Below are 70,199 nucleotides of genomic sequence, written 5' to 3'. Positions count from 1 at the left end.
AGTTCAGTTGCATTCTGTATGGTTTGGTTAATAAAAGGATAAATTGACACCAATCTTAGTTCCTTCCTTTGTGCTCCGTTGTTAATCCTATGTAGAACTTTTTCTCAACCAAGAGGCATTGATCATACATTTGATGAAGGCTTCTTAATTTGTTTTTAGTTAGCATCAAGTAACCCGTCTACATCAACTAATCTTGAGATGACTCACCAGCCCCACAGATCTGCTAATGGATTCATTTCTGATCTGCCAATGGATTCATCAAGATATTAAGATATGCAATCATTCAGATTGCATTGAACATAACTTGTGCAAACTAACTAGCCGTTTAGCCTACTTTTAAATGAATTGATAAAATTTTAGTTTAATCTGTTTAAATTATATCTGTTTAGAAGAGCCAACTTGACAGACTCAACACTACAAAAAAACAATAATTTAGGGACGAAAGTTTGGGACGAAAAATTTTCGTCCCAAAATCGCAACAATTTTGGCGACAAACACAAAATTTGATCCAAATTAGAAACGAAATCTGCAACAAAATATTTTCGTCGCAAATTCCCAACGAACATTATTTTCGTTGCAAAATTCGTCCCAGATTCTGGGACAAATCCAGGATTCGTCCCAAATTCTGGAACGAATCTAGAATTCGTCCCAGATTCTGGGACGAATCCAGGGTTCGTTCCAGAATTGAAATATATTTCAGAAAAAAATGAAAAAAAATGGGTCAAAATCTGGGACGAATCTTGGATTCGTCCCAGATTTTGGGACGAATCCTGGATTCGTCCCAGATTTTGGGACGAATCCTGGATTCGTCCCAGATTTTGGGACGAATCCTGGATTCGTCCCAGATTTTGGGACAAATCCAGGATTCGTCCCAGATTTAAAAAAATTAAAAAATAATAGAAAAATCATTCGGAAGGCATAAATATGGACCTAATGATCTCGGAATTTCATGAAACAAGTTTCTATGGATTCCTAATTTTCTCATGATCATAAAATATCCTAAATTTGAAATTTAATCTAATAAATTAAGTGTGGTGATTTTTTAACATGAATATGACCTCATTTGTAATAAAAAATTCACCGCACTCAATATAATATGTTAAAATTATGGATGAAGATATTTTTAAGATTATAAGAAAATTAGGAACCTATAGAAACTTATTTCATGAAATTCCGAGATCGTTAGGTCCATATTTAGTGAAACATAGATAGTTTAGTATTAATTAAGTATGTTAGCGTTTAACACATGCTTGAATATGTGTTTAAAACTAAAAATATAGATCTACAAATGTCAGAATTTCATGAAACAAGAGTCTATAAGTTTCTTATTTTCCCTTATTCATAAATATATCCTCTTCCTTAATTTTAAAATAATATATTGTGTTTCGTGTTTTTTTACCTGAATTAGGTCAAATTCGAGTTAAAAAATCACCACGCTAAATATATGAGATTAAAAGTACGGATGAGGGTATTTTTAAGATCATGAGAAAATTAGGAACCCAAAGAAACTTGTTTCATGAAATTCCGAGATCGTTATGTCCATATATAGGCCTTCCGAATGATTTTTCTTTTTCTTAAATTTGGGACGAATCCTGGATTCGTCCCAAAATTTGGGACGAATCCAGGAATTCGTCCCAAAATTTGGGACAAATTTCTGGATTCGTCCCAGATTTTGGGACGAATCTAGAATTCGTCCCAAATTTAAAAAAATAAAAAATAAAAGAAAATTTATTTGGAAGGCCTATATATGGACCTAACGATCTCGGAATTTCATGAAACAAATTTCTATGGGTTCCTAATTTTCTCATGATCTTAAAAATATCCTCATCCAAAATTTTAACCTCATATATTTAGTATGGTGATTTTTTAACCCGAATTTGACCAAATTCATAATAAAAAATTCACCGCATTTAATATATTATGTTAAAATTATGGATAAAGATATTTTTAAGATCACGAGAAAATTAGAAATCCATAGAAACTTGTTTCATGAAATTCGGAAATCGTTAGGTCCATATTTAGGCCTTCCAAATAAATTTTCTTTTATATTTTATTTTTCTTAAATTTGGGACGAATCCTGGATTCGTCCCAGAATCTGGGACGAATCCTGGATTCGTCCCAAAATCTGGGACAAATCCAGAAATTCGTCCCAAAATCTGGGACAAATTTCTGGATTCGTCCCAGATTTTTGGGACGAATCCAGGATTCGTCCCAGATTTAAAAAAAATAAAAAATAATAGAAAAATCATTCTGAAGGCCTAAATATGTACCTAATGATCTCAGAATTTCATGAAACAAGTTTCTATGGATTCCTAATTTTCTCATGATCATAAAAATATCCTAAATCTGAATTTTAACCTAATAAATTAAGTGTGGTGATTTTTTAACATGAATATGACCTAATTTGCAATAAAAAATTCACCGCACTCAATATAATATGTTAAAATTATGGATGAATATATTTTTAACATTATAAGAAAATTAGGAACCTATAGAAACTTATTTCATGAAATTCTGAGATCGTTAGGTCCATATTTAGTGAAACATAGATAGTTTAGTATTAATTAAGTATGTTAGCGTATAACGCATGTTTGAATATGTGTTTAAAACTAAAAATATAGATCTACAAATGTCAGAATTTCATGAAACAAGAGTCTATAAGTTTCTTATTTTCCCTTATTCATAAATATATCCTCTTCCTTAATTTTAAAATAATATATTGTGTTTCGTGTTTTTTTACCTGAATTAGGTCAAATTCGAGTTAAAAAATCACCACGCTAAATATATGAGATTAAAAGTACGGATGAGGGTATTTTTAAGATCATGAAAAAATTAGGAACCCAAAGAAACTTGTTTCATGAAATTCCGAGATCGTTAGGTCCATATATAGACCTTCCGAATGATTTTTCTTTTTCTTAAATTTGGGACGAATCCTGGATTCGTCCCAAAATTTGGGACGAATCCAGGAATTCGTCCCAAAATTTGGGACGAATTTCTGGATTCGTCCCAGATTTTGGGACGAATCTAGAATTCGTCCCAAATTTAAAAAAATAAAAAATAAACGAAAATTTATTTGGAAGGCCTATATATGGACCTAACGATCTCGGAATTTCATGAAACAAGTTTCTATGGGTTCCTAATTTTCTCATGATCTTAAAAATATCCTCATCCAAAATTTTAACCTCATATATTTAGTATGGAGATTTTTTCACCCGAATTTGACCAAATTCATAATAAAAAATTCACCGCATTTAATATATTATGTTAAAATTATGGATAAAGATATTTTTAAGATCACGAGAAAATTAGAAATCCATAGAAACTTGTTTCATGAAATTCGGAGATCGTTAGGTCCATATTTAGGCCTTCCAAATAAATTTTCTTTTATATTTTATTTTTCTTAAATTTGGGACGAATCCTGGATTCGTCCCAGAATCTGGGACGAATCCTGGATTCGTCCCAAAATCTGGGACAAATCCTGAAATTCGTCCCAAAATCTGGGACAAATTTCTGGATTCGTCCCAGATTTTTGGGACGAATCCAGGATTCGTCCCAGATTTAAAAAAAATAAAAAATAATAGAAAAATCATTCTGAAGGCCTAAATATGTACCTAATGATCTCAGAATTTCATGAAACAAGTTTCTATGGATTCCTAATTTTCTCATGATCATAAAAATATCCTAAATCTGAATTTTAACCTAATAAATTAAGTGTGGTGATTTTTTAACATGAATATGACCTAATTTGTAATAAAAAATTCACCGCACTCAATATAATATGTTAAAATTATGGATGAATATATTTTTAACATTATAAGAAAATTAGGAACCTATAAAAACTTATTTCATGAAATTCTGAGATCGTTAGGTCCATATTTAGTGAAACATAAATAGTTTAGTATTAATTAAGTATGTTAGCGTATAACGCATGTTTGAATATGTGTTTAAAACTAAAAATATAGATCTACAAATGTCAGAATTTCATGAAACAAGAGTCTATAAGTTTCTTATTTTCCCTTATTCATAAATATATCCTCTTCCTTAATTTTAAAATAATATATTGTGTTTCGTGTTTTTTTACCTGAATTAGGTCAAATTCGAGTTAAAAAATCACCACGCTAAATATATGAAATTAAAATTACGGATGAGGGTATTTTTAAGATCATAAGAAAATTAGAAACCCAAACAAACTTGTTTCATGAAATTCCGAAATCGTTAGTTCCATATTTAGACCTTCCGAATGATTTTTCTTTTAATTTTTATTTTTCTTAAATTTGGGACGAATCCTGGATTCGTCCCAAAATTTGGGACGAATACAGGAATTCGTCCCAAATTTAAAAAAATAAAAAATAAAAGAAAATTTATTTGGAAGGCCTATATATGGACCTAACGATCTCGGAATTTCATGAAACAAGTTTCTATGGGTTCCTAATTTTCTCATGATCTTAAAAATATCCTCATCCAAAATTTTAACCTCATATATTTAGTATGGTGATTTTTTAACCCGAATTTGACCAAATTCATAATAAAAAATTCACCGCATTTAATATATTATGTTAAAATTATGGATAAAGATATTTTTAAGATCACGAGAAAATTAGAAATCCATAAAAACTTGTTTCATGAAATTCCGAGATCGTTAGGTCCATATTTAGGCCTTCCAAATACATTTTCTTTTATATTTTATTTTTCTTAAATCTGGGACGAATCCAGGATTTGTCCCATATTTAAAAAAAATAAAAAATAATAGAAAAATCATTCGGAAGGCCTAAATATGGACCTAATGATCTCGGAATTTCATGAAACAAGTTTCTATGGATTCCTAATTTTCTCATGATCATAAAAATATCCTAAATCTGAATTTTAACCTAATAAATTAAGTGTGGTGATTTTTTAACATGAATATGACCTCATTTGTAATAAAAAATTCACCGCACTCAATATAATATGTTAAAATTATGGATGAAGATATTTTTAAGATTATAAGAAAATTAGGAACCTATAGAAACTTATTTCATGAAATTCCGAGATCGTTAGGTCCATATTTAGTGAAACATTGATAGTTTAGTATTAATTAAGTATGTTAGCGTTTAACGCATGTTTGAATATGTGTTTAAAACTAAAAATATAGATCTACAAATGTCAGAATTTCATGAAACAAGAGTCTATAAGTTTCTTATTTTCCCTTATTCATAAATATATCCTCTTCCTTAATTTTAAAATAATATATTGTGTTTCATGTTTTTTTACCTGAATTAGGTCAAATTCGGGTTAAAAAATCACCACACTAAATATATGAGATTAAAATTATGGATGAGGGTATTTTTAAGATCATAAGAAAATTAGGAACCCAAAGAAACTTGTTTCATGAAATTCCGAGATCGTTAGGTCCATATTTAGGCCTTCCGAATGATTTTTCTTTTAATTTTTATTTTTCTTAAATTTGGGACGAATCCTGGATTCGTCCCAAAATTTGGGACAAATCCAGGAATTCGTCCCAAATTTAAAAAAATAAAAAATAAAAGAAAATTTATTTGGAAGGCCTAAATATGGACCTAACGATATCGGAATTTCATGAAACAAGTTTTTATGGGTTCCTAATTTTCTCATTATCTTAAAAATATCCTCATCCATAATTTTAACCTCATATATTTAGTATGGTGATTTTTTAACCCGAATTTGACCTAATTCATAATAAAAAAAATTTGCCGCATTTAATATAGTATGTTAAAATTATGGATGAAGATATTTTTAAGATCACGAGAAAATTAGAAATCCATAGAAACTTATTTCACGGAAATCTGATATCTCTAAGTTCATATTTAGTGTTTCCAAATCATTTTTTTATTTTTTTTAAAATTTTTTATATTTTGGGACGAATTTTGGAATTCGTCCCAGATTTAGGGTCGAATTCTGGAATTCGTCCCCGATTTGGGGACGAATTCCTATATTCGTCCCAAAATCTATTTTTTAATTTATAAGTTAACCCTAAATCTCCTCCCACCCATCTGCCCCTTCACTCATCCCTTCACTGCAACTCTTGCGGCGGCTGATTCCTTCCCGATCGGCTGCGGCACAGGTAACCCTCTCCCTTCTCCCTTCTCCCCTCTTCCCTCTCCTTTCTCCCACATCTGCCCACTTCTTCTCGCGAGGCCGCGGCTGGCCTCGCCTGGCCGCGCGTGGCCTCGCCTGGCCGCGCGCCGCGCGTGGGGTCGCCTTGCCGCGCGTGGCTGCGGCTGGCCGCGCGTGGCCGCGGCTGGCCGCGCGTGGCCGCGCGTGGCCGCTGCTAGCACTGATGTCGCAAGATTTGGAATGGTGGAGTACTGATCTGTGAAATTTAGGGCTTCATTCTTGTTTGTTAACAAAGAAAAGCACTGCAACTCTTGATCACTTAGATGTCAATGACCAATGATCTGTGAAATAGGGTTTAGGGCTGTTTTTGGATAAATATTTGTAGTTCTTCTTGTATATAGATGTGTAGTTTAGGGGTGTGGAAGTAATAAAATCTCAACTACACTAGGGCAAAATTTTGATACTAGGGTTTCGAATCCTAAATGTATGGGGAGCTCCAATATACCAGAGGTATAAATTTACCTTTGATTTTCTGTGTACTGATCCTCTTTATCATTACAAATACTTGTAGGATAGTTTTTAGATTGGAATTAATTAATGGAGGGACAAATTACAATAGAGTTGACATGTTTTTTTTTCTTTGATACAAAATTCAAAGGGTGCTCATTATTATTATTATTGTTAAAAAGATTTTCTTTTAAAGAAAAAAACAGAAGCGACCCTATTCTATTTTTTATCTCAAAAATATCCTTATCAAAATATTTTATTTTTCATCTAAAAAATGTCAATTCTGATCCACAATTGCTCTAATATAGAGAGTAATTTTGTTTTTTTCCAAATTTTGTTCCATTAAAATATTATTATTTCAATTTAATTACAATTGCTTCAACTCTATTAAAATTGTTAGAATAATACTATAATAATTGATAATGTTGCTTGTGCAGGTTTCAATTTGGCATGATCTCAGTGTAGTTGAAGACAACTGTATTTGTTCACGTCTTTTCGGTATTTCTAAGTTCATTAATATGCATTTAATGATCTGTATATAAAGTTAGCTTTAAATAATTATTTTATAGTTGATTAATTGTATTTCTTCTTTTTGATAAGCTTTTCTTTGTTGTTTTGTCTTCAATGATAAGATTTATTTCTGTTAATAATGTTTAACTAAATAGCTGAATTCAGGTAAAATGCAGAATGAGCGAAGTTGGATGTATAACAAGAATTCAAGTATAATGCAGAATGAGGAAGAGGAGGAGGAGGAGGAGGAGGAGGGTGATAATCATAATGATGACTTTAATTTTTGACGATGGGTAAGTTTTGTTAGCTTATTTAAAGAAATTTCCCATAATTATGTATGATGATTATTTGTCTCATGTTTACTGTTTTACACATTAATCAATGGCTTGTTAACTTTTCTAATTTTTATTTTAATTAATATTGTCAATTTGTTTTTAACAGGGTTGGTGAGGCGAACTAAAGGTCCGAAAAAAAAGTAAGTATTAAGTAACATGTTAAACTTTTAATTTTATTTATTTATTTATTTATTTTCTAATTGCTTTTAATTTATTGAAATTTATTACTACTGCTTTATTAGTTCAAATTGCAAATTATGATTAGAGTTTACCTAACAACCAAGTAACCATGATTACTAAAACACTTGTATCACAAAAAAATTAAGTTTAATTAGTTTGTGTTTTCTTCATTTGAGCTATTTTCATATGTTAGGAAATTTTAAGAATATCTTTCATGCTCTCCATGTGATCACATGGACATAGAATATTTGTAGCTATTGATTGATATGGTGAAATAGGTATTATTATAACAATTTGATGTGCCATTTATATTAGGTTGTATCATATTTACGATGTTTTTACTTAGCTTCAAGATACTTCTTATAATTTTATGACATGGATGGTTCATATCGTTGGTAAATAGGACATTTATTTGAATGTTTAAGGAATTTCACAGTTATGTCTTGTTTCCAATCTTTCTTGTTACATGGGCATTTCGTATTATATTTATAATCTTTCTTGTTACACATGATCTGGTTTATTTGTTTGTTGTTATGTAGGCAAAGGAGATTTGAAGGGGTGCAAAGCTTTTGGGCAGACGAAGATGACTTGATGTATTTTTAGTTTATTTACCTCCTTGGATGGATGATGGACTTATATAACATTTGATTGTTGAACTTTATAATATTTTCTAGAAGCTTGAACAAGATAGATCTTGTAAAATTTGTTGAGATCTTTATATTTGTTGAATTATGAGTTGATCGAGTTCAATTATTACTCTTGTATGTGAAATTAAGATGTGTTGAATGTATATAAATGTTATTTGAATTTGGTGTTTATGTATCTATGGATTGAATTGCAAAAAGAAATTTAATCTGGAAAAAAAATTTAGTATTAGGGACGAATTTGGCGACGAAAACGATTTGTTCCCACTCTATCGTAATTGTATCGAATCCAGAATTTGGGACGAATATGTGGATTCGTCCCAGAATTTGGGACGAATTCTGGGACGAATCCACAAATTCGTCCCAAAATTCGTCCCAGATTCTGGGACGAATTTTGGGACGAAAATTTATTTATTAATTAAATTAGTATTTTTGTCCCCAAATTTGTCGCAAATGCTTAAAATTTTGCAACAAATTTATTATTCGTTGCAAAATTAGGGACAAATTTGGCAACAAAAAAAATTTGTCACCGAATTCGTCCCCAAATTCGTTGCAATATTAGGGACAAACTTAGCAACAAAAAATAATTTGTCACTGAATTCGTCCCCAATTTTGTTGCAAAAATAGGGACAAATTTGGCAACAAAAAATTATTTCCTCCGAACTGAATTCATCCCCAAATTCGTTGCTAAGTTTGCAACAACAAAATTATTCGTTCCTTTTTTGCGACAAATTTGGGGACGAAAATTTTATTCGTTGCCAATTTTGTCCCCAAATTCGTTGCTGAATTTGCAACAAATCATAATTCGTTCCAAAAGTTGGCATCAAACATTTTGGGACGAAAAAATTTTCGTCCCTGATTTCGTCCCAAAAAATTTTGCAACGAATTTTTTTGTAAAATTCATTCCAAAATTCGTCCCAAAATGCCTTATTTTTTGTAGTGCAATCTAGATTGACCGTTCTAATTCTGTGCCGGTGTGATTCTGCTTGATCGGAGTTGTACTTATGTTAATTATTTGAGCCAGGTGATTTTAAATCACGGTCCAATGAATGGCTCTTGTTGGTCTTTTGGGCTGTACTTGTCCCATAGCACATCATTAATCAATAAAAACAATTATCATAAACACACATGCACCAATTAAATGGTTAATGAGGGAAAAAAATGCAAATTGCTGGAATCAAACACCAAATGGCAATTGTAAGTTATATTTGGTCTAATAATAAAGATAGAACAGTTTAATTAACTCTATTTGGTCTAATAATAAATGAGTTATATTTGCAGAGCTACAAGATTATTAGATAAGATTTAACTTGTGACTTGTCATTATTAAAGCAAGAGTATAAACCATTGCTGCTAGCAGTATTAATTATTGATTACAAATTTACACGCATTGTTCTTAGTTTAATTAGAGTACAATACTTCAATCACCAACAACATATAAAAAAATTAATCAAATTAACCCTATTTCATATGCTTGAATTATCATGGAGTGATTTTCTGTAGTTAAATTGTTTGCTTCCTGAAAGCTATAAATATCGCTGTAGCAGCTCAAGTCAGGGAGCTGACACCCAACCAAGTCCTGCAGCTCGCCTGAGCTCGCACCGGAAGGCGAATGAAACTCTAACGCCGGCGAGTGAACCCCTGAAAGTACATCTAGAGTTGTGGCAGCCGCATGGCTTACTGGAACATGGTGTTTGGGCCACAGCACAGGGTTGTTGTAGAAGGTCAAATGGCTGCTCTGTGAGCCTTGGAGCTGCAAGAGCTGCATCCTCTCGATGGCCGACACACTAAGGCTTTCACTAGGCTCTCGATCGCTGCGACGAAGAGTTCCCTTGCCAAGTAGCCTCTTCTTGAGCCTCGTGTTCCAGTAGTTCTTGATGTCGTTGTCCGTTCGTCCGGGCAGCTGCGCTGCCATTATCGACCACCTGATGAATCAAGGAAAAAACTTCTCCTAATGAACTGAGGAATTGAGAAGATGGAAGATTAATAAATTAGTTTATATGTGATTTAATACCTGCTTCCTATACTTATGTAAAGGCTACAAATGATTTGATCTTCTTCTTCTGTAAAGCCACCATGTTTGATGTTTGGTCTTAAATAATTTAGCCATCTAAGCCTGCAACTTTTCCCACACCTCTTTAACCCTACACATATGCAAAAAAAAAAAAAATTATCATTAATGAATTAATTCAAGTAGAAGGAAAACAATTACTCGTTAATAAATCGATATTAATTCACCGATCTTATGAGGAAGTGCAATCCAATTTCCACCAGTTCCATGTTGTTCGATGTAGGCTTTCAGCTCGGCATCCTCCTCGGGTGACCAAGGCCCCTTCTTAACATTATCTTTGTCGCAACAAGGAGCTCTTCCCATGCTCTTTCACTTTCCTTTCAATTGAAATGGTGGAGAGCGAGCAAGGATGATGAGGTTTATAGGGAGTAATTAAGCCATGAAAAGATAATTAAAAGGTGTGTGATAGATGTTTAGGGTTTGCTTTACTAATTAGTTAATTAATTAGTCATTGAAAGTCAATCATGCAAAATCTAGCACTTTTGGTTTTATAATGGATGTGCTAATGGTTAAGTATTAACTCAAGGAATTAAGTGATAAAAGTCTACTTAGGAGACATAATTAATTATATGCATACCTTAACTTCTCTAATTTCTTGGACAAGTGGAAGAGTAGCTAGGGTTGTCAATGGATTAAAGTGGAAGAGAGAAAAGATAATGCTAATTCTCCCTACCTTTAAACTCTTGCATTTGACCTTGGTGGCAACTTTGCAAAGATAAAAATAATCAATTAATATATAATTGTTTCAATGATCAGATAAAATAAACAAAGCATGGGTAGCCTTCTCCTTGTCTTTGTCTATAAACTTAGAATCTCCAAGTTTGATGAATGTAATTGGATGTTAGCATCAAAAATGTATTTAGGTTTTGGTGAATTTTGCCACCTCCATACTTAATTTCCACATAGAATAATTATGCATTTTAGTTTGCTTAATTTTCACCAAAATTTAAAGACTAGCATGTAAACTTGTCGATGAGGCAAGTGCATAAGCATTGATAGAATACAAGATGATCTTGATTACCCCATACATTTTCTTAATCATCTATATATAGATCAATAAACAAGCAAAAAAACCTATATAGAGAGAGCCAAAAACAAAGAGGGATTTGGTGTGTCAACCTTTTGACTTTTGGAATTTCTATAAGCAAGTTTCCTTTCTCCCTTGATTATAAGCATTGATTGAACAGGGCAGGTGGTAAAGAGAAGTCAATTCTAGCTAGCTTTCGCAAGGTATACATTAATGTATTAGTTTCTAATTAATTGTGATGATGACAAGATAATTAAGCTTTTCTAGTTTTTTAGCTGATCTTATAAGATTGATTGTGAATTATTTCATCAACTTTATTCTCAGTTTATTCTTTGATCAGCAAAGTGAAAGGTTGAGTTAATGACACAGAAAAGTTTAGAAGGCTATCAAGTTTTTGTGTCAACTTCAAAGATTAATCTGTTGTTATCGGGAACAAGTTACAAGGCAAGTCATATATCATTGAAAAACCACATATATTTAGTTTTCAAAAAAAAATGGGTGCTCAAAAATAATATTTTCATAGGAAATTATCATAATTGTGACAAAAGTCTGTTATATTGAAAATGCTAGCTACTCAGGAAACCTTTATAACAGTGCTCAGGAAATATTTATAATAATGTTGGGGAAGGATGAACTCACTTGGGAAAAACTGGATATCTACTCGGGAATTCAAGAAATAACATACTACTCGGGAATTAGAAACAATCAACCAATTTTTGGTTATCTTGAATATTTTTTTGGTACTTGCAAGATAAGTTTTTAATGTTTTTGCATGTTTTGTTTCTTGATGCCTTAGGGCATCTCCAATAGTTAAAGCTTTGAATGAGCTTTTTTGAAGATTTCAATATGCCACATCAACATTATAAAAACTCATTGAAATATTCCTAATAATTAAAGCTCTAAGTGAACTTTTTTGTAATTCTCTCCACATGTAATTGCATGGCTCATGCACATTAATTCTCTCCATAAGTGGACTTATTATTAATTATTTATAAAATGAAACATTATAAAACATTATGGCAATCATTGACATTAATTATTAGCTCTATGTTTAAGAGAAAAAAGCAAGTTTGAAAACTCAAACATGCTCTTAAATTAAAAACTCCAAACCTTATATACACAACCATAAAAGCTCTTTTTGGTTAGGTTTTTCAATTAGGTAGTATTAAATGGCCAGAATCTGACCAGCTAGAATGCATACATGCATACATATACAGAGACATTTTAGTAATATCATATGTGTATATTAATTACATGCATGCACATGCATGTATTATAATTGAGGGATACAGATCTCTAGCTGGTCAGATTCTAGCTAACAAAATTTACTATTTTCAATTTTACAAACCTCTAATAAAATTTGCATTGGAGATGCTCTTAGCAAATATAAATCTCATTTAATGAGGCCTTAGAAAATCTAAATTGCATTTAAAACAGCTTAACTCATCTTGGAGAAATATATATATATATATATATATATATATATATATATAGTTTGATCTCTAGTTTTAGACACATTTACATGGAGTTGCTTTGAGATTCACCAAGCACGACATCTGGTGTACGGAAATTACACCCTTGAGGGCGTGACAATGCACATCAAGAGTGATGGATAGACACATTTACATAGAGTTGCTTACAGCCTGTTTGGAATGATATGGAATTCAATTCCTTTTAGAATTGGAATTGAATTCCATGCTTTGGAATGATTATTTAGCTAAGAATTGATATGGAATTCAATTCCAATTCCATCAAACAAGGCAAAAATAAATCACACCTCTTTATGTGTGATTTAGATAGGAAATTTAATTCTCCATACTATGTCCATTGTGCCCTCATTCTCTCTTCTTTATTAAAAAAAAAAAAGAAAAAAAAGAGAAGGATAAAATGGTAAAACATAAAAATTCCATAACTTAAGTTGCAATTCATTCCAAACATGATAATTGAATTCAATTCCTTATAGAATTCAATTCATAATAGAATTCAATTCAATTCCATGACTTAAGTTATTTCCAAATAGGATGTTAAGAATTCACCAAGCAGGACATCTTTTGGCATACGAGAATTACATCTCGAGGTGTGACCATGGACGGATCTAGGATTTATAGATGGACTGAGCTATGAATATGAAATAATTATGAATTAAGTATCAAAATAAAATTAAATAATTATTTTTCTTTGATGTCAAATTACAAGTATAAAATACCTATCTATTTTTCTAAAACAATAAGATAGTAATAAGTAAAAAAATCTTTTTCTCAATATGCAATATATATAAATACGTCGTCTCAAACTTATTGCAACCTATTTATTTTAATAACTTATTGCAACCTATTTATTTTAATACATATGATTACTTCGATCCATTAAATCTTTCTTATTATTTTTTATATTCTCTTATGAGATAAACTGATATTATTTTATCTATATTTTATGTTTATTAAAAATTATTTTTGACAAATTTAATTCAGATTGATTGTCTAAATGTAATTAAAAATAAATGGGTTTATAATATATGATTGTTTCAAAATATTAATTTATTTATGTATTAATAAAACATTAATTTAAAAAACATCTTTTTTTTAGCAATGATAGTATTTTAAATTAAAAAATAAATAAATAATATTTACATAGGATACCTATATTCAAACGAAAATAAAAATAGAATTATTAAAAAATGTGATAAGATATCTCGTGAATTAAATAATTAATATAAGATATTTTATGTGGTTCACAAAATCTCATGCACTATTTGAAGCAGAGGTAATGAATGAAGATTTTTCATGTGGCAATTTGAAGCAAGTGATTTAGGGATTAGGATTATACATGGAACTACCGAATTGGAAGGGAATCAATGATCACGGTCGTTGCTTGATTTGGGAAGATTGTTGTCTCCGTCACCTTGAGGGGAAGGAGATTTAGGAGAGATCGGCTCTTATAGTTAAGTCTTCCTCCATCGGTTCCTAATGAGCAGCAAGTTTCTTCTTCCATCTGCATCCTTCCTTTGCGAGCCATGAGTTCTCGGAATCCATATTTGGTAGTGAGATCGTTGTTTCTCTTTGGGTTATTTCTAATATTGGTCAACCTCCTCAGTCCTCTCCATGCTTGAGACTGTGAAAGAAGATAATCTTCTTGTTCTATGAACTTCAATGCTAAACAGATGTTGTTCAGAAAATTGATGTTCTTTTCTTCCTCGTTGTGGTAGTTTGATAGTTTTTTTTTTTTTTGAGGGGTGGGCTACAGTCCAGGAGAGTCCCAACATAGATTCGTCTCTGGGTGTGACAATGCACATCAAGAGTGATGGATAGACATAGAGTTACTTAGGAATTCACCAAGCAGGACATCTTCTGATGTACGGGACTTACACCCCGAGGGCGTGACAATGCACATCAAGAGATGGTTACGATCATTATTACTGGAGTAGAAGTGACCTGACACCACCTCCATCATTTCATAATCTAACCCCTTGAAAATAGAACTAATGTTTATTACTTGAGAGTGGGTCTTGTTGGGCTTGCAACTTTAGGGCTCTTTGCAATGATTGATTATTGTACTTGTGCATCTACTGATTAATAAGGCATCTATTAAGGAGTTGACAAGTGCATGCAATATTAGGTAGTTAATTAATGAGAGTAGGGGAGATTTTATTGATTTGATATTAAGCAGCAGTTGGATCGCTGTTGCTCACCAAGAATCACATAATATAATATTCATCCATTATTGTCGAAGTAGAGATGACAACTTTTTCAGAATCTAATTATGTATAGATTATTATGGTCAGGCAAGAGTAGTATTACGAAACAACTAACAATTAACAAATGCAGTTCCTAACCATGTATAGTTTTCGACATGGATTATGATTATGCCATGTCAATCAAATTGCTTGAGTTTGATCCTGTTCGAAAGTCGAGTCGACGAATACTGGAGATATGGCGTTCCTGTTGACCGTGCAAAGACTCCGAGCGAAGCGGACCTGCAACCACAACCACGTCAGTGCCGAGTCAGGGAAAGATTCCCGGCATTGGCCCTTCGACGCTCAAATCAATCACCAGTGATGTAGAAGCAGTAGAGCGAAGAAGTAGAAGAACAGTAACAACAGTAATGTGCACGTACCTCCATCGAATGCTTGGACCTCTTTACATAGGGCTCCCACAGCGCGCGCACACGCTTCTCAAGGCGTACACGCTTCTCACAACTTTCCATGAAAAGACATATCAGTAAAGTGTCTCTGACACAATATCTTAATGAGTTTAGCACATCTCTGACATGACAGTGGAAACTTCCGTCGTACGATCCTCTGTCTGATCATGCTGCCAACCATACTGTTTGTTACCAGAGCTACCTCCTCTTCCTCAAGCTTCTTTATCAGGACTCGGGCCTTCTTATTCTTGATATCCAGGTCTTTGATGGCCCTGAGCTTCCTAGCGTTCACCGAGTTGATCTACTCAAAATTATGGGCCTACTTCCTTAGCCTCTCAAGCTCGACAACATGATCATGGTTTTTATCTTTCTCCACGGCCAAAGCCCGCTCGGATCCTAGGAGCTACTCGAACTTTTTCTCCAAGTCCTCCTTTAATTGGGTCGCCTCTGTAGTTAATCGTTCAACCAAGGCTTGGGAAGCACCCGCATCTCCGACCTGAGTTTGCAACTATTTAAGCTCATGGTTTAACTAGGTCAGCCTTTGGTACATAGCCAGGATTTCCACCCAAAACTATTACATGAAAAAATTGATTAGGTCAAGCTGAGCGAGAAATATAATTATTTAAATATTAAACAAACTTACCCCCGTGGATTTTGGCTAAAACGGTCAACCAACTCATCAGATAGAATGGTCGCCACCCTAGTTATGGCTTCTGCTCAAGTCTGGGCCAAGGGACCCTAGATCCTAATTTTGCGTTTGGGGGCATGTGGCTCATCCAGATCGGGGTAATGGCACTCATCGGTGGGCAGTCTAAGGATGGTCATAATACGTCCGTGCAGGCTAGAGTCGATTGGTTCTGAGCTGGCCTTGCTTTGGATTTTGACATGGGAGTAGAATGGATGGTGGAGACTGTCGGTTGCTACTCGGAATATCGTACCGGTTTCCCTGTACAAAATTTTTTATACAAGTCCTGAACCATTCCTATCAACCTATTGTGTTCTTCAGAAATTAAATTTGGAATCGCAAACGGAACTTAACATTATTGATTCCAAATTCAACTTATCTGTTTTTAGTAGTTTAGACTTGGATCGCAAACGATGCTTAACATTATTGATCCAAATCCACCCATGTTACAAATTCAATTAAATATTAATTTCAGAGATCGGCTTCCAGGTTAAACATGGCGAGGCACTAGGCCTTCTTGGGTATGGGAGTATCCATCACTTCCTAGACAAAGTCTTTCAACGAAATTCAATGTTTAATTTCCTTATAGTAACCCTAGGTTTAACCAAGAAAAACAATCGAATCACAAATTTGAAAAACAAAAGAACACAAAATTGAAAACATAAATTTGATAACCTAGATTCATTAGCCTCATGTGTTTGGTATTTCAAGATCTAAAGAAAAGGATGAACTAGTTATGATGTGGAAACTAATAACTAGTTATACCTTTTATAGCTTATAGACCTCACGATCTTCTGTCGTATTCCTCTTCTTATCTCGGACGTCGTGTGGGCGACGATCTACCGAGACAAGAATCCACCCAAGCTTCCTTCTTCTCCAATCAAGTTTCGGCCACCACCAATCTTCAAGAGATGAAGAACTTTAAGCCACCAACCAAGCTCCAAGAGATGCTAAGAAACAAAGCCTCCTATGTCTCCTTCTTCCTCTAACAAGATCTGGCCACCACCAACCTCCTAGAGATGAAGATGTCGCCGGCCACACAAGGAAGAAGAATAAGAGAAAAGGAGGAAGAGAGGGTTGACCACACCACCAAGGAATAGAAGAGAGGAATACTAGATTATGTGTTATGAGGTGGGGCACATCTACCCTCTCTTTTATATTCCTTGGTCTTGGCAAATAAGGAAAGTTTTATAAATAAAATTTCCTTATATTCCTTGCCAATGTTTAAGAAGGAAAATTTAATTAAAATTTCCTTATCAAACCTCTAATAGTCAGCCACCTTATTCCCTCCAAATAAGGAAAGTTTTAATCATAAAATTAAAACTTCCTAATTTGTTTCCGAAAATTTTAAAATAAAAATTTCTCTTTCAAAAAAAAATTCCCTTCATGGTTGGTTAAAAAAGGAAACTTTTATAAATTAAAATCTCTCTTTTAAAACATGTGGATGATTACAAAAAGGAAAGTTTTCTCAAAATTAAAATCTTCCTTTTCAATCTAAAAATAAGGAAAGATATCAAATCTTTCTTTTAATCTTTTGTAGAAAACTATAAAAGGAAAGATTTATAATTTTAAAACTCTCTTTTAAAACCATGAGGATGGTTACTGATCCAGTGGTAAGGACGGGGGACCCTCGCTGGCGGGAGGTCAACGACACGTGAAGGTCAATAGTCAAGAGAGCCAACCCCAAGGTCGTGCCGAGCGGACAGAGGTCGTGCCGAGCGGAGTGGCGGGCCGACCGAGCATCCGGCCGACCGAACATCTGGCCAGGGGTCTCCCGGACCGGACGAAAGACAGCCCGACCAGGGGTCGGGTTTCCGATGCTCAAGGTAAAAGAGTCTATGGGTCGGGCGGACAAGCCGCTCGGCCGAGCCACAGGACATTAAGGCGCAATTCCATCCGAGCACATGAGCAAGGCTTCCCCGCCCGGGGCGAGGTGCGTGCATTCCCGGAGGCCATGGGCGTCGAGCGGCTGGTCAGCTCGGCCCGAGAACGGGTAAGGGCGCAAGGAGATAAAAAGGGCAGCTGGTAACTTCACCCTCGAGACACCTGCCGCCGATAAACAGCATGGTTGGCGGCCGGAGCGGGCAGAGTATCGTACGGTGGAAGTTTCCACCGTCACATCCGGGATATGCTCGGACGATTGCGGAATGGCGCCAGACATGCTTTTCTGACACAACCCTACTGAGGTATGTTTGGGGAAGCGTGCATGCATCAAGAAGCGTGCACGCGCCTCCCCGGGGTCCTATATAAGGACCCCCAGACCTCGACGGAGGTATGATATTCTGATCACTGTAGCCACAGTAGCGTTGCCTTGCTCTTCTTCTTCTTCACTATCTGACTTGAGCGTCGGAGGGTCGTCGCCGGGAAACCCCTCCCGGCTCGGCTTCTTTGCAGATTCGCCGGAGATCCACATCACCAGTCGAAGACAGCGGAGAGTGCCACATCCCCAGTGTCCATCGACTCAGCGCTCGGATAGGATCAAATTGGCGCCGTCTGTGGGAACGCTCCTGAATCCGGGCAGAGATGATGGAAGAAGTTGGACGTCAACTCATGGTGACACTCTCTCCCGAAGAACTAGACGCGCTCATCCAAGCGCGGGCAACCAAGATAGTTGAGCAACAGGAAAAGGCTCAAGCCGATCGGATAGCGCAACAGGCAACGTCGGCATCAGGCGGTCGGGCGGCACCAGACAACCGGCCGGAGCATCTCTCAATATGGGGCCAGAACAAAGGGTCGACCGGCACTCAGGTGGAAGCCCCGCCCACCCCGATACCGTTCCATCGGACTTTATTCCAAACGCCCTCGGAAGTCGCGCAAGCCAACCTTGACTGGGGCTCTTCGTCCGATGAGGCGCCCCTCCGCGATGCAAGGAAGGGCAAGGCGCCACGGACAGACGCGTCCCCCGAGCGGGTCAATAGACAATTCTCCACGGCCATCCTGCGCGACCCACTACTAAGGCATTACGCGCCCCCCGGCGATCGGGGAATACAACGGGACCACCGACCCGGACGACCATCTGGGTAAGTTCGACAACACAGCCACTTTGCATCAATATACAGATGGTGTGAAGTGTCGGGTGTTCCTCACCACCCTCTCGGGATCGGCGCAACGATGGTTCCGGAGGTTTCCGGACAGATCGATCACAAGCTTCAAAGAGTTCCGCACGGCATTCCTCCATCACTTCGCAAGCAGCAGACGCTACCAGAAGACAAGCGTCAGTCTATTCGCCATCAAATAAGGCTCGAAGGAGTCGCTCCGAGCCTACATCCAGCGTTTTAACCAGGTGGCGATGGATATCCCGACGGTCACTTCAGAAACTATGATGAACGCGTTTACACAGGGGCTCATGGACGGAGATTTCTTCCGTTCGCTCATTAGAAAGCCGTCTCGCAGCTACGACCACATGTTGAACAAGGCCAACAAGTACATCAACGTGGAGGAAACTCAGATGGCGAGGAAAAAGGAAGCACCATCCGAGCCACCAGCTCATGCCGAGCGGAAGCCGCCTTCCAATTATCAACCACCGAGAGGACCCCGTGCAGAGGTAGTCCGTCCTCATCAGTAAGCAAGGTCGCATGCCGTTCAACAAGTAGCGGTCGATCGGCCTAAGCCCAAGGGGAAAATATGGACTCCCATATTTTGTTCGCTCCATCAGTCAGCAACTCACAACACACGCGACTGTCGGAGCCTCCCCCCAATCACTCATACTACACCAAGGAGCTATCGCCGTCGATCACCTTCACCGAGACGATGACGTCAGCACCAAAGTCTTGGCCGACGTACAGAAAGGAGATCGCCCAAGCAACAACATAACCCGCAGCACAGGGTCATTCCTCGGGCATCGCATGAAAGACCCCGACCATCCACTCGGGAGGAGGAGAATAGAGGCAATGCGTCGAGGGGTGAAATCAACATCATCGCTGGAGGGCCGACCGGAGGCGACTCCAACAGGGCATGGAAGGCGCATGCAAGGCAGCTCACGATCCATGCAGTTGGTTGCAGTCAGGAGCGGGCAAATGGGCCCGAGATCAGCTTTGGGCCTAGGGACCTCGAGGGAGTCGAAGTCCCGCATGATTACGCCCTCATCATCCGAGCGGTAATAGCTAACTATACTATTCACCGCATCTTTATTGATACAGGCAGCTCGGTCAACATAATCTTCTGGAAGGCATTCGACCAATTGCAAATCGACCGAACCGAGTTGCTGCCGATGACAACCCCCCTCTACGGGTTCATCGGTAATGAAGTTTTGTCGGTCGGACAGGTCCGGCTGGCTATCTCGCTGGGAGAGGAGCCGCTCAGAAGAACACGGGCTGCCAACTTCATTGTAGTCGACGCTCCCTCCGCGTACAATGTGATTTTGGGGCGACCGGCTCTCAACGAGTTCCGAGCGGTCGTCTCCACCTTCTGCCAGAAAATCAAGTTCCCAATAGAAGACCAAGTTGGAGAAGTTCGAGGGGATCAACTGGCAGCCCGGCGATGCTACGTAGAGATGGTCCGAGCCGAGGCTAAATCCGCTCGGAAAATGCCACGAGTCGAGGTAAACGCTATAACCGAAAAGTCACCTTCTCTAGTTTATGAAGAAAAGGAGGAGGTACAAATCCACCCTACCCGATCGGAAGCCACGACTTTCATAGCATCCGACCTGAAGGCAGGCCAGAAGGAGGAGTTGATCGGATGTCTCCAACGAAACTGTGACGTCTTCGCTTGGTCAACTCATGAACTGCCGGGGGTCTCGCCGAGCGTAGCGCAGCATGAACTCCACGTCCGACCGGATGCTCAGCCGGTGAAGCAGAGGAAGAGGGACTTCAGTGCTGAATAGAATGTCATCATCCGAGCTGAAGTTGAGAAACTGCTGGAGGCCGACCACATTCGGGATGTGTAATTCCCGAGCTGGCTCGCCAATGTGGTGCTGGTCTCCAAGCCAGGCAACAAATGGAGAGTCTGCATCGACTTTCGGGATCTAAACAAGGCATGCCCAAAGGATTTTTACCCTCTGCCCTGGATCGATCAGCTGGTAGACTCTACCTCGAGGTGCGAGCTGATATGCATGCTGGATGCATACCAGGGCTACCACCAAGTGCCGCTCGCTTGGGAGGATCAGGACAAAGTGAGCTTCGTTACTACGGACGGCACCTACTGCTACAACGTGATGTCGTTCGGACTCAAGAACGCTGGAACTACCTACCAACGACTGATGAACAAAGTATTCCGAGAACAGATCGGGCGCAACCTGGAAGTCTACGTGAATGATATCTTAATCAAGTCACTCTGAGCGGCCGATCTTTGTACAGACATAGAAAAAATCATCCAAACACTGAGGAGGTATGGAGTCAAGCTGAACCCCCAAAAATGTCTGTTCGGAGCAAAAGGCGGGCGCTTCTTGGGATATATCGTGACCGAGCGGGGCATAGAGGCGAATCCTAGCAAGGTGAAAGCACTGCAAGACACGCCGCCTCCCAGGAATCTGAGGGAAGTACAACGCCTCACCGGCCAGATAACGGCATTATCAAGATTCATCTCTAAGACAGCTGACCGGAGCTTGCCATTTTTCAAGATCCTGCGTTGGGCCACCAAGTTCCAGTGGGATCAGGAGTGCGACCGGGCGTTCGAAGAGCTAAAAGTCTATCTCAACTCACTACCTGTATTGGCTAAACCAAACATGGGCGAGCCGCTCCGCATATACCTGTCATCAACCGAGCATGCTATCTGCTCGGCACTGGTAAAGGAAGGCGGAGAAGAGCAGCCAGTGTATTTCTTGAGCCACATCTTAAAAGATGCTGAGTCCCGCTATACTGATCTCGAGAAGCTCGCGTTCGCCCTAGTCCTGGCCGCACGGAGGCTCCATCCTTATTTCTTGGTGCATACTATCATCGTTATGACAAACAGCCCGCTAGGAAGAGTACTCATAAATCTTGAGGCGTCCGAGCGGCTCATTAAGTGGATGACGGAGCTCAGTGAATTCAACATCCACTATCAACCCTGCTCGGCGATCAAGGCGCAGTCCTTGGCAGATTTCATAACGGAGGTACAAAATCCTGAACCTGAAGCTTTGTGGAAGGTATTCGTGGACGGGTCGTCTACTCGGCTCGGGAGTGGAATCGGCATCTTGCTGCTCTCTCCCCAAGAAGAGCGGATGCATTTGTCCGTCTGGCTGGATTATCGGGCAACAAATAACGAGGCAGAATATGAGGCCCTCATAGCCGGCCTACAGGCCGCTCGGCATGTGGGAGCCCACCGGGTGACACTGTACTCTGACTCCCAATTGGCCGCTCAGCAACTCTCGGGATCCTTCGAGATAAACAGCGCAAGGCTCTAGCTCTATGCGAAGGCCTTTTAAAAGCTCAGAAGTAACTTCATCGAGGTTGTCATACAGAAAATCCCCCTAGCCGAGAACCAGTCAGCGGATGAATTAGCCAAGCTTGCCAGCTCAATATCGCCGATCGTCATCCAACAGCCAATTGAGCAGGTGTCCTTGGTGGCGTACATCGACCGGATGGAAGGCCTCACATCCCCGAACGATTGGAGAACAGTCATAATAGAATTTTTGCGTTCGAAGGTCACGCCGTCCGATCGGGAGGAAGCCCAGCTACTAAGGAGAAGAGTCGGCCGGTTCACGCTCGTTGGGGATCAACTTTATAAAAAGGCGTTCTCCCGCCCGCTGCTGAAGTGTGTCAGCTTGGAAGACGCAGAATATATTCTCCAGGAAGTACATCAAGGATCTTGCGGAGGCCATCCGGGCGGGCGATCATTGGCTAGGAAGATCTTGCTGGCCGGATACTTCTGGCCAACTCTACAAGAAGACGCCGCTCGGATCATCACTACCTGCCTTTCCTGTCAGAAGTTTCACAGCTTCTCCCATAGGCCAACGGAAAAGATGAAGGCGTCTACTGTGTCTTGCCCGTTCGACCAGTGGGGTATGGATATAGTGGGGCCTTTCCCTATGGCGACCGGACAACGGAAGTTTTATTAGTGGCGGTCGACTATTTCTCCAAGTGAGTCGTAGCCGAACCACTGGCCAAAATAACCGAGCAGATGGTCAAAAAGTTCATCTGACAGCATATAATTTGTCAGTTCGGCATTCCTCGTCGGCTCATTTCGGATAACGAACGGTAATTCGTTGGTCAGGAGCTCGGAGAATGGTGCAAAGGGTACGACATCAAACAACACTTCACTTTCGTGGCATATCCTCAGAGCAATGGTAAAGCCGAAGTAGACAATCGAGAGATCCTGCGAATACTTCGGGTTCGGCTCAATTACATGGGAGGAAGCTAGGTGGACGAGCTGCCCGGCGTGCTATGGGTCATTCGCACAACCCCAAAGGAGGGAACGGGGGTAACACCGTTCCACTTGGTATATGGGGGTGAAGCGGTCGTCCCTGTCGAGATCGGAGTCGAATCTGATCGGATCCAGAACTACAATGGGGACAATGCCGAGCGGAGACAGCTGGAGTTGGACCTAGTTGACGAAGCACAAGCTAAAGTAGTCATCCGGCTGATGGCGTACCGGCAAAGAATGAAGCAGAATTACAACAGGCGTGTAATTCCCAGGGCATTCCAGGTCGGCGACCTAGTATGGAAGAAAGTGAAGCCGTTCGGCGATGTGAGTAAGATGGCAGCTCCCTGGGCGGGGCCCTTCAAAGTCGTCGTGAAGCTCCGATCGGGTGCATACTACCTGGAAGATGAGGATGGACGGCGGCTAGAACGACCATGGAGCGCAAACCATGTCCAGCCGTACCGAGCGGGGTGAAAGGTGTTCCGGTGTAATTTATCTCGTGTATGCTTTGTTCGTCTGTATCCTTTGGCTGCAGGAGTGAAAATTAAAAAAGACAAAGGATATGAGCATTTGTTGCCGAACGACAAAACTCCACGAACACCGTCGAGCGGCGACGTTAAACTCTAGAGTCGGATCGGCGACTATAAACCCCCCGGCTTGAAAACCGTCGAGCGGCGACGTTAAACTCTAGAGTCGGACCGGCAAGTATAAACCCCCCGGCTTGAAGACCGTCGAGCGGCGACGTTAAACTCTAGAGTCGGACCGGCGACTATAAATCCCCCGGCTTGAAGACCGTCGAGCGGCGACGTTAAACTCTAGAGTCGGACCGGTGACTACAAACTCCCCGGCTTGAAGACTATCGAGCGACGACGTTAAACTCTAGAGTCGGACCAGCGACTATAAACCCCCCAGACGGGACAGCGTCACGCAGATATACTAAGGCCCAGCGTCTAGGGCCGATGATCAGCGAGCCTTGATCCTAAGGACAAGAATAAAACAATGGCGTGCGCCTACTAGCGCCGACCAGCGAAAAGCTAAAGGAACAAAAGGTTGTTCGACCGAGCGGCGCAGTTGAGAAAAATACTTCAACGAAAAACTAACAGAAGTACCATGCGGAATGAAGGTCGTTCAACCGAGCGGTGCAGTTACAAGAAACACTTCATTCAGGATAATTCATTCAAGATAACAGAGCAAAAATTGGCATTCCAAAATTATAGTTATAAGTTCGCCGATCGGGAGGATTACAGAAAACACTTCATTCAAGATAATCGAAAACATGCTTCGGAATGGTGGCGAGAAGCGCCGCATGCTCCGTAGCTGGGATGGCCACGGATTCGGGGAGCTGACCCTTGGACTTCAGATAGTCCGTCGTGGCGGTGATGGCCAACTCGAAGGCAATGACCATCCGGTCGCAGACCTTCTCAACAAATTCCGCCGAGCGGATGTACTTCTGTGTCAAGGTAGCGACACGGCCTGGCTCCGCCTCCTGGAACTCCTTGAAGGCGGCGCGGGAAGCATCAAGAGCCTCCTGCAAGGCCTTCAAATCGTCCTTGAGAGCCGCCGCCTCGACCGAGCGACCCTTCTTCTCGCGGTCCAACAGATCCACCAACTATTTTACCCGCTGTTCCAGGGCGCGGGCCTCCACGTTCTTCGCTTCCAGGTCGGCGATAGCGGTATTTTTCTGAGTGGTGACGACTTCTATCTTCCCGGTCAAAGGTCTTGACCTGCTTCTCGTATTGAGCCAGCATGTAGGCCTGGTCGGTCGTCTTCTTCCGCTCGGCCTCCAGCAAGTCTTTGGTCTTTGTGAGCTCCTTCTGCAGCTCGGCATATGAAGGGTCTTGAGAAGAAGATGGGCCGCTCGGACTCTTCAGCCTCTTCAGCTCCTCCTCCACCATAACCAAGCGGTTGGCGACAGCGATCTCTTCCACCCATCTCTGATGTACGCAGGGGTGTTAAAATGTCGACCGGGAAGACTACATAAAAGAACAGGAGTGAAGCTTACCCCTGTGGCCTGCTGCATGTGGCTGTCAGCCAGTTTGCCGACTGGCATCACAGCAACACGGGCCCGAGCGTCCGCCCACATCTCAGCAAGGGACCCCTTGATAGTGATCATGTGTTCAGGAGCCCTCGGCTGATCTGACTCTGCCATAAACGCCTCAATAGGGAGGTGCAGGGTGGCCCTAATAGTGCGGCGTCGGCCCGGAGTCGTGTGAGCGGACGCTAAGGGTTCGGAGGTCGGGCTAGACATTATGGACAGAATGCCTGAGCGGCGGACTCGGCGGGGTGCAGGAGGAAGAGAGCGGACCGTCACCGCTTCGAGGGGGTTCGCAGACGGATCCAGTTGAGACGGGGTCCGGTCAGAGGAGAGCGCCTCGACCGATGGTGCTTTGTCACGGGGAGATGCAGTGCCCGTCCGCTCGGACTCTTGCACTGCGGAGGTTGCCGAACGGAGTGGCATCTCAACACGTCGTCTTTTCCTGTCGAGCGGGAGCTCGTCCTCCGAATCGGAGTCTTCCTCCCGAACGGTCGGTTCCTTGCTAGAAGTTGCACCGCCATCCGCATCCACAGGTGAAGCCTGAGCGGCCGACTCCCCTGCATTGGTCTCGCTCTCACCCTCGTGAGAGCCGACCGGAGCAATGCCCAACTGCTCCATTTCCTTGGCCGCTGCCGCCTCGAGCACGGTCACTTTTCTCTTCAAGATCCTGAGCAGCACAGACTCCATTACGACGTTCACTGCAAGGAAAGAGAAGAAAATCAGTTAGAACTCAAGGCAAATGCACAAGTAAATTTCTTACCGAAGCTGCTCGGGAGGGGGGTTCGGCTCGAACTCAAACCGAATATATACATCACTCCTTCAGGTAGGAGCTTGTTGATATCGAGCTTCAGACCGGCTAGCATATTCGCTGCTTGAAGGTAGTCCGGTCGAGTTTTATACTTCTTCAGCTCGGGAGAAGTGGGCGGTCCGACCTGCCATTTAGTACGGAAAGGGAGCCGCCCGAGAATACGAAGAAAGAAGAAGTTCTCTTTCCAATGTTTGTTGGAAGAGGGCAGTTTATCAAAAAGACTAAGTCGGGTCGAGCCTGAAACAGATAAGTGCCCGGCTCGGACTGCTTGAGATAGTAGAAATAATAGAAGACTTCTAGGCGGAGGGGAATGTTGTGTATCTTAAATAATACCACAACTCCGCACAAAAGGCGAAAAGTGTTGGGAACCAATTGGGCAAGCGGAATGCCAAAGAAATTACAGATTTCAACGATGAAAGGGTGGAGAGGAAACCGCAGACCGGCTGTAAATTGTTCACGAAAAAAACAGATAGTGTCGCGCGGAGGGTTGTGTGGCCGAGCGGAAGGCGAAGGTAAAATCAATTCAAAATTGGAAGGGATGTCAAAAGCGTTAATCAGGCTCTCGGCATCACGCCGATCGAACCACAACTTCATGGTAGTATATCATGGGCCGAGACCAAGGTCTGCAGGCTGGGAAGAACTAGCCATCGCCGGAACAGTGGAGGAGGCAGAAATCGGGAGAAAACACAAAGGCTCGCGGGAGATGAACGGAACAGTAACCAAAAGACGAGAACGCGGGAAAGAACGCAAAGAAAACGCAGAACCGAAGAGAGAAAGGCAAAGAACCTTACAGAAAAGATGAGGATCGAAAGAACAGGGCAAAGTGTCGCCGGAGTGCCGAAGGACGAGGTCACCGGAGCAAGGAGCGCAGGGAAAGCTTCTGAGCACGCGAAGGCGAAAATGCGGCAGAAGAAGGCGACGAGAGCTTTATAAGGATGGGCTCGACCGTCGGATGCAGGTCACATAACCCGAGGCCCGCATCCAACCGCTCATTTCAAACCGGTGAACGTCGCATCGGGCGTAAGGCGATGGTCGTGCGATGACGTCAACAGCGCGACGTGGCACTCAGTCAGAGGAAGGCATTTAATGAGCCCCATCACGAGGCAGAACCCGCGTGCTCAACCATAATGGTGGAGATTTGCACGTATTCCGAGAAGATCCCGCGAACATCATCACAGGCCAATTGGACAGCCCTCGGCAATTAGCCAACCGGCGCTATTCGACCCCATAATGGCCGAGCGGAGGTACACTTTCGGAGGTGGCAGGATGGCTGTCGCTCGGCCAAACTCATAGTCTAGTCAGTCGGACTTAGCACCTCCTTCGACTAGACTTGAGGAGGAGACATGTGATCCGGTGATAAGGACTGGGGACCCTCGCTGGCGGGAGGTCAATGACACGTGAAGGTCAATAGTCAAGAGGGCCAACCCCCAAGGTCGTGCCGAGCGGACAGAGGTCGTGCCGAGCGGAGTGGCGGGCCGACCGAGCATCCGAACGACCGAACATCCGGTGAGGGGTCTCCCGGACCGGACGAAAGACAGCCCGACCAGGGGTCGGGTTTCCGATGCTCAAGGTAAAAGAGTCTATGGGTCGGGCGGACAGGCCGCTTAACCGAGCCACAGGACATTAAGGCGCAATTCTATCCGAGCACATGAGCAGGGCTTCCCCGCCCGGGGCGAGGTGCGTGCATTCCCAGAGGCCATGGGCGCCGAGCGGCTGGTCCGCTCGGCCCGGGAACGGGTAAGGGCACAAGAAGACAAAAAGGACAGCTGGTAACTTCACCCTCGAGACACCTGCTGCCGACAAACAGCATGGTCGGCGGTTGGAGCGGGCAGAGTATCGTACGGTGGAAGTTTCCACCGTCACATCCGGGATATGCTCGGACGATTGCGGAATGGCGTCAGGCATGCTTTTCTGACACAACCCTACTGAGGTATGTTTGGGGAAGCGTGCATGCATCGAGAAGCGTGCCCACGCCTCCCCGGGGTCCTATATAAGGACCCCCAAACTTCGACGGAGGTATGTGATTCTGATCACTGTAGTCACAGTAGCATTGCCTTGCTCTTCTTCTTCTTCACTGCCTGACTTGAGCGTTGGAGGGTCGTCGCCGGGAAACCCCTCCCGGCTCGGTTTCTTTGCAGGTTCACCGGAGATCCACATCACCAGTCGAAGATAGCGGAGAGTGTCACGTCCCCAGCGTCTATCGACTCAGCGCTCGGACAGGATCAGTTACAAAAAAGGAAAGTTTTATCAAAAATTAAAATCTTCCTTTTAACTACAAATAAGAAAAGATATCAAACATTTCTCTTAATCCTTTATAGAAAGCTATAAAAGGAAATATTTAAATTTTAAACTCTCTTTTAAGACCATGGCTTCTACATAAGAAAATATTTTAAAAAAATTAAAATCCTTTTATTGTGTTGTGGCCGACCACCTAAGCTTGGGTTCAAGCTAGGGTCGGCCACCTTTTGAAACCAACTCACGTTGGTTTGGGCGGCCCTAGTTTGGGCTCCAAGCTAGGCTTGGCCGGGCACCTTAAGGTGGGTAAGAAGGTGGGTATAATACTTTATAAATAAGAGGCTACGGTAGGGACCGAGCGGTGGAATTGGTTTTGGTCTCCCGATGAACTTGAGCTTCCCGTGTTCGCCTCGAACACCCAACTCGAGTTCATCAATAATAACTCATTTCACTAAAAAGTTATTATTGAACTACCGCACCAATCCCATATTACTATATGGGTTCCTTCTTATCATGAGTGTGTAAGTCTCCCTGTGTTTAAGATATCGAATGTCCACTAATTAAATGAGTTACTGACAACTCATTTAATTAATATCTAATTCCAAGAGTAGTACCACTCAACCTTATTGTCATGTCGGACTAAGTCCACCTGCAGGGTTTAACATGACAATCCTTATGAGCTCCTCTTGGGGACATTATCAACCTAGATTACTAGGACACAGTTTCATTCTATAATCAATAACACATCATATAAATAATATCATTTCCCAACTTATCGGGCCTATTGATTTATCGAACTAAATCACACCCTTTGATAAATCAAAGAAATGAATATTAAGTATATATGCTTGTTATTATATCATGATTAAGAGTACACACTTCCATAATAACAAAGGTCTTGTTTTTTTATTCAGTCAGTATAAAAAAAAACTTACCTTAAATGGTCCAGCTCAATACACTCTGAGTGTGCTAATGTAATTTTATAGTCAAGATAAACAAATACCAAATTACACTACGACTATTCCAATGGTTTGTTCCTATCCATCTTAGTCGTGAGCAACTGTTTATAATTTATAAAGAACTGATAACATGATCTTCTATGTGTGACACCATACACCATGTTATCTACAATATAAATTAATTGAACAACTACACTTAGCTTATAAATGTAGATATTTGGCCAATATGATTCTTATTTCTAAGTAAATGTTTATACAAAAAGCTAGGCTTTTAGTATACATTCCAACAGAGAGAGGGGCTACAGGGCCAACCAGCAGGAGCAGTAGATAAGATATTGGGTGGTTCAATAATAGTGTCAACCGGCAGCTCAGACAAGGATGACATCCAATCAGATGAAGGGGGAGTCGGTAGACTGACTGTTCCCTCAGGGATAGCAGAAGTTGATCTTTCTCTCCGCTTAAATGGGGGTTGTATAGTAGACGCAGCGGCAGAAGTTTGGGGAACAGAGGTCGCCGAGTGGACAGCAGCTTCCGTTCGGAGCCTTTTACGACATTGACGTTGGGCCAGGGGCTCGCCTGAAGTGGCGGACTCCAATGGAACCGCTTGTTGGTTAGTCCTAGGAAAACATACCGGTTCCACTGTACAAAAAAATTTTGTACAAGTGCCAAACCTTTCCTTAAATAACCTATTGTGTTCTTTAGAAGTTAAATTAGAAATCGCAGACAGAACTTAACAGCATTGATTCCAAATTTAACTTATCTGTTCTTAATGGTTTAGATTTGAATCGCAAGCGGAACTTAACACTATTGATTCAAATCCACCTATGTTATTAATTCCATTAAATATTAATTTCTAAAATTGATTTCCAAGACTACATGGCGAGGCACATGACCTTCTTGGATATGAGAGCAACCACCACCGCCTAGACAAAGCCTTTTAAGGAAAGCTAATATTTAATTTCCTTAAATAACTCTAGGTTAACCAAAAAGAACAATCGAATCACAAATTCAAAAAAGAAGAAAACACAAACTCGAAAAACTAATTCAAAAAACTAGATGTAATTGCCTCTTGTATTTAGAATTCTTACAAAGAAAATAACTAGTATGATGCGGAAGAAAATTACTAGTTATACTTTCTCTTTGTAAGCTAATGACCTCGAGATCTTCTGCCGTATTCCTCGTCTCGCCTTGGACGTCGTGTGGGTGACGATCCTCCGAGATGAACACCACCCAAAAGCTTCTTCCTCTTCTTCTAAAATCTGGCCACCACCACCACCAAGGATAAGAGAGTGAAAGGAAAAAGAGAAGGGAGAAGGGTCGGCCACACCAAGAGAGTCTCCAAGCAAGAGAATAAGAGTTATATCTCATGAGGCCTCCTCACCCCTTCTTTTATATTACTTGCCCAAGGCAAATAAGGGAAGAATTTTTACAAAAATTAAAATCTTCCTCTAGCTTTTCCTTTTCCCTTTTAATTTTTCTTTTCTTTCCTCTTGATTGAATCAATCACCAAAAATAAATTTGATGGTTTTATAATTTTAAACATGGTCGGCCACCTTACTTGGGCACCAAGCAAAGGTGGTCGGCCCCCATAAGAGGAAAAGAATTTTTATTTTTAATAGAATTTTACAAGAAAAATTCTTATAAAATTTTACAAGCTCTCTTTCCTAAAGTAGGAGTTAAAAAAGGAAAGTTCTAAAAATTAAAACCATGTTTTAAAATTTAAAACTTCTCTTATAAAATTTTCTTTTTTAACATGGCAATAGAAAATTTTAATTTTAAAACTTATCTTCCTTTTTTTTCTTAAACCATGAGGATGGTTAAAAAGGAAAGTTTTAAAATTTTTAAAACTCTCTATTAAAACATGTGGCCTAATTCAAATAAGGAAAATTTTAAAAATTAAAATCTCTCTTTTAAAACTTATAGTTTTCTACAAAGAGAAGATTTTAAAAATTCAAAACACCCCTCCTATTTGAATTAATCTTGGCCGACCCCTACATGCTTGGTCACCAAGCAATAGGGTCGGCCCCTATAAAGAGGATGTGGTCGGCCTTTGCTTGGTCACCAAGCATTGGGTCGGCCCCCTTCTTGGACACCAAGATGGGTCTTTCTTTGGATGAACTTAAGGCTTTAATGAGACTATGACAGGGACCTAGAGGATAAATTGGTTTTGGTCTTCCGATGAGCTTGAGTATCCAGTGTTCGCCCCGAACACACAACTCAAGTTCATCGATAATAACTCATTCGACTAGAGAGTAATTACCGCACTACCTCACCAATCCCAAATTACATTATAGGTTCCTTCTTATCATGAGTGTGTTAGTCTCCCTATATTTAAGATAACGAATGTCCACTAATTAAATAAGTTACTGACAACTTACTTAATTAATATCTAGCTCCAAGAGTAGTACCACTCAACTTCATTGTCATGTCGGACTAAGTCTACCTGCAGGGTTTAACATGACAATCCTTATGAGCTCCTCTTGGGAACATTCTTAGCCTAGATAACTAGGACACAGATTTCTTCTATAATCAACAACACACACTATAAGTAATACCATTTCCTAACTTATCGGGCATATTGATTTATCGAGCTAAACCTCACCCTTTGATAAGTCAAAGAAATAAATATTAAATATATGTGTTTGTTATTATATTAGGCTTAAGAGCACACACTTCCATAATAACTAAGGTCTAGTTCTTTTATTAAGTCAGTACAAAAAGAACTTACCTAAATGGTCTACTCAATACACTTAGAGTGTATCAGTGTAATTTATTAATCAAGATAAACTATTACTTAATTACACTACGACTATTCCGATGGTTTGTTCCTGACCATCTTAGTCGTGAGCAACTATTTATAATTTATAAAGAACTGACAACATGATCTTCTGAGTGTGACACCACACTCCATGTTGTCTACTATATAAATTAATTGAACAATTACATTTAACAAATAAATGTAGATATTGACCAATGTGATTCTTTTATTTCAAAAATAAATGTTTACAAAAGCTAGGCTTTTAGTATACACTCTAACACCGCTATGGGGACCAATCAGGGATGCTCTGGAGGAAGCTCCTCCATGTTAGCAGCGGAGTCGCTCGCTACCACCCGGCTCGCTTATTCCTCGTCGGTCGACTCTTCAAAATGTCCAACCAGTAAGAGTCCTTGACTCTCCAACTTTGTGGCTCCATGAGTTTTGACTTCTTCATCAGTCAACTTAGTGGGTGCGCCAAGTAGAGTCTTAAACATCACTTTAGCTGCAAAAAAAAAGAAAGAAAAAATCAGTTGAATCCAAAAATAAGAGAAGGAAAAACTGCTCACCAAAAGGGTTAGGCAGCTGGGCATGGACGGGACTCAGCCTGAACATGTACAAAATGCCCTCCGGTAGTATCTTGTGCATGTGATATTTCAGGTCAGCTAGCTACATTGCGGCTTGGAGGTAAGTCGGCTCCCACTGATATCTTCCTAGCTCGGGGGAGTTGGGCAGCTGCATTTGCCAGCTGGTCGAGAATGCAGCCTGGTTAGGAAGTTGGACGTAAAAGTAATGAGACTTCCAGCCCTTGTTGGAAGAGAGTATCTTATCAAAGTAGATGGTGCCCACTCTAGCCTGGAAGAGGAAGACGCCCGACTCGGAAGGTTTGGGGTAATAAAAGTAATGAAAAATATGAGGATGAAGAGTAATTCTGTATAAGCCGAACAGTACTAGCAACCCACACAAAAGCCTGAACGAATTAGGAACTAATTGTTGGATAGGAATATGAAAGTATCTATAGATTTCAGAGAAAAATGGATGTATAGGAAAATGGAGGCTAGCATAAAGTTAATCCTTGAAAAAAGGTCAAAAAGCCATCAGGAGGGGTGTGGGGATGATCGTAGGCAGATGGAATGGCAAGTTTATGATCAAAAGGAATATGGTATGTCATTTTCATTTGATCCGCTTCGTCGCCATTAAAATCCGACTAAGTGGAAGTGTACCACAATCCAGGGACAGCAAGAGGGGGAGAAGCAGAGTGGTCCTTACGAAGAAAGATGAAGATCAAAAGTGGAAAAAAGGAAGGTGGAACTTACTAGGCGTGAATCGCTGGCGAAGCAAATGAGAAATCGAGAAGGAGGAAGATGAAGGCAAAAGAGAAAGCGATAGAGTGACGATAACAGTAGAGGCCTTAAAAATCCTATCGTCGGTTATTCATGGTCGTCCAATCAAGGATTTAGAAAAATGAGATTTGATCTAGATCATCCAAATTCGAAAAGGTAGTTGTCATATTGAATCCTAGCAGTCGTCTATTACATTGAACATTCGGCGGCACGAAAGTGTGACACGTGGCAATCAATCATAAGGTGCATTAATGAGGAATGGAAATAATCAGCAGGCGTATGATAAAAAAAATATGCTTGGCATATTTTGTATTAATGGCAAAGGATTTGATTGATTTTCAAGAAATTAAGATGACGTTAGTAGTAATAAAAAGGTACTATAAGGATGGGAGGCCGCTCGGGAAAAAGATGAGAAAGGAGATAACAAACAACTAAGTGTCGCCGATATTCGAGTAGAGCGGCGTCACCTTTGGAATCTCCCGACCGAGGAGAAAAGAGTTCCCTTAGGATCTGTAAATAAAGACAGTAATCGTTTAAGCCGAGCAACGAGCCAGCCAGCAAAGTGTCCGATTGGAAATGAGAGCTACAAAAAATATTAAGTGTCCAATCAATCGAACTTGCAGCCTCCTTCGACTAAACTTGGGGGGAGGCTTGTGATAAGATGATAAAGATGAATCCTCCAAAAAGCGGTTCAAAGCAGGGAGGACCAACTGACGCAGAGGTCAAAGTCACATGGTCGGATGATCCTAGAACTGTTGACCAGGCTATATTGGCTGAGCGGACTTCGCATCACCTGTCGGGCGCGAAAGGTCAACCGGATCTCCTAAGCGGTCATCCTTCGCAACTTACAGATGAGGTTTGAAGCTAAGTACTAATTTATCCGGTCCACCACCTTGTCCAATCAAACTTAGGGGTCGATCGGACATATTGCGCCTCCTTAACAAAATGAAGAGTCGAGTAAAGAACTAGTTCTTGACTGCATTCTATAAGGTCGAGCTAGCAATCTCTCGACCGAGTGGCGGCCGGTCAGCCTGCAGCAGGACCCATATACCTATCATATCGTACTCTTTTGAAATTTTATGTTGTAAAGGACAAAGAATTTTCTATCGGCAAATCGTCCTTTAGAAGCTTCTAACTTATCAAATCACATAGATTTACACACTCTTTTAAGAAAAAGTGTCAGGAGCACTTTATAATATATCCTTTCTTAGGAAAGTTTGGGTAAATGTACTAATACTTTGAGATCTGTACACAACGCAATAATGACACTATAAAAGGGGTATTCATCTACGAGCGGAGGTATATATGCGATACTTCATATTTACACACGCTCATTGTTACAGTTTACTTTCACTACTTTCTTCTCTCAAATCAAATTGTTTAAATGTTACAAGGCTAATACCGAGGATTCCTTCTCTGACTCAATACCAAAACTCCCTATATTATAGGATAGGGCGGAGCTTTTATTAAGTCAATATAAGAATCACGTTTCTAATTTATCGTTTTCATTAATTTAGGACAGGATCACATGTATTTGATGGAAGGGAGAAGAGATAAAATTTTAATTTAATTTAATAGAAAATTTATTATAGATAAAAAAACAAAGGTCAGTTTGAACAAAAAGAGATGCAGTATTTTGTTTGCGTTATCTAGATTTAATTAAACAATCTCACATCCTGAGTGCGCCAAGGATAAAAAGAGACACATCCTCTATCTCTAAAACCTCTTATCCTCGTATCTCATTTATCATCCTAATTTATTATCGGTGGTCGGAGGTCGTCAGCCTGATCAAAATCATATCTTGGAGGAAAAATGAACTCAAAGGATCGTCGCTGGCTCGATCAGTGCCGAAATTCGATCAGATCTGAATAGAATTTTTTTTATCGTCCATCTGAACTTCTGTTAAGATCCGATCAAATTCTGACATCGATCAAGTAACGGCGATCCCACGGAATTTATCTTTCTCCCGGATAATAGACTAGGGCGATGAGTAAAATTATAGGGATAAAAGACTAAGGATCCGATCGATCCACCGGTATCTCACTTTTTGATGTCAACGGTCAACCCAGTCTTTATTATGCCTCACCAAAATTCCACATCTCCTCCTGTTCTCCTCCTCTCCACCAAGTAAACTCTGATCATCATCTTTTCAGCATTAGCTTTTTCACACTTCCATCACATCATGACGTGCCAATTCCAACTATTTATTTATTTATTTATTTTCGTTCTCCATAATTGCTTTGTCTCCGTGCTCCATCTCTTTCCATCATCTTCTTCCTCTCTTGCCGCTTCTGGCTTCTTCGCCCATAACTGTCTCTAGTTCTCCCTCTTTAGTCCCCAATCCACTTCTTCGAGTTTGATTAATCGCGTAGTAATTTCCCCTCTTCTATTCGAGTATGAAGCTTGTATCTCATGTTGTTTCTTAATCGATCTCGCTAATTTTGAGATTTTTTGTTTAGTCGTTAATTATTTTTTCAGGGGCTTGTTTATAAATGGGCTGCTCCCACTCGTGTCAGCTGGCCGCGCCGCCGCCGGGCTGCGTGCGGGTGATCCACGCCACCGGAAACGTGGTTGATTTACAGGCGCCGGTGACGGCAGGCGAGCTCACCGGGCGTCCCCCCGCTCACGTGCTCGTCTCCGCTGCCCGCCTAGCCACATTCGGATCGGAGCGCCTCCTCCCCGGAGAGCGCCTGGCGGTCGGCGGCGTCTACTTCCTCCTCCCCCACGCGCTCCTCCGCGACGAGTCGTCGATCGTCGACCTCGCCACGCACATGGGCCGCCTCCTCGCCGCCGCCGCCAAGCGGGCGGTACCGGTCGTGGACCCGCGTAAAGTACAGCCGCGGGCCCGGGTGTGGAAACCGGTGCTGGATCAGATCGAGGAGACAAACCCTTGAGAGCGGACGTTGGAGATAAGACTGGAAGCTGAAACATAGGGAGAAGATAGCGAACGGACGGTTGAGATTGGAGGACCAGAAAAACATTGCCATGAAAAGCTTGTAATGTTCATTAATCGAATGGTAAATATGTAATGCTCAAATTTTAGTTCAATGTTACTGCATAATAATTATTTTCACTAAAAGGATCGAATTGCATATTGAATCTTTACCAAAATTCTCGACATGAGCATTCCCCATCTTTGAAATGGTGAAACCTCATGTTATCCCTCACCACAATCTCCCTTTCCACAGCCCTTGATGCAAGTCGCATCACCAAATGGCAATCGTCGCATATCCTAAGGTTCTTCGATATCCTTATCGTGTCTCCTGCAGAAGTCGTCGACAAGCCGAATGCCAATGCCAACTTCTCGCTGTGACCTTTCAACAGCCTTTCTTTCTCTTCGTCCTTGACATCATAAACAACAGAACTCAATACGGGCACATAACCTCGAAGCTTCAACATGCCCAACAGATTCTCTAATGCGCGCTTTATCTGCCGGATTCTCGGGTGGGAATTGTCCCCTGCAAAGAACTCGTGGACGGAACCATCTTTATCTTCTGTCCAGCTCGCTGAAGGATTTTTCCTTAGCCCCCTCGCTCTCATCAGTCTCCGAACCTTCAACACCTCGTCCCACATCCCTGCAGATGAATATATATTCGAGAGCAACACGTAGTTGCCGACCCCATCAGGCTCGAGCTCGAATATATGATCGGCGGCAATTCTCGCAATCTCTGTCTTTCCATGGATCCGACAGGCACTGAGCAACGCACCCCAGACACCACCGTGCGGCTTTATTGGCATAGACCTCGCTAGATCAAGTGCTTCTTCGACTAGTCCAGCACGCCCCAACAAATCGACCATGCATGTGTAATGATCAGCGGAAGGAACGATACCATACTCATCCTCCATCATCCTGAAGTAGCGTCGACCTTCCTCCACCATCCCAGTATAGCTACAAGCTGTGAGGAGGCCGATGAATGTGACATGGTTTGGTTTCACGTTCGTCTCGCCTACCATTTCTTTAAACAATGAAATGGCTTCCAAAGCTCTTCCGTATGTAGCGAGTCCAGCGATCATTGCACTGTAGGAGTAGACATTCCGGTCTGTCATTTTATCAAACACCCGACGGGCCTCGTCGATCAGCCCGCATTTTGCATGCATATCCACCATTGCCGATCCAACCAAAAGGTTCTGGTCGAGCCCAATCTTCTCCACCAGATCCCGAAGCCAAAGTGCGTGTTTTGCAGCACCTAACTGAGCGATGGCAGAAATGGCGCCGACCAAGGCAACTTCGTCCATAACTACGTCCGCTTCTCTCATCCTCTCGAATGCCAGCAGCGCCTCTTTGGGCATCGCATTCTGGGCGTATCCTGTGATCATTGCAGTCCATGCCACAACGTCCTTCACGGGAGATGCCTCAAACAACCCTCGTGCTGAAGAAAGGTCGCCGCTTTTGGTGTAAGCCACAATCAACGAAGTCCAAGAGATAGCGTCTCGAACGGGCATTTCGTCGAACACCCTTCGAGCGGCCGCTATGTCGGAGCATCCGACGTACATGGAGATGAGAGTGTTCCGGACGAAAAGGTCAGCGTCGAAACCGCCGATGAAGATGGCTTGGGCGTGAATCTGGCGGCCGCTGGAGAGGGATTCTTGGGAGGTGGCGAATTTGAGTAGGGCGGAGAAAGTGAAGGAGAGGGGCGGCGTCGGGGGCCAGCTACGGCGCATGAGGGAGTAGAGGCGGAGGGGATGGTGGTCGGAGTGGGAAGGGTTGAGGAGTGCGGCGGAGCGGATAAGGGAGTTCCATAGAAAGGAGTTGGGGCGGGGGACGAGGGAGAAGATGAGGAGGGGGTAAGGGTGGAGGGGGACGCGATAATCGGAGAGGCGGCGGAGGAGCTTGGTGACGAGGAAGCATCTGTGGTGGAGGCCGAGGCGGACGAGAGCGGCGTGGGCGGCACGGAGGTGGCGGGGGCCGGCGGCGGCGTCGATGGCGGCGACCAGGAGGGCGTCAAGGGCCGGGAGAGGGAGGAGAGGCGATGGAGCCGGCAGAGGGAAGGTGGGGTCAACAACGTGGTGCTCCACGGTGGGCTGGGCTCGCGCCATGTAATTAAGCCATGTCGCGATCCAACCGCCTTTATTTAGGGAAATATATTGTTTCACCCCCAAACTTTACCTTATTTATAAATACCCCCTAAATCTTTAAAATTACCAGAACAGACTCTGCAATGTCCCCTGTTTCGAGATTTCCCCTTGGAACACGCCAAACGGAGAAACTCCACCACAAAAACTTATTGAGTTCAATTTAGCTACCATATCGCGGGGAATATATCGATTTCAAAATTGGATGGCTTACATGATTCGATACACGATTCGATTTCATACTTGAACGCGTCCAAGAACAATCCCAGGGAAAGCCCGGCCTTCCAGTAATTGAAGACGGTGATTAGGCTCTTGAACTTGTCGAGAAAGGTAAGTGAAGCTCTGTACATGAGGGCACCGATCCCCTCCACCACGACAACAGCAAAGCCAGCAGAAAGAATGTCCCAGTCGCCGGTTTGCCCGATCACTGTTGCAAATGCTGTAGCAGAGTAGAATCCTACCAAGAAAAAGAAAATTTTGATCCATATCCCTTTCCTCAACTGCTTGATCCGAGCACTCAGCTTAGTTTGAAAAGATTGAATCGTTCTTATCAGTCGAGTTGCACTGCTGGTGCTGCTTTCAGGTGTATCGGATTGGTTGCCGTCTGTCATACTCCCTGTCGTCCAGTTCAGCCTCCTTTGTTTAGATATGGTACTATGATGTTAGTCATCAGCAGGGGAAAATTTTTAGGAGAAAGTAATATCTCAATAGTAATTCGGGAAGGAATTGCCTGTCAATGACAATAAAACAAGGATATCCACGAACAATCTTGTACAAGTGGATAAAAATGTTTGAAGCATAAAATTAACTCATTAGATAAAACTACAACGACGATTCAACATCTTCAAAAAAAAATTATGATTATATCTTGTTAACAGTTTCATAGCACAGTGCAACTAACCTGGAATTTTTAGCACAGGGAAAAGTTGGCCACACGAAACAAATGCGAGGAGGAATCTTTCCAGCACAATGAATAAAAGTTCTTTCTGGATATGTCAAGTGCAAATATCGTATTCCGGAGAATTTTCGTGTATGGATAAGCAAAGTATGTGGACAGAATGCCAAAGCTAAAGTATGCATTGCCATGATCTTCTATGCGCCTGTGCCTGTAAGGATTGTTATCCACCTTAACAAAAGCTTGAGTAATTAGACAGTAAAGCAGTAGAAGGAATATTAGTTATTGCAAAGGAATAAAATCTGCCACAGGAGTGCGGACTTTGAATGTTGGTAGAGGTTTAACCTTGCCATTCCTGCATCAAACTGGGAATATCTCATAGTTTTTTTAGGGCAAAATACACATTCCCCCAAGTTTTTTTGGTCACTTTGCCCATCTAAGTTTGAATCCATGACTGATTATATCTCAGTTAGGTAGTATTGAGTTGTTACTGGAAAATAGCCTACACATTCCTCAATCCATTGCATAGCGTGCAGGGAGAAAAACTATAAACTTGTTTTAGAAGTTTAATGAAGTCCTAATTTTCACTCCACCTTCCTCCTCTTTACTCGTCACCATGGACATGGTTCTCAACCTCGAAATTGATAGTTTTGTTACTCGGTTTCAGCATATGCACCTCTCATGCCCATGTCAAACACACAGAAACATGGTCAACCAAGTATGTAGAAAGAGTTTGAGCAGCGAGGCTCATCTATGATGGCAGAAGAAGAAAGAAACCTAAAGGGAAGCTTACTCGGGCATTGTAGACTGTACATGTCATGCAAGGAGGAATGTGTTGGTGCAATCGACCTCCAAGGTTTTAATGTCAGACAAATATGTTTAAGTATGTTTAAGAATGGAGCTTGATCTAAGGAAGTCCTAGTTGTAGGCTAGGCAAGGGAAGTCCTAGTTGGAGGCTAAGCAAGAAAAATCTCGATATATCGTGAAAGCCAGGTGAATAAGTTTGGAGGACCTGATCCCTGGATAGCCGAATACTGAGGCGAGAGAAATCTAGGTATATCGTGGAAGTCAAGTGGATAGGTCTGAAGGACCTGATCCCTGAGTAGCCGAATACTGAGTCTTGGTGAGTAAAGCCAAGTGGTGAAAAACCTAGGGGAATATAACCTTAAGTAACGAGAAGTCTTGGAGGAGTGAACTCCAAACAAGGTTGATCGGATGGGCGGACGACCGGACCAACGGCTCTCAATAAATCTAGGATTAGGTTTACCATTATATTTTGTATTACTATTATTGTTGTTAGCTAATATAGTATTGCAGGAAAGGTCTTAGTAGATCAGGTGAACAGACACTGAGCAGGCAAAGTCCAAACATGTCTGGAGGACCATGTTTGGCAGGTAAGTTGAGATAAACAACTGGAGGAGCGATAGTGAGGTCGGGTTCCTAAAATGAACAACCTAAGGTCGCTGATCCAACTGAAGAAACCCGGAAGGTTTCCAAGATGAGATCAAAACAGTTCTACTGTCCTTTATATTGCTCATACATTATAATATTATTATTGTGCTAACATCTGTGTTGCAGGGATACTTTGTTTAACACTGTGTTGTAGGTCCGACTGGATCGGTTGACCGAACCAGAGGATCGGTCGACCGAACAAGAAGAAATCAAGGCAGTGTTTAGATCAGACCAGAACATATCAGAGCCCGATCAAAATTTGATCGGTTGACCGAACAGTAAGATCGGTACTATTCAGTCGACCGAACCATGATGATTCAACACAGGCCAGTTCATCATCATTGATCAGAAGCAAAAGGAAAAAGGGTTGATCGGTCGACCGAACCAATCAACATTAATGCACAGTAAATACGAATCTCGGCAAATCTCGACGAACAGGGAAGGAGCCTGTTCGGTCGACCGAAAAGATGGATCGGTCGACCGAACCCTTAATGAGCAATTAATGTCAGAGATCGAGCCAGCGTCAGAATCCAACCAGGAAGGAAGGGAGCTGGTTCGATCGACCGAATAGAGGGATCGATCGACCGAATGTCCATTACACCTATAAAAAGAGGCTCTAGGTTTGAGGCTGTACAACACTTTCTGATCGACTGAAGTTCTGTTCTGCAAGCTGCTCGTGCTACAAGTCTTCATCAATGCTGCAAGTCACTCCGTTCGATAGTACCGACCAAAGCTTCAACTCTATTACTTGTCGGTATATTTTATTAGCTTGCATTGTAATTAACTTAAGTAAGATAGTAGGTTGTTACTATCTTGCTCATTTTGTACGTTATGCTTCTTTCCGAAGATTTCAGAAAGAAGGGTTATAGTGGATTGTCCATCGGTGCAGTCAAGGACCGCGGGTCTTCGAGTAGGAGTCGACCTAGACTCCGAACGAAGTAAACGAACTTGTCTTTTTACTTTCCGCTACACGATTCTGATTTCCAAAGAAAAATAAAAGTTGTAAAAGAGCGTGATATTCACCCCTCCCCTCCCCCCCCCCCCCTCTATCGCACCCATTCGATCTAACAGAATGGAAGATCCATGACACTACGTGGGAGAGGGCAGACAGCTAAACAATCATGTGGGGAGGCCTCCATCTCATGTCGCTAGGAAGGGAAGAACAAGGAAGACTATAGGACAACACGCAATTAGGGTTATATTTTTTTCTACAAAATTTTATAATGCCCCTAAACTATACCATTTTATAGAATGATGGAATCACAATCTTGTTTATCCTTCACCACCTCAATTTTTTTATCATACAACTCTAAATGTGAATTATTGATAGTGGCCTCCGCAACATGCTTTTACTGGTGAGCGAAAATACCCTCCCATGTTGTAGCCTACTCGGTTTCTTGATTTACCTCTCTACATATGGCTGTGGGACCGGCCGTGTGGGGCGCCCGGGATCAACATACACACGCCTAGGATCAGCGTATGACCTTTTTGCAAAAAAGAAAAGATAACTATAAGAATAAAATAACCATTCTACATGGTTGTAGCTTGACAAGAACTAGCCATGGCAATAGGATGGATATCTCATCATTGCCCGATATACTTTAATAAGCTTGGAAACACATTAAACGAATAAAGGATGGATTTGAATAGGATATTAGACAATTGAGTTGTGGTAGGTACAAGATGAATTTAGGTTTAGAAACCAAGGTAGAAGATACTTGAGTTGAACTAGTTTACTTGTAATAAATCTATATGCAGAATTAAAACTCTAATCTTCAATTTTTCCTATATAGATGTTAGTATTACCTGGGTATTCTTAGACAATTTCAGTAGGTATCATGCCCGCCATACCTAACAAGAAGCAATTCCTTGAACCATCAAATCTATTATATTCTAAGAGCAAACAAGGCAATCAGCCAATCACTGTCTTTTGCTAAGTTGCGACTACATTTCCGATTTTAGTCATAGCTTCAGTAAAAGATCATGTATAAATCATGATCGGAAAACAAGCTCCTACTAAGATCACTGCTTTTGAGTCTTTATAGGGTTCGTTCAATGCACGAAGAGCGACGGACAGACAATCCAAGAACGGAATTTTATTTTAAAGAAATGTATTCCCTTTCGTTTCCAATAAAAATATCAAATCCATTAACTCATATAACAATTCACAATTATGGTCAAGAAAACATGCTTCGAATCAAGATATCAAACATATGAAAACGATCGACTGACAAAGGAATGACAAGCCATTAACTGGCATCACAACTACGGCCAAGAAACTGAAGGCATCACAAGCCACCGCAGTCTTCTTCAATATATCCTCTCAATGTTCCAATTTGGAAGTAAATTAGTGTTATATAAAAGGCGAAGCGTTTCCAATCCGAGGGCAGAAATCTAACCTGAAGGCGTAAAGAAATTCAAGGAAACCAGGCTCGTCGTGGGGCTCGGCACTTCAATCGATCGAGAAAGGGCAAAGCTGCGATTTGAATGCAAGAACCAAGCGGGGCGTGGATCGTCCATCAACCAGCTGAAATTGCATCGTAAGAGTTGCGGCGGCTCCTTCATGTAAACCTAACCTTGTTTTTTTTTCAGCATACTTTCCGAACTTTACAAAGAAACCCAGTTAGTTTTGAAAATTTACGGAACAGCATCTGTTGACCACAGGTCAGTATTCAGGCTGCTAATAGGAAAACGGAGAAGGCAAAGCGCAACTACCACTCTTCATCGATAATCTAAATACAATTCTCTTCAATTTCTAGTTGTTGCTGTGTATTAAGAACATGATTACATCAACTTCATATCTAATTATGGCTTCCAAACAATTTGCATTGGTTCATAATAATTCAACAACTCTGTCTGAGAGAGAACGCCACTGCTTGTGCCCAATGCTTCAGCCTTGTTTTAACATGCTCTGGATCGTCGCCTGTAAGTTTGGCAATCATTAGATCACCAATCAAACAATGGAATTCTCTCTTTCTTGATTGCGATCTGGAAAATTCTTTAATTTTTTTTTTTTAAGTTTTCAGATGATGCAAACGAGTTTGAGATGATACCGGGATTGCAAATCTTCCAAGCCTGGGCGTGGGCCATCCCCTGCTCGTTGGCGGGGCTCCGGGGGCTCGGAAGGCCGGCCAGCGTCGACGAAGAGGAGGTCGCCGTCGATGACCCGGGGGTCGGCAGCTGACGGTTCACGGCGAAGTAGAGATTGAGCGCCGGCAGCGTCATGCAGAGGTCCTGCCCGCCGTCCTCCTCGCTGAACCTGAAACCGAGGTCGATCGACCCTCGCAGCTCGTCCATGTCCTCGTCGGTCAGAATCCTCGCAAGCCGCCGCTCCTTTTCGAGCTCCTCTGCCGCCGAGCTTTTCCTCCTCTGCAGGACCTGCATCCGCCGCTGCTCCCACTTGGCCTCCATCCTCGTCTCCCTTAGCGAAAGTTGCTTCGAAAGCATCCTCCTACCGCCTGCATTGACTCCTTTGCCAGAGGCCACGCCGTAATTCATCCACGTTGGCGGCCTCTGCTCCATCTCCTCTTCTTCCTCCGACATCTCTCCCTCCGAAGAAGACGACGACGCCTTCACCTTGCATTTCTCCATCAAAATCGGCTCCAATTCCTCTGATTGCTCCAACATCAGTACTAAAAAGATGGGTTTTTTTTTATTTTAATTTTTTTTGGCAATGGAAATATATATCCTCTCGCCCCGCTTCCAAGATCGCCGGAAATCTACACAAGCGACGTGCCCGTGTGTGACGGCCGCCGGTGGAAACGGGAGGAGGAAAGGAGGGGAATTGGTGCTTTTGCAACTGCGACCACTCCCCCTTCATCGATAGCGCCTACTCTTCTTCAATGGATAGAGGCGGACGAGCGATTTTACCGCGGCTATTAATTCGCAGTGGCTAATTTTAGAGAGGAAATCTGAAGGTCTGGAACAGCTCCGCCAAAATTAGCTCTCTTCTTTGCACCATTACTGCTGCTGCTGTTGATCTCTTCTACTCAATCCTAAAAGGCACACCTTAACAACATCATTAGCACACCCATTCTGCTATATAAGAATTTTTTAGATTTTATAGAATATTAAATAGTTATTAGTCAAGAAACAGCAGATGCTACAAAATTCGACTCTTCTTCTTCTTCCTCCGCTCGTGATCCTGGAGATTCAAGAGAATCACGGAAGGTGAATCCAAAAGTAGGACAGTAGCCTTCATCCTTCATGTTTTTGGTTAATCTTTTTAACTCTGCATATATTTTGTCGATATCGGGATGCTGCATCTCCTTGGCAACAAAAACATGGACTGTGTTATCGATATCAACCCAGCTGCATCCAGGATCCTTGTCCACCCCTCGTATCCTCATCAATCTTCTCACTCGTTCGACATCATCTCGCTTGCCCCAGGCAGCGTATATATTCGCCAAGCAAATGTAAGCCGACGAGTCCAGTGTGCCCAGCTCCATGAGCTTCTCCCCGGCAAAAGCTCCGATGTCAAAGTGCCTGAATTTGTGGCATGCTCCTAGCATAATCCGCCACAAGCATGTTCCATGATCGATAGGCACGGATTCAATGAAGTTCTTGGCTTCCTTGAACATCCCGGCGCGACTGAGAATATCAGCCATGCACGCGTAGTGTTCTATCTTCGGGACTAATCCATAATCGTCGAGCATCGACCTCAAGTAACTCCAGCCGCTCTCAACCAGACCGACATGACTACAGGCAGACAGTAGGTTGACAAATGTGACATGATCTGGTTCTGTACCCTCTTTCTTCATCTCCTCAAAGAGGTTCAAGGCATCAATCCCTTGCCCATTTTGCGAAAATCCTGAAATAACTGAATTCCATGCGACGACGTCCCTCTGAGGCATTCTTCCGAACACAAGACTGCAATTCGATAAATCGCCACACTTTGCATACATGGTCGATAGGGAGCTACCGATTGGAATCCCCAAACCGAATCCAAACTTCACGGAACAGGCATGAATTTGTTTGCCCTGTTCTACGGCAGCAAGACTAGCACATGCTCGAAGAGCAGTGGTTAGGGTGAGGCTGGTTGGCAATATGTTCTCTCTTCTCATCGTTCCATATAATGCTAAAGCCTCCTCATGCTCTCCGTTCTGCACATAACCTCCGATCATCGAGGTCCACAGGACGATATCGGCATCCTTCAACTCTTCGAATCCCTTTCTTGCATCATCAATGCAGCCACATTTAGCATACATATCGACCAGTGCACTTTTGACATAGGATTGGAGCTCGAATCCCACCTTGATCAAGAAGGTATGAGTTTGTTTGCCTTCAACAAGGGCTGCCATGTCGCTGCATGCGTTGAGGAGCCCTACAAATGTGAACTCAGTCGGCATGAATCCTGCAATCTGCATATGCGGGAACAAGTGCAGTGCCTTTTGGGAGTCACCATTCTGTGCATACCCGGTGATCATCGCAGACCATGTGATGGAGCTCTTGTTCGCCGACAATTCGAACATGAGCAGAGCGTCTTCCATGGTTTTACACTTCGCATAGAGGGTAATGAGGGAATTCTCGACGGATACAGAAGACACCCAGCCGTTTGTGATGGCAAAAGAATGAACCTGCTGGCCCATGACAAGAAATCCAGGGGCACTCAGTGCACTAAGAACGCTCGTTAAGACAAATTCATTCGCGGCGGCGCATTGACCTTCCTCGAGCATCAATTTGAACAGGCCGAAAGCTTCTTCGCCGGACTTAAGGACAGCATAGCCGGATATCATGGCCGACCAAGACACTGAATTTCGAACAGGCATTCTATCGAACACCTTGCGGGCGTCCAGTACGCATCCCTGCTTGCAGTACATGTTGAGCAAAGAGCTTCCCAGGAAGACGTCATCATTATTACCGACCTTGATGGCGACGCAGTGAGCGCATCGGCCGAACCAAATATCACCGGGCGAGTGGGAGGCAGCGGTGAAGACGCCGGCGAAGGTGAAGCAATTGGGGAGGACGCTGAGACCGCACTCGGCCCTCATTCTCCGGAAAAGGTCAAATACGGATTGGGAGCCATTGGGGCCGATCTGAGAGTACGAATTGATGAGGGAGTTCCAAGAGACGACGTCCTTGCCGGCGCCGATGTCCTCGAAGGCCGCTGCGGCGCGAGGGAGTTGGGAGCACTTAGCGTACATGACCACGATGCTGTTGCTGAAGAATACGTCGGCCGTGACACCTGACTTGAAGGCCTTCCCGTGGAGGGCGCTTCCAAAGGCGAGGTTCTTCTGCTCCGAGCACCGGACGAGCAAGCGGAAGAGGGATGCGTGAGCGTACTCCGCGGCGGCGGCCATCCACCCCTTCTACGAAGATTCCGGAAGCTGAGAATAGTTCACAGGGAATATCGGGAGAGCGGATCGGCGAAGTCGTAGAGTCGCATATATATATATAGTGTTCGACGGATACTAATAGGGTTGTAACTTGTAAACGAAAGTCAGGGAGCAAATAAATTTGATTTTTCGGGATGAAAATTTCCTCTATTTCTAACGACGGATTTTGATTTTTTAAATTTTTTAGTTTTTATTTTTTATTCATTGAATAATCAGATATCAAATATAAATATTTAAATAATCAGGTATAAGAACCCGAATATCCGAACGAATCTAATGGAACCTGAATATCCGAATTAATTTAGAGAGTTCGGTCTTATTTTTTAGGTTATTTTCAAAAAATCAGATTCACAACTAAGTTTTGAAAATCAGCATAACTATGGTCGGTGTATTCAACATTAAACTTTTAATTATTTTGAATTATTTTTGTGAATTTTAAAAGTTTATATGTACTAATCTAAATTTTATAAAAATCTAATGGTATCCAAATTAAATTTTTATAGAATTTTAAAAAGTCATATGGTATTCAACTTTTTAAAACTCTATGAAAATCTTTTGGTATCCAATATTTCAATAAATTTTCATGATTCTTTTAAAAATCCGTACAATTTTAAAAATAAAATAAAAAATCTTCTCCTAATCCTTGCGATTTCTATAAACTTTAAATCGATTTAATTTTTTACAAATAAGTCCTTTCTTTTCTCACTCCTCGATTTTGATTATTCTTTTGATCTTAAAGGTCTTCCTCGTTCAACCTCTCGGCGACCTACATCAACTTCTCAGCATGCATTTCATGCGAAGCTGAGAGTCCTTTGAAATGTCATTTTCCGACGTTATAATGACAAAAGAATTGATCAGAACAGTTGGAACGGAACAGCAGCCGCTTGCAGCCTTTTCTCCGACGATGACTCATGGCGGTGGGTAGAGATTTTTCCTTTGGTTGCTCGTGATGGGAAACAATGAGTGTCATCCGGTTAAGCCTGCGATGTGCCGAAAAAGAAGAAAACAAATAGAAAAATTATTTGAGGTGGTTGGTGATGCTTCCATCAACTACTTGCGAGCAGGTTTAAGTCGAAGTCGATTTGGACAGCGACGTTGTGTGAAGAGGGAAAAGAAACTTGAGACAATAAATTTTAATATAAAATATATATTAATAAATAAAAATTAATTCTTAACTTAATTAATAGATAATTTAATAAAATCTAATGAAATTCAACCTAAAAATATTCTATAAAATTTATTAAATTTTAAAAATTCCTATATAAAATTTATATATTTATATTTATTTATTTTAATAATATTATTACTAATCAAATTAATAATATTATTATTAATTTTATTACTAATCAAATTTATCAATTTAACATTTATTATAAGTTTGACCAAACTAAAGAGTTGACCCAACATTTCATGTTAATTTGAATCAAAATTATAAATAAAAATATTTAAATTATTATAATATTTTTAGATTTAAAATTATATTATTAAAGTTTTTTTTTTAAGTGAGACGTTATCTTCTCTTTGAGTTTAGCCAAAACAAAATAACAATATAAAAAATTAAAAAAGTTTTTTATTGACAAGTATGTTATTTATTATTTTATTAAAAAATAAATTTAATTAGTTATTTTAGGTTTTATTTGAAAATAAATATCATGTGATTTCATGATTGCCTATGCTCTTCTAAGATTGAATATACTCTTAAATCTATAAGTTTCCGTAAAATTTACAAATATATGTAAAAGTCTTTTAAAAAGTCTATAGAACTTCATGAAATTCTTTTCACAACTATATGAGATTTTATAAAAATCAATAAAAATCTATCAACTCCACAAAAATCTATCATTAAAAAAAAATTAATGAAAGTTATTCAATCTCTTTATTAAATACACCTTCGTAAGTTTTGCCAACATAACTGAGTTTTGATGTTAATTTTATGAAAATACTAGTGTTGATTTTTAAAATTAACACCGTATTGGGGTTAACTTTCAAACTATTTAGTTTAATAAAATTAGAAATTTTAAAATTGAAAGGGAACTAAATTATCTAAAAAAATTGTAAAAAAATATAAAAAACAAAATTTTAAAATAATCGAGTTAACATTTTAAATTCGGTCAATTAATAATTTAATCAAACTTTTCTCACTCCTAATAAATAATATTCGATCATACGATGAATGATCCTATTAAAAAAAAGAGAGAAGATGATAAGTTGGAAATGTGATTCAAAGGTTAATGAGGTGAAAACTCCACGCGTCCTGCAATACGAACAGTGTTAGTGCCAGGCCAAAAAGAGATTTCCGGCATAACCTTTTGACGCTTAAATCAATAATCCCCACAAATGAAGTAGTAGAAAACTGTAGTTAGAGAGTGTGAAATAATGAAGTTGCATATACCTCCGCCTATAGATAGGAACCCCCTTTTATACTATCACTGTAGTGTCTGTGCATGCATCTTAAGACATATGCACGTTTTTCAAAGTATCATAGGAAAAAATAAGTCAAAAAGTGTCTCTAATACCTTTCCGTGAGTGGACAAGTAAATCTCTAATGTAACGGGCTAGAAGCTTCTAAAGTACGATTTACATGGTGGACATGCTCTACTGCTAGCAGCACAAACATCAAAAAGAGTACGAGGAGATATGTAGGTGGGCCCCACTATTGGCAAACTGGACCCCGCTTAGTTTGTTCCTATTCTGCTGTGCCGCTCGGAGCTGCTGACTTGTCCCCTTCTCCACTTCCCGACTGTTAGTAGTTACCTTCATTCGACCGGCCTTAAAGCCCGATCGACGAGAACCAGAAGCTCATTGCTTACTGCTTACCTCTTAACCCTAGTTACTGCTACCAGAGAGTGGCTATTTCGCACCCTTGCCCGACCGATCGAGGCTCCCGCTCGTTCGATCCGGTCGACCGCCCAGGGCCTTTGACCACTTTTGACCTTGACCTCCACGTTAGGAAGCCTTTTCCCCCTCTTATCCTTCCTTGGTAGGGCCCCTCTTCATCACGACATCAATGAATATGGGAATGAAGACGAATATCCGATCCTTAAATGGATATGAGGATAAAAATTAAATACCCAATGAGGATGAAGACATATATAATAAATGGGAATTGGGATGGAGAATATAAAATCCGACCCAAATCTGATCCATTCTCATCCCTAGATTGAGTTGAATTATTATTATTATTTTAATCCCAGTATCCAAGTCTTATTATCTGACCAATTTGACCAATTTAAAAAGTGACAGATCTAGTCTTATGAAAGTTGATCCTGTCTGAGCACTAAGTCGATGGACACTGGGGATGTGACGCTCTTTGCTGTCTTCGACAGGTGATGTAGATCTCCAACGAACCTGTAAAGAAATCGAGCTGGGAGGAGTTTCCCGCGACGACCCTCCGACGCTTAAGTCAGGTAGCGAAGAAGAAGAAGAACAAGGCTACGTTACTGTGGCTACAGTGACCAAGATTGCATACCTCCGTCGAAGTCTGGGGGTCCTTATATAGGACCCCTGGGAGGTGCGAGCACGCTTCTCGATGCGTGCACGCTTCCCCAAACATACCTCAGTAGGGTTGTGTCAGAAAAGTATGTCTGACGCCATTCCGTAATCGTCCGAGCGTATCCCGGATGTGACGGTGGAAACTTCCACCGTATGATACTCTGTCCGCTCCGGCCACCGACCATGCTGTTTGTCTACGGCAGGTGTCTCGAGGACGAAGTTACCAATTGTCCTTTTTGTCTCCTAGCGCGCTTGCCTGTTCCCGGGCCGAGCGGACAAGTCGCTCAGCGCTCATGGCCTCCGGGAATGTGCATACCTCGGCCCGGGCGGGGAATGTTAGGATCCTTCGTACGGAGGCTAGAGAGGGGGGTGTGAATAGCCGACCCCAAATCGTCGCGTTTCTACAAAACGTGTTAGCGCAGCGGAAAATAAACACAGAAACGAAAGGGAAAGAAGACAAACCTCAAACAAACCGATGTAACGAGGTTCGGAGATAAACTCCTACTCCTCGGCGTGTCCGTAAGGTGGACGAATCCTATCAATCCGTCGGTGGATGAGTCCCCGGAGAACCGGCTAATAAATGCTCCTTGTGGGTCGAGAAACCTCGCCACAATACTTGTAACAACAAGAAAGGAGTACAAGGAAAGCAAGAAGCAAATACAAACAACAATATGAATGCAACACTCGCTTGCCTTCTCTGTCGATCGGAGGCGATGAAGCAGCAACTTCACAACCCAAACGCAGCAGCTGATCGACGACTGGAAGCTCACGCGAAGCTTCGGAAGCGAGCTCAATAAAGCCCGTGAATCAAACACAGAAGCAGAAGCTTCAATCCAATGGAAGAAGAAGAAGTAGGCTCGCAGCAGCAGCCCTCCTTTTATAACCTGCGAAGAAAACGAAGAAACACAGAAGAAATCTAGCCGTTGCGTCGCAACGGCTAGTGCCTGATCAGTCTGTGGACCGATCAGGCTCCATGTGGATCGGTCCACAGACCGATCCATTCCCTAGCCTTCGCTTCTGTTCCGTCTCTGATCGGTCCAGGAGACCGATCAGGCTTCTCTTCTCCCGAACTTCTTTGCGCCTCCTGATCGTTGTCTGATCGGTCTCCAGACCGATCAGATAACCTACAGTAGGCTACTGGATGATTACTGATCGGTCTGGTGACCGATCAGGCTATCCAGTGTATCACTGGATCGGTCCCCAGACCGATCCAAACTCCCCAGCCCTCAGGCTTCTACACCAACATCCGGTCAACCTTGACCTGTTGGTTCATCATTCCTAGCATCTGGTCACTCCCTTGACCTGCTAGAATTCTCCACCAAGTGTTCGGTCAATCCCTTTGACCCACTTGGGCTTTCCTCTTCGTGCCAAGTATCCGATCACTCCCTTGATCTACTTGGACTTCCCAACACCAGATGTCCGATCACCCTTGATCCATCTGGATTTTCCCTTGCCCGGCTTCACTCACCAGGACTTTCACCTAGCTTCACTTACTAGGGTTTTTACCTGGCTTCACTCACAAGGATTTCCAATCTGCCTGCCTTCACTCACCAGGACTTCCAAACTGCCTGGCTTCACTCACCAGGACTTTCAAACTGCCTGGCTTCACTCACCAGGACTTTCCCGAATGCCTGGCTTCACTCACCAGGACTTCCACTTTCACCTAGCTTCACTCACTAGGATTTTCACCTAGCTTCACTCACCAGGATTTCCCGGCTGCCTGGCTTCACTCACCAAGACTTCTCCGACTGCCTGGCTTCACTCACCAGGACTTTTCCCCGTGCCAAACTCCCTGTTTGGACTTTCCCCGTGCCAAGTCTCCATACTTGGACTTTCCGCGTGCCAAGCTACTTGCTTGGACTTTTCCCCGTGCCAAGTCTCCGTACTTGGACTTTTCCAGTGTCAAGTCTCCATATTTGGACTTTTCGCGTGCCAAGCTCCCTGCTTGGACTTTTCCCGAATCAGGTCAACCAGGTCAACCTTGACCTAAGGTTGCACCTACAATCTCCCAAACACCTATTCTTGTCAAACATCAAGAATACAACTCTCTTCTCGTCAAACATCGTCAAACATCAAAACACAACTCGAGTCAGGTCAACCAGGTCAACTATGACCTAAGGTTGCACCAACAGGGAAGCCCTGCTCATGTGCTCGGATGGAATTGCGTCTTATCGTCCTGCGGCTCGGCTGAGCGGCCTGTCCGCTCGGCCCATAGACTCTTTTTACCGGAGCATCGGAAATCCGACCCCTGGTCGGGCTGTCTTTCGTCCAGTCCGGGAAACCCCAGGCCGGATGTCTGGTCGGCTGGATGCTCTGTCGGCCCGCTACTCCGCTCGGCACGACATTTGTCCGTTCAGCACGACCTTGGGGTTGACCCTCTTGACCATTGACCTCCACGTGTCGTTGACCTCCCGCCAATGAGGGTCCCCCGTCCTTACCACCGGATCACGACTATAAACCCCCCGGCTGAAGACCGTCGAAAGGCGACGTTAAACTCTAGAGTCGGACCGGCGACTATAAACCCCTCGGCTGAAGACCGTCGAGCGGCGACGTTAAACACTAGAGTCGGACCGGCGACTATAAACCCCCCGACTGAAGACCGTCGAGTGGCGACGTTAAACTCTAGAGTCGGACCGGCGACTATAAACCCCCCGGCTGAAAACCGTCGAGTGGCGACGTTAAACTCTAGAGTCGGACCGGCGACTATAAACCCCCCGGCTTGAAGACCGTAGAGCGGCGACGTTAAATCCCTCGGTCGAACCGACGACTATGAACTCGCTGGCCCGGAGAATACCGAAGGCCACTTGGAAAAAATGCGGTCGAGGAAGTAACATCAACAGAAGCGGAGTTTTATTACCCATCGTCAAAAAATACGCAGACAAGTAAATTAAAAGTCAAGTTAAAGATGATAAGGTTAACTCGCTGAACGGCGAGCATACAGACAAAACTTCAAAACACAGACTGAGACAAGTGAGAGACACTCCTCACTCTATTGTATCAAAGATGGGCTCGAAAATGGTCTCTAAGAGGTCGGCCATGTCTTTGGCAGGTATAGAGGCCGTCTTCGGAAGATGGCCCATAGCTTTCAGATAAATCGTTGTCGCTCGGATGGCTTCCTCGAAGGCTATAACTAGCTGATCGCTAAACTTTTCGCCAAATTCGTCTGAGCGGAGATAGTTTTTCTTCATCGTCTCGAAGCGGCCTGATTCACCATCTTGATATTCCTTTAGCCCAGCTTGGGAAGCGTCAAGAGCATCTTGGAGATCTTTCTTTTCTCCTTGAAGTTTAGCTTCGGAGGCCGATCGGCCCTCCTGCTCAGCAGATAGCAGATCGGCCAGCTCGTTGACACGCTGCAGTGCTCGGGCCTGCACATTCTTTTCCTCTAAATCGGAGGCGGCCCTATTTTTTCTATTGGTTGCCAGCTTCATCTCCTGGTCGTGAGACTTGACCTGGGCTTCAAGGCCAGCTACCCTGGTCTCCAGGCCAGAAGACTTTGTGTCGTTCGGCTGCCAGTAATTTCTCCGATTTGCTCAGCTCGGCTCGGAGCGTGGCATAAGAGGGCCCCTGAGCTGGCGCCCCTCCGGAAATTTGAAACTTTTTTAATTCTTCCTCCAGTGCAGTCAAGCGGTTGTTGACCGCTATGCTTTCTACCCAAGTCTACGCACAGAGGAAACAATATCACGGACCAAGTCAAATATGGATGTATGGTGTTGAGAAACATACCCTGGTAGCTTGCTGCAACTGGCTATCGCTAAGCTGACCAGGAGTCATCAAGGCGACGCGGGCCCTCGTATCCTCCCATATCCTAGCGAGTGGTCTGCGGATGGTAATCTGATGCTCAGGAGCGACTGGCCGATCAGCCGCTAGAAGAAATTCTTCCGTTGGGAGGTGGAGGACGTCCTTAACCACTCGACGGCCGCTCGGATCAGATTGAGCCGAGGTTGCACTGCCGGATGACTCACCGAGCGGGACAGATACTATACCAGACCGCCTAAGCCGGACGGGAGCTTGTGGCTGGGAACTTACAGGCGGCACTCCAAGGGAAGCCATCGGCAAATCGAGTTGGAAAGGAGTTCGGTCCGAAGAAATGGCCTCGACTGGAGCAGGGGCCGGGGCGATTGCTTCAGTAGGGGCACCGGTCGGCTCAGTCACTAGCTCCACAGATGTAGCTGACTGGGTGTAGAGGTTCGTCCGCCGCTGTTTGCGTATTATCAATGTGGAGTCCTCGGTCGAGTGCCCCGCTTCTTCCGATGCCGGTTGTCCGGCGGACGAGATAGCATCACCGACCGGTGCAGTTGCAGAAGTCCGAGCGGCTGACTCTCCAACCGCAGGTGAAACTTCATCACTTTCCCCTTCGTGTGAGCCGACCGGTTCAATACCCAGATCGGCAATCTCCTTCGCAGCTGCCGCCTCCACCTCAGCAGCTTTCAACTTTAGCCGATCGGCAACCTTGGCGCGCCACATGATGTCAACTGCATAAAAGAAGAATAAATCAGTTAGACCAAAAGGAAGGAGGACAAGGGAAATGCTTACCCATACTGCTCGGAAGCTTCGCTCTGATCGGGCTCAGTCCAAATATATATAGCACCCCCTCGTAGAGCAGCTTGTTGATGTTGAATCTTTGCTCGGCTAGCAAATTGGCTGCGTAAAGGTAGTCTGGCTGGCTCTTATGTTTACCGAGATCCGGCGGGCTTGGCACAGTGGTTTGCCATTTAGTGCGAAAGGACGGCCGCTCGGGAAAACGAAGATAGAAATAGTTTTCCTTCCAATGCTTGTTCGAGGTCGGCATCTTATCGAAGAAGACTAGACCGATCCGCGATTGGAAGAGAAAGGTTCCCCACTCGGACTGTTTGGGGTAGTAGAAGTAGTGGAAGGTCTTAGGGACTAAGGAGATGTCGTGCAGCCTAAAGAGGGCAACCACCCCCGCACAGCAACCTGAAGGAGTTAGGGACGAGTTGACAGTGCGGAAGGCGGAAATAGTTACACACCTCAAGGATGAACGGATGAATAGGGAAGCGCAGACCAGCCACGAACTGGTCTCGGAAAAAATAAACAGTGTCGATCGGAGGGTCGTGTGGCTGATCGAAAGATGTGGCTAATATCAGTTCGTGGTCAGATGGAAGTTCAAAGGTTCGGGTAAGGCTCAGCGCATCCCTCTCATCGAACCAGCTCTCGGTGGTGGTATACCAGAGGCCGGAGGCGAGGTCGGATGGACGAGAAGAACTGGCCATTATCAAAGACAAGGAACGACACAGAGGAAATCGAAATTTGACAAGCAGGATGGTCGGAACAGTGTCCAAACGAGCATGAAAATAGTGAGAAGTGCGAAGAAAAGCACGAAGGAACTGAAAGGAAAAGGGCGAAAGGGCCTTACAAAGGATAGGACCGAAGGAGGCGGTGGTGGATCACCAAAAAGCAAAGCAGCGAGCTCGCCGGAGCGTTGGACGAGAAGAAGCAGAAGCTTTCGGATGCGCACGCGATATCGTGAAGCGGCCGAAGAGGAAAGATGCTTATAAACATTGGGTTCGATCAACCGGAGCCGTCCGATCGAGGTTACGGGATCCAAGAAGGGGATATGACCGTCAAATTCGAAAAAGTCAAAGGTCACATTAGACCTGATGGCTCGAGTGAACGGTGACGAATGCGCGACCACGTGGCGCTCGCTGACGGGTCGCATTTAATGAGCACCATCATGCGAGTGTGGCCGCGTGCTCAGCATTAATGACGGTGATTTATACAAATGTCGAGGAGTTTTCTAGGGATAATCAGCGTGACCGATGCCGGAACGGCAGGCAAACGAAACTATCCAAGTACCAACCAGGGACACGCCGAGCGGCGTTACCTACTTGCATAGTCCCCGGACGGCCGGACACTAATCTCGGTGGATGAGCAGCAAACACACCACCCAGACGCAGTCCAGTCAGCCGGACTTAGCGCCTCCTTCGACTAGACTTGAGGAGGAGGCATGTGATCCGGTGGTAAGGACAGGGGACCCTCATTGGCGGGAGGTCAACGACACATGGAGGTCAATGGTCAAGAGGGTCAACCCCAAGGTCGTGCCAAACGGACAAAGGTCGTGCCGAGCAGAGTAGCGGGCCGACCGAGCATCCAGCCGACCAGACATCCGGCTAGGGGTTTCCCGGACCGGACGAAAGACAGCCCGACCAGGGGTCGTGTTTCCGATGCTCAGGTAAAAAGAGTCTATGGGCCGAGCGAACAGGCCGCTTGGCCGAGCCGTAGGACGATAAGGCGCAATTCCATCCGAGCACATGAGCAGGGCTTCCCCGCCCGGGCCAAGGTATGCACATTCCCGGAGGCCATGAGCGCCGAGCGACTTGTCCGCTCGGCCCGGGAACAGGCAAGAGCGCTAGGAGACAAAAAGGACAACTGGTAACTTCGTCCTCGAGACACCTACCGCCAACAAACAGCATGGTCGGCGGCCGGAGCGGACATAGTATCATACGGTGGAAGTTTCCACCGTCACATCCGGGATACGCTCGGACTATTGCGGAATAGCGTCAGGCATGCTTTTCTGACACAACCCTACCGAGGTATGTTTGGGGAAGCATGCACACATCGAGAATCGTGCTCGCACCTCCCCGGGGTCCTATATAAGGACCCCCAGACTTCGAAGGAGGTATGCAATCTTGGTCACTGTAGCCACAGTAACGTAGCCTTGTTCTTCTTCATCTTCGCTGCCTGACTTGAGCGTCGGAGGGTCGTCGCCGGGAACTCCCTCCTGGCTCGGCTTCTTTGCAGGTTCGTCGGAGATCTACATCACCAGTCGAAGACAGGAGAGTGCCACGTCTCCAGTGTCCATCGACTCAGTGCTCAGACATGATCAAAAGTTTTTCATTGACCACAAGGATAAATCAGAAAGTGCAGATGAATCTTGACTAATGACCTAACTTCATAAACAATTCAAACTCTTTAGATATAATATGTCTTGGGTGATATTTAAACTCTCATTCTCTAGAGTTTATTATATCACTTATTATAGCACCATAACCCTGGTAGCTTGAGCTAATTCATGTCCAATATATATAAAATCAATTAATTAAATCAAATCAAATACATTCAACTAAAAAAACAATATTCCTGTATAAAATTTATGAAAAAGGATGACTTCACCGTGGCAAAATATCTCCCATTATTTACTTATCGGTATCTTATAATGAGACTGATGATATTGGATTACTTTGTGTGAGTGATATGATCTTTTACTCCCATAGATAAAAATTATATATATGTTCATAAATAAAATTTATGAATATATTTTTATATAAATAAATAATTTTAAAAAACAATTAAATAAATTTGTGTTATGAAATTTAATAATTAATTAAATAAGTTTAAAAATATAATATTTTAAACAAAATCAAATAAGCTTAACTGAAAGCTAGAAAATATCTTAATAAATCAAACTTAAGATTATAAAAAAAATTAAATCAAATTTGAAATAATCATTTCAACAATTTAGTGCATTTTAGGCCGGTTATAAATAAGTTTAGTACAGTCCTTATTTGAGTACATATGAAGTGGGCCTGTTGACCCGTGAGTTGGGGCAGGCTAGAAAAATTATCATATTTTTTTATTTTTTGTAGAGAGAAAATCAGAAGGGAATGAACCTAATTTTTTAAAACTTTGTTGATTAGAAAAATGGCCAAATCTCTTTTTTTTTTTTTTTTTCTTTTCTAAATTGTCTAAGGGCGCCCATTTTATTTTATTTTATTTTAAATAAAAAAATACACCCCATCCTACCTTAAAATGACACAATTATCATCTAATCCTATTCTTATTATTATTCTTCCAACATATTCCATCTCACCTTAAAATGACACAATTATCATCTAATTCTATTCTTATTATTATTTTTCCAACATATTCCATCTAAATCAATCGGGTGTGTTATAGCAGCTATGAAATTATAACAGCTAAATATGTTATAGCAACTATAGTGGGAAACGGTGATTATCTCGCCCCTAACGCCTCCTCTAGCTCGTCCCCAGATCAACATGAAAAAAATAAATCACGGATGACGGTTAGTCTTGAGCAATTGAATAGCGTATGGGGAGGATAGACACCCGACTATTAGTTGAGATTTGACCTCCAAATCTCAAGGTGGCAACACTACCATGCACTAATCGACTGTCTATCCTGAGAGGACAACAATTATAATTTTATAGATGCTACAACTATAACAATTGTAACTTATGATTGTACAACTATAATAATTGTAGCTTATAAATGTAGTTATAATTTTATAAGTGCTACAACTATAATAATAGATACGACAGTTATAACATGAAAAATAATCTTAATGAAGAGAACAAATTCCTCAAATCCTAAAAAAAAAAAAATACTTTAAATGACTTTTTTAACCTAACACTAAGCATTTCGAAATACACCTAATAACAAATATATATCTCTATATAAATTTTTAATTTAATATATTATATATTTCATGATTCAACCTTAATCAAAGTTAAATATATAATATTTACATTATAACAATTATAAGGAAGAAAAAAGATTAGCAATGCAAAAATAAAGAGGAAAAATAACTCACAACAGGCTACAGCAACTGACATACCAGGTGCGGTATGTCCAAATAAAATTTATATTTATTTATTTATTTTATTGCTTTTGTAACCAAAAAAACGTGTTCACCTGCTAAACTTAACTTGAAGAGGAAAACCATTAACCGGATCATTATTAAACTTGTTTAATTTTTACCATCTCATATTTCTTAAACTTATTTCACAGAAAAGATTCTTTAAGAAAAACAAAACTAAAGGAAAATGATCCAACTAAAAGCGAACAAAAAATTCCACTACCAATACTTGCTAAAGAAAATGAGAAAAACTGTGCCAGATGATAAAATTCCATTCCAAAATCCAAAGGCCAACAAAGAACACTCCACATGTTCAAAGCAAACAAAAACATAATTGAAAATGTATGCTAAAAGTTGCTAAAATGTTTTAATGAGCTCGAATAAAAAAAACTGGGCAAGGAGAGTTCTTCGATGTTCTTCAACTGAGAGAAGCAGTTACTTGAGTGGAATGAACCTGGAGGAGTGCGTGGCACCAATACCTGGCCTTCCGTGCTTCACAGGTTTGTATGAGATGGAAAACTCCGCCAAGTAATGGCCTATCATCTCAGGCTGTTGACAAAAGAACGATTGATGATCAGTGGAACAGCAAAGCCAAATCCAACCCTATCATTTGTCCTAGATATTCTATTAAGCAAGGATCCTAACAAGTAACAAGCATGTCAATACAATCCTCGAGACTTAAAATGTCCATAGAAATCTACCTAGTGTTACACAGTTATTCAATTTCTTCCATTTTAGTGCCATCAAACATCTACCGATGAGTGACACATAAATGCACACAGACAAATGCCCCCTCAAGCGGAGTAGCATGGACACAAGATATTATGACTCAAGAACAAGAATCTAAGATATGAATCTATGTTTGACACATAATTTGCTAAATGTGAGAATAAGAGGACTTGAAAGAAATGGGACACAGTAAAAGAATGGAGCCAAGATTAATATAGTAATATACACAATGACTAATAAAAAGAGTCCGAATCAGTGACTCGTGAGTTTTTTTCAACTACTTTCCTTTCTCTTTTTTATTCCATAAGTTGTACCGTTTTATATTAACCATGAGCTTGTGTCCTAGACATGCCTAGTGGCTCATAATTGAGTCAATGGTGGCCAATATTTTGTGCAGTATGCAGTTTGTTTGACATCTAGATCTCTGGAAACGTCAAATTCAATGTAAAACAATTTGTCTCCCAGGTAAAAGAAATAGTATAATGTAAAACAAACCTACCAAGTTCTTCTAATAGTACAAGTCACAAGTTGAAGAAGTTACCTTGATTTCAACCTGGTTAAAGGTCTTCCCATTGTAAACACCAATAATGCTTCCAATCATTTCTGGAACAATTATCATGTTCCTAAGATGTGTCCTCACAGGTTCTGGCTTCTCCCCAGGAGGAGCATCACGCTTCTGCAAATTCAAAAATGATAACATATAAAAAAACATGTATTAACTCAAGAAAGGAAAACAAGTTGGCACAAGCTGCACAAATTTATCTGCATAAATTTCAAGAGGAATATAAATATCAGAAATAATATTTACAATAATGACTAGCAAGAACAATGTTTAACTCCTATATTCAGAAAGAAAGCATTTGTACTCATGGCTTATAGTGCTACACCCTACAAGTAAAGGATTGATTTAATGATTGGATGTAAAAAAACAATTTAGACATAATATTCATCAATAAATTCACCACGTGAACTTTCTCATGATAAAAGACAACTGCATAAAGGAGTAGTTTAATATGGTATGACCGAATTATGTAGTAAAAAAGAAAAGTATCTTTCTGCATCAAGATCAAAAAGATCTCACCAAATTTGGCTAATATAGATAGATGTATGCAAGACAAAAGTGTGTAGCTGAAGCTAGTCAATTAACAAGTCTGAGCATTTACTATTTGGCGTTTATATTTGTCCATAATATTTAATAATGTATAAATCCACCTTAATTGGTTTACACTTCCATTTAGAATCAAATAAAAATAAACACAATGTAACTATAAACCCCTAAAATTCTTCCCACTTGTGTTTAACTCAAAAAAAAAAAAAAAACTCAACACAACAAAGTATAATCATGTTTTACACTCCATACAGTCTTGCTTGGTATAAGTCACAAGTTGATATGCTAATTTGAACTAAAACAATTTAAATATGATCCAAACGGCAAAATATCCTCATATAAAATGCATCATATCTCAAAATGAAACACTCATCTGATTGATATATAAAGAATTTGCAATAGTCAAAATAAGCTATAGACTCCCTAACCTATAAGAACAATAGTTGACATCCAACAATAGATTTAGAATACATGTCCATCTACATCAATTATGCTTTCAACTATTTCCTCTAGCCAAAGAATTCAGCATACTGTAGCAAAAATTGCATAAAGGCAAGAGATAGTAGAAAATCAATTACCGCCTTGCGAAGCTTCTTAATCAGAGCCATAGGCTTCCTCTTCAACCCTCTCTGGAACCTGACCGCGTCGCAGCCACAATAAAATCACATCAAAAGGAGGAACAAATGGAACGGCTCCACGCAAAGGACACCAAATGAGGAAAATGAAATGCAAACCTTCTACGAGCACGCGCGCCGAATAGCTTGACGAGTTCATCGAGGCCCATGTCGAGGAGCTGGTCGAGGTCGACACCGCGGTAGGAAAACTTCCTAAAGGTCCTCTTCTTCGGATGCGCCCCTCCGACGTCGACTGCGTCCGAAGCATCTGCCTACAAAGCCGAAATCAATTTCACTCAGATTGCGGAATTGCTAAGGATCAACTCTACAAGATGCAAAGAGGCAAAAGCAATCAACCATCTTCACTGAACTCTTCTTCCTCTTCTCCGGTTAGGGTTCGCAGCGGACAGCGGCGGCAGATCTCAGACGATACTTTGCTATGGTTAGGGTTGGGGATCGCAGGGATGTGCATTTAATATGGATTTGGATTAGCCTTGGGTCATGCATTCCATGGCCCATTAAGACTGTGTCTAAGCCCATTAAACTGTTGAGTTCATTTAATGAAGCCAACAGAGCCCATCTGAGACAATTGGGCCTGACCGGTCCACGTTTCTGTTAGCTTATGGCGGAAGACGTGGAACTCGGACGATTGCGCATTTTTGGGGCAAACGATGAACTTGTCGTCGCAGCTTCGCCTACAGTGTACATGGAATCCTCAGGCACTGGTCGACGGGCATCCTTGGCCCTCGCCCCCTCCGAGATCGGAGAAATGGCACAGAGCGGCGGCCTCCATCGTCACCACTACCACGATGAGAGATCGGGCCAAGAATCGCAAACCCAACCAGAGAGGCCGCTACCTCAGCATCGAGGCTATACAGGCCGTGCAGGCTCTCAAGCGATCCGGATCGGTCCTCGGCGACCCACTGGAGCGCGTCCTTGCCTGTAAAGTTCGGCGATTGATCAAGGGCGACATGGTCGCCGTCCTCCTCGAGCTCCAGAGTCAGAGGGAGGGACTATTGGCGCTCAAGGTTCTTCTTTTGCCCCACCTTTTCGTTTATTCGATCTCATCTTATCAGTTTGTTAGGGTCGGCTCTGGTGTTGGGACCAATTTAGGACTCCGAATTCGAGAGCAGTGTCGAAAAGCTTTGCTTACTACTCAATAAATATGCCTGTTAATTTTAGGGCAACCTTGAATTACTTCTTGAATTTTATACCGGATAAAGAAGATTTGTAATTAGCTCTTCAAAATTAAGTTTAATGTCATCCACAGCATTTGTTGAGATTTCCCAGCATTTGTTCTAACTGGAGTTGAACTAACGACTGAAATATAACATAAGTTGATATGGTCAAAACTAAAACCAAACTGATTTTATAAAATTCCGTTTCACCTTTTTCCCTAGAGTTTCTTGGTGTAACTTATTAATTTAATTCAACGATGGTCGTAGCTTTATATGTTGTCTTTATTCTTATAAATTGACACTGAAAAACTCTTCTAACCATCCTTTTTAGTTCTAAAATTTTATTACATAGTTTAGTTAATCAAAGTGTCTTCTTTCAGTAACTCTTTCAGACTTCAAATGCCATTAGGATAATTTGTTTGAAATTACTCTAACCCCATTTGATTTGATGTTACAAAAATTGGTTTGTGAACGTATCATAATTTTTCGTCATGAAAGCTTTCTGTTGCGTGGTCATCAAATATTTAATGAAGTACAGTTTTTGATCTTTTAATTTCTTTGTCATCGAGAAGGATATTTTCATCATTTGGAAATATAATATCCTTGTAGCTTACCGGTGTAGTTATGACTAACATTGTTTGTTGGCGACAATTACTTTTATTTCCATCTCTTGTTCTATGAATTCCCATCAATTTCTTTACCTAGTTTAAATATATTTCTCTTCATTTTGAAATCATTGATAGTTATATAGTTCCAAACTTTGCTATACTTGCAATTTAGGGCTCGACGTTAGTTATTCCATGCAAAAGTTTCTTGTTTCTATAATTTTCTTAATCATTGAAGGATTTGAATAATAGTTTCTTTTTGCACTTCCCCACATGACCATCACTTTCTATATGTGATACCTCTCACGGATCGTTCAAACATTTTATTTTCTATTTTTCATTATGTTCTTATTTTAGATTGACTTGTGGTTAAATCCTATTTCCCTATTGATTTAAAACAAGGAAAAGGAATTTATGCAAATTTTAAATTTCAGATTCTAGTTTTGAGTTGTTTGATAACTATTCTAATTTGGTTTGTTATTTTTGAATTGGTAATCAATTTGTGAAATTATTGTATTTTTCCAATTTGCTTAGTCTTCATTAGGATAGTTACTAGTGTGTAGTAGTCCTTGTGCTCTAGAAATCTGTAGTACTAGTCTGTATACTGATTGGCATATGTATGAAAATATTGTCTTATCAATACTTAAACAAGGTGAATTCTTGAGGTTTGGTTTGGTGAACTTGTCATTATGTCTATTCACATAATTAACACTGTTTTCTAAGAGTAAAAAGTATTCCTATATATATGGGTGCATAAGAATGTTGTGTTATGCCTGGAATACAATCATGAAGTTGAAAATACTAGATATTCCTAAAGGCATGCCATCAGAAAAACTTTCTTGACCAATAGGATAGATCAAGAAAACCGCAACGCTGCAACAGGAGCTGAATATGCAACAGCAATCCAAGGATGCATACCCAAATGGAAACTTAATTCCCACTCACGACCCATGTAACAAGCTACACCAAGTAAAAAATGTAGAACAATTAACTCGTAAGGACCACCATTGTATAACCACTCATCAACGGATGTTGCTTCCCAAATTAGGTAAAAATGCAAACCTATAGCTATAGGAGTAGGAATAATGGCACTAGAAATAATATTATTTCCATGAAGTAGAGAACCAGAAATTGGTTCACAAATACCATCAATATCTACACGAGGGGCAACAATGAAGGCGATAATAAATATGGAAGTTGTGGTTAATAAGGTAGGGATCATCAAAACACTGAACCATCCAATGTAAAGACGGTTTTTAGTGTTGGTTATCTAATTGCATAAGCGACCCCATAGGCTTGTACTTTCGCGTCTCTCTAAAATTGCAGTCATGGTATGATCTTGGTTTATTCAATTTATTAAGAACTCTCAAGCATATGTATTAACTATTCATAGTTATGAGTTAGAGAATAGCAGACTTGTTATCTAACAGTATAACACTGTTTATATGTCAATGTCAACCAATATCAACTGAACTAACGTATATCCATCTTATATATCTATGACTAAATACAAAAAATATCTACGACTAAACAATTTGTAAATCAAGTGAATAAAAAAATATTTTTTTTTATTTTTTCTATGGGTAGCCCGGGACTCGAACTCGGAACTATTTGGTATAATAGGTAATAAATCCCTCCTCAAAATGTGCATGCATTTTTCATTGTACACGACTTTCCCTATGTATACATATAAAAAACATCCCAAGAAGAAAGTAAAGTGCAAACAAGAATTTTGACTACTCAGTTGATTCAAGCAGTACACATGAGCATTTCAGAATGATAATTCTTTGAATATTTTTTCTCTTGATCTATAGTACATATACAATGCCTCATGAGGATATTTTTAGATACCAACAATTGGACTTTAAAACTACAGTTGGTCATATGCGCCAAAATCAATGAAGTGTATACTTTTATTTCCCATGGCACATTTATGATCAAGCAGTGGTGCTTAGAGGTTGGAGCATGATTTATATAGTTAATGAAGTCCATAGATTGATATGAAGGAATAAGATATTTTGCTTGGTGACCATAATCTTTGACTGTAATTTAACAAATTATTTCCTTTGTCATTGTCAAGTATATTTGGTGTCTTGGAGAAATGTTATCTCCTAATAACATGATTTATTTTGCGAGCCATTTTTTGGTCATATCTCTCAGTTTTTGAGTTTCCAGTATTTATCCATTGGTTAATGGGTTTTTCTGAAACTATATTTTAGATTCATGCTGAGCGCTGAGATAATACTAGAAATGCTATTGTCTGCTAGGTATTTGAGGAGGTTCGCAAGGAACATTGGTACAAACCCCAATTATTATCATACAATAATATGATCGAACTACTTGCATCTTGTAGTTTACCTGAGGAAGCCGAGCAGGTGTTCTCGTATCTAAAGACGGAGCATTTGGGTGCTGATACTGAGGGTTTTAATTCACTCTTGAAGACCTTATTGGAGTTTGGTTTTATAGCTTCCGCCATGGACTGCTTTCGGTTGATGAAATTGTGGGAGAGCGAACCTGATGAATCGACGTATTCAATATTGATCAACGGCTTGAAGGCTAAAGGAGAGACAGATCTTTCTATGTCGATAAGACACGAAGCAGAGCAACACATGGGCGGGTCGTTGGAGTTTATAGTGCAGAACTGAGAAATGCCTGTACTCTTGAGCTTAAGAGGGCGTATTCAATGTTACTTTTAATTACTTTGAATGTTACTTTTAATTCCTTTGACTTTTATAGATTTTAAAAATCTAAGTGTATTTAATCTAGATTTTTATAAATTTTATAGAAATCTAGTGGTATTCAAATTAGATTTTTATAGAGTTGTAAAAAGTCACATGGTATTCAAATTTGATTTTTTTAAAACTCTATGAAAAATCTTTTAGGTTAATTCTTTTAGAATTCTTTGGATATAAATTTAACTAATAAAAGCTCTACAACATACTTGGTACAACTTTAAAAATAAAATAAAAAATCCTCCTAACCATTGAAATTTTCTATCGACTTCAAATTGTTTTAATTTTTGTTACGAATAAGTCCTTTCTCTTCTCACTCTTCGGTCTTATCCTTATTCAACCTCTTAGCAGCTTACATCAACCTTTCGGCGTGCATTTCATACAAAGCTGAGAGTCCTTTGAAACACTGTTTTCCGACGTTATAACGACAAAATAATGGATTGAAATGGACGGAAGGGAATGATAGCCGCTTGCAGCCTTTTCTTTGACGATGGTAGCTCACGGCGGCAGGCTATGGGTGGAGAATTTTCTCCGGTTGCACGTGATGGGAAATAATGAGGAGTGTCATTAGGTGAAGCTTGCAGTGCGTCGGAAAGAAGGAAAATAAATAGAAAAATTGTTTGAGGCGGTCGGTGATGTTTCCGTTGACTACTTATGAGCAGGTCGAAGTCTAAGTCGATTTGGACAGTGACGCTGTCCGTACAGGGAAGAGAAACTTGAGACCTTATGTTTTAATATAAAATATATATTAATAAATAAAATTAATTCTCAACTCAATTAATAGGTAATTTAATAAAATCTAATGAAATTAAATCCTAAAAATATTCTATAAAATTTATTTAAATCTTAAATATTTTTAGATCAATTTTATATATTTATATTTATTTATTTTAATAATATTATTACTAATCAAAATAATAATATTATTATTAATTTTATTACTAATCAAATATATTAATTCAACATTTTATTAAAAATTTGACCAAATTAAAGGGTTACCAACATTTCATGATAATTTAGATCAAATTTGTATATAAAAATATTTAAAATTATTATAAAAAGTTGAAAAAAAATTATCGGCAAATATACTATTTATTATTTTATTAAAAAATAAATTTAATTAGGTATAGGTTTTATTAAAAATAAATATACTGCGAGATCATGATTCAAGATTTAATACATCCCTTTAAATCTATAAGTTTTCATAAAATTTATAAATATCTATAAAGTCTTGTAAAAAATTTTATAGAACTCCATAAATTTTTTTTCATAACTATATAAGATTCTATAAAAATCAATAAAAATTTATTAACTCCACAAAAATTTATTATTAAAAAAAAAGTCAATAAAAATCATTCAGTCTATTGATTGAATACACCCCTCTAATACATATAAGGGACTGCTACAAAACATTGTATATGATCATTAAAAAAAAAGTTTATCATTATAGCATAAGGAACTTACAAAGCATTGTAAGTTACTTATGCTATAATTTCCACTTGAATTTCATTCTATGAAGGGCTGTTGTTGAAGTTTGGAAGTTCCACTGTCATTATTGTATGACTTTTCTTTCTGTAATATTGTAACTTCTAATTTGCTTTCCATTACCTTTAAAATTAAATGTGCCCCAAATGGATCCTATTGAGCTACCCGTATAACAAAAAGGAAAAAGGAAAATGAAAAAGAAAAAGAGGAGCAGTACAATTATTTTTAGGGTGCATTTAGTTGAGAGTTATTTTTGATAATCTTGATTATCCATTCAAAATTATCAATAAAAATTTTATTTGATTTAGGTAATCGATGATTCTCAATTAATGTTCCATGTCTGACACGTCAGCAAAAAGGGCATGCAATCAGGAATCGGAAAACTGAGGTTTTTCTTGATTCCGGGGCTAACGTTTTTTTTTTTAATCCAAAATACTCTCGGATAAGAGAAAAATATGACAAAAAAGAAAAACGTAAAGAAAAAAATAAAAAATTAAATAAAAAAATTTTTAAAATGAGAAAAAAAATAAAAAAATAGAAAAAACTTTTTTAAATTTTTTTTAAAAAGTAAAAACTAATAAAAAAGTTAAAAAAATATAAAAATATAAAAATGTAAAAAAAATTAAAAAGATTTTTAAAAAAACGTAAAAAAATAATAATTAAAATAAAATAAAATAATAAAAATTAATAAAAATTAAAAAGTTAAAAATTTTAAAAAAATTAAAATTAAAATTAAAAAATAAAAATTAAAAAATTAAAAAAATTAGAAAAGTAAAAAAAACAAAAAAATTTAAAAACATAAAAAAAAACAAACAAAATAAAAAGTATATATATATATGTATATATATAACATGAAAAAGAAGAAGTAAAAAATAAATATAAAGTTTAAATAATAATAATAATAATATATTATTATTATTATTATTATTATATATAGTTGGTTTTGTAAAATATTAAATTAGGTTATTCATTAAAACCTTTAAACAAATAAATTTTTGTTGCATTACCTAAATTGAACCAAATAATATTTGGTTATGTTTTATTCCCTATAATCTTAGTTACATGATTATTAGGTAATCACATAACCAAATAATCAATATTATACATGATAATTTGAACCAAATGGAGATATTTGGTATGATTTGAGATTTTCTCAAATAAAAAAAATTCCGAAATTGGAATTACCTTCGTAGCATTTATGCCCTCTCCTCTTTTTTTGGAGTTGCCTATATGAAGTGTATTAACAACACTTAATCTTGGAAAGTGATTTTCATAAGCAATTAGTCGAAATAAAGATACAGAGGACCCAATATATTAAATCAAACTCCTTAATTATGAGAAATTTTAACAACAGTTTGGACAATCACGTTTTGCCATCTTAATTGGGAATAAAGTATTTACGATGCTTTCCAAAAATACATTTCAAAATTTAAAATCCGCGCTCGATCGAAAGACAGAGAGAAATAGCTTTAATAATGTTGTTTTTAAAATTAATTGATGCTTTAAATATTTATGGTGTAAAACCCTAACTTGGAGTCTCTCTCTCTCTTTCTCTCTCTCGCCTTCATTGCCTTCCGATTTCCACGATGAAGGCCTCGATCAAGTTCAGGGAGGATCGCCCTCCCCTGGTTCGCGCTAAGGTCCCCGTTGGCATTCTCGGCATCTCCTTCGTCTCCGGCGTTGTGGCGGCCCCCGCCGCAGACGGAGATACTTCCAGCGATCTCCGCCTCGACCTCTCCACGGCCTTTCGCGCTGGCCCTTCCCTCCGCCTCTCCTACCGCCCCAACGACTCCGGTAACCCGTTCTCTCTCGTCTTGAAGACCGGCGTCGGCGCTTATGGTTCCCCGTCCGCCGATTCATCCTTCTCGATGTCGGCCGAGTTCGGTCTCCTCGGGCCCCGTCCTACCTTCTCCCTTCTCCTCAAGCCCCGATTTGGGGATTTCTCTCTCCGGAAGTCCGTTTCTGCCGCCCCAGCCGTGGCAGTGGCTCCGACGACGGTGTCCGTCAAAGTCCAATCGTTCGTCGACGGTCAGAGTGTTGAGAGGCCGTTGGTGGACTTCCCCCAGACGACCAACGGGTTCCATTCTTTCCAGAAAGGGAGCGGCTTTCCTTTAAACGTCTCCGCCTCCACCTTCGGCAGCACTCTGGGCGGGATCAACGAGCTGCTCTCCGGGGTCGAGGTCAGTGCGAGGAGCATCATCTCGCTGCCTAGTCGCACGGCCGTCCATTTCAAGTGGGGATTGAGAGTTCCTCCGGAGTTCCGCACTGCATTTGAAGGCCCGACGGCCGGAATTTCGGTAAGAAAG

General features: G+C 41.1%; 9 protein-coding genes and 1 long non-coding RNA gene across 12 annotated transcripts in view; 4 read left to right on the top strand and 6 right to left on the bottom strand.

The window, feature by feature from the left end:
• The first annotated feature begins 5,968 nt into the window (after positions 1-5,968).
• Positions 5,969-7,364, top strand: LOC122009476. Its single transcript, XR_006119579.1, has 3 exons — positions 5,969-6,079; positions 7,017-7,077; positions 7,255-7,364. It is a non-coding gene; the product is annotated as an uncharacterized LOC122009476 (long non-coding RNA).
• Positions 7,365-9,638: 2,274 nt separating this feature from the next.
• LOC122009473 (transcription factor MYB36-like) lies at positions 9,639-10,649 on the bottom strand. The gene is made up of 3 exons (XM_042565646.1): positions 10,487-10,649; positions 10,263-10,392; positions 9,639-10,173 (listed from the first exon to the last, which is right to left on the bottom strand). The coding sequence occupies exons 1-3, from the start codon at positions 10,620-10,622 to the stop codon at positions 9,699-9,701; spliced, it is 741 nt and encodes a 246-aa protein (XP_042421580.1). The 5' UTR covers positions 10,623-10,649; the 3' UTR covers positions 9,639-9,698.
• A 25,171-nt stretch (positions 10,650-35,820) lies between these two features.
• LOC122029343 lies at positions 35,821-36,660 on the top strand. 2 transcript variants are annotated; one of them, XM_042588294.1, is made up of 2 exons: positions 35,821-35,975; positions 36,060-36,660. In XM_042588294.1, the coding sequence occupies exon 2, from the start codon at positions 36,074-36,076 to the stop codon at positions 36,473-36,475; it is 402 nt and encodes a 133-aa protein (XP_042444228.1). In that variant the 5' UTR covers positions 35,821-35,975; positions 36,060-36,073; the 3' UTR covers positions 36,476-36,660. The 2 variants fall into 2 exon arrangements, with proteins under 2 accessions (XP_042444228.1, XP_042444236.1); XM_042588302.1 differs by having other exon boundaries at positions 35,826-35,952; positions 36,041-36,660.
• On the bottom strand, positions 36,639-43,592 carry LOC122029319 (pentatricopeptide repeat-containing protein At5g44230-like). 2 transcript variants are annotated; one of them, XM_042588271.1, is made up of 3 exons: positions 43,401-43,592; positions 39,556-39,760; positions 36,639-39,308 (listed from the first exon to the last, which is right to left on the bottom strand). In XM_042588271.1, the coding sequence occupies exon 3, from the start codon at positions 38,616-38,618 to the stop codon at positions 36,684-36,686; it is 1,935 nt and encodes a 644-aa protein (XP_042444205.1). In that variant the 5' UTR covers positions 38,619-39,308; positions 39,556-39,760; positions 43,401-43,592; the 3' UTR covers positions 36,639-36,683. The 2 variants fall into 2 exon arrangements, with proteins under 2 accessions (XP_042444205.1, XP_042444198.1); XM_042588264.1 differs by having other exon boundaries at positions 36,639-39,290; positions 43,401-43,591.
• Positions 38,822-39,265, bottom strand: LOC122002107 (ycf20-like protein). Its single transcript, XM_042557167.1, has one exon. It carries the CDS (start codon positions 39,263-39,265, stop codon positions 38,822-38,824), a length of 444 nt encoding a protein of 147 aa, XP_042413101.1.
• A 77-nt stretch (positions 43,593-43,669) lies between the features above and the next one.
• LOC122029334 lies at positions 43,670-44,644 on the bottom strand. Its single transcript, XM_042588282.1, has 2 exons — positions 44,055-44,644; positions 43,670-43,924 (listed from the first exon to the last, which is right to left on the bottom strand). The coding sequence occupies exons 1-2, from the start codon at positions 44,626-44,628 to the stop codon at positions 43,845-43,847; spliced, it is 654 nt and encodes a 217-aa protein (XP_042444216.1). The 5' UTR covers positions 44,629-44,644; the 3' UTR covers positions 43,670-43,844.
• Positions 44,645-45,070: 426 nt separating this feature from the next.
• Positions 45,071-47,433, bottom strand: LOC122029311 (pentatricopeptide repeat-containing protein At2g33680-like). Its single transcript, XM_042588253.1, has one exon. It carries the CDS (start codon positions 47,298-47,300, stop codon positions 45,087-45,089), a length of 2,214 nt encoding a protein of 737 aa, XP_042444187.1. The 5' UTR covers positions 47,301-47,433; the 3' UTR covers positions 45,071-45,086.
• A 12,251-nt stretch (positions 47,434-59,684) lies between these two features.
• On the bottom strand, positions 59,685-62,372 carry LOC122029303 (40S ribosomal protein S15-like). The gene is made up of 5 exons (XM_042588241.1): positions 62,251-62,372; positions 62,014-62,165; positions 61,858-61,915; positions 60,713-60,847; positions 59,685-59,991 (listed from the first exon to the last, which is right to left on the bottom strand). The coding sequence occupies exons 1-5, from the start codon at positions 62,251-62,253 to the stop codon at positions 59,878-59,880; spliced, it is 462 nt and encodes a 153-aa protein (XP_042444175.1). The 5' UTR covers positions 62,254-62,372; the 3' UTR covers positions 59,685-59,877.
• A 145-nt stretch (positions 62,373-62,517) lies between these two features.
• On the top strand, positions 62,518-66,480 carry LOC122029297 (pentatricopeptide repeat-containing protein At1g62350-like). Its single transcript, XM_042588227.1, has 2 exons — positions 62,518-62,921; positions 65,944-66,480. Exons 1-2 carry the CDS (start codon positions 62,565-62,567, stop codon positions 66,319-66,321), a joined length of 735 nt encoding a protein of 244 aa, XP_042444161.1. The 5' UTR covers positions 62,518-62,564; the 3' UTR covers positions 66,322-66,480.
• Positions 66,481-69,479: 2,999 nt separating this feature from the next.
• The window catches only part of LOC122002098, a 1,035-nt gene continuing 315 nt past the window's right edge, over positions 69,480-70,199 (top strand). The window contains exon 1 of the mRNA XM_042557157.1: positions 69,480-70,199. This exon is cut by the window's right edge and continues 315 nt beyond it. Within this exon, the coding sequence (XP_042413091.1) occupies positions 69,480-70,199 (720 nt within the window).

This window comes from Zingiber officinale, chromosome 1A (genome assembly GCF_018446385.1).
Source record: "Zingiber officinale cultivar Zhangliang chromosome 1A, Zo_v1.1, whole genome shotgun sequence".
Lineage (NCBI taxonomy): Eukaryota > Viridiplantae > Streptophyta > Magnoliopsida > Zingiberales > Zingiberaceae > Zingiber > Zingiber officinale.
Note: the sequence above shows the minus strand (reverse complement) of the source record. Positions and strands in the feature narration are given on the sequence as shown.

Coding starts and splice junctions, on each gene's coding strand:
- LOC122009473 (XM_042565646.1), bottom strand. CDS start 10,622: ATGGGAAGAGCTCCTTGTTGCGACAAAGATAATGTTAAGAAGGGGCCT. Junction 10,393..10,486: donor TGCACTTCCTCATAAGATCG/GTGAATTAATAT, acceptor GCATATGTGTAG/GGTTAAAGAGGTGTGGGAAA. Junction 10,174..10,262: donor TACATAAGTATAGGAAGCAG/GTATTAAATCAC, acceptor TTGATTCATCAG/GTGGTCGATAATGGCAGCGC.
- LOC122029343 (XM_042588294.1), top strand. CDS start 36,074: ATGGGCTGCTCCCACTCGTGTCAGCTGGCCGCGCCGCCGCCGGGCTGC.
- LOC122029319 (XM_042588271.1), bottom strand. CDS start 38,618: ATGGCGCGAGCCCAGCCCACCGTGGAGCACCACGTTGTTGACCCCACC.
- LOC122002107 (XM_042557167.1), bottom strand. CDS start 39,265: ATGACAGACGGCAACCAATCCGATACACCTGAAAGCAGCACCAGCAGT.
- LOC122029334 (XM_042588282.1), bottom strand. CDS start 44,628: ATGTTGGAGCAATCAGAGGAATTGGAGCCGATTTTGATGGAGAAATGC. Junction 43,925..44,054: donor TTGGAAGATTTGCAATCCCG/GTATCATCTCAA, acceptor CCAAACTTACAG/GCGACGATCCAGAGCATGTT.
- LOC122029311 (XM_042588253.1), bottom strand. CDS start 47,300: ATGGCCGCCGCCGCGGAGTACGCTCACGCATCCCTCTTCCGCTTGCTC.
- LOC122029303 (XM_042588241.1), bottom strand. Junction 61,916..62,013: donor GGCGCGCGTGCTCGTAGAAG/GTTTGCATTTCA, acceptor CGACGCGGTCAG/GTTCCAGAGAGGGTTGAAGA. Junction 59,992..60,712: donor TTAACCAGGTTGAAATCAAG/GTAACTTCTTCA, acceptor TTTTGTCAACAG/CCTGAGATGATAGGCCATTA.
- LOC122029297 (XM_042588227.1), top strand. CDS start 62,565: ATGAACTTGTCGTCGCAGCTTCGCCTACAGTGTACATGGAATCCTCAG. Junction 62,922..65,943: donor AGGGACTATTGGCGCTCAAG/GTTCTTCTTTTG, acceptor ATTGTCTGCTAG/GTATTTGAGGAGGTTCGCAA.